Below are 72,089 nucleotides of genomic sequence, written 5' to 3'. Positions count from 1 at the left end.
TGTCTACCAGTTCCCCAGTTTTGAAAGAAAAATAAGGAAACTGTTGTAAGTTTTCATAAAATTAAATGTATTTCATTTAAAGGACTACCTTCTGTTGCAAGATGATAAAACTGTAAAGAGAGTAGCTTCTTTTATTTGCATTTTATGTCCTCAGTTGGCAAAATTAAAAATCATGAACTTTCTGTGCTTCTCTCCAATTCAGATTGTTGAATTGTTTCTCACCCACGAAAGCCCCAACTCTGAAGATCTCTGCACCAAATAATCCTTTTAAGGAAACATTCAACTGTATGTATCCAATAAGTGTCCCATTTTATAGGAATATGCATTCAACAAATGTAAATCATTTAGCATGATTCAATACAATTTTAAAAGTCTTTGTAAAGTGGTTAAAATTAACAATAGTTATCAGGATGCCAACGATGAAAGTGTCAGAGAAACACACGCTTCTAAATGTCTTTTTTTTTTATTTAAGTTGTAAAGAAGTTAATTATGCTTGTTTTATTTTCAATTAGGTATAGCCAACCCATAAATGCTGTCAAAAGTTTTCCTTATAACTCTTCAAATTCTTATCCAAAGATAGACAATTTAATTCTCACTTCTGTAGCATTTTCCTGAGACTTAAATAAAGGAGTATTTTTCTTCACAGAGGAAATCTCTACATGGCCCCCAAATCAGGATCTATTTCTCCTGGGGCTTCATTCTACAGTCGTGAAGGAAGCTATGATCCGCTCCAGAAGTTGCCAATATCTTTTCATTTCCATGAGATAGTTGTCCGGGTGTGAAGAGTTGGTGATGTTAAGATTTAATAATATACTCTTTAGCCTTCATTCTTGCCATGTAATCCTCATCCCAACTTCACATGGAATTTCTTTTAAAGTCTTAGCTGATTTTGAAGGGAAAGTGAACTCCATTTTATGAGACAAAGCAAAAAAATCAAAGAAAGCAAACAGTTACTCCAAAAGTGACGATTCTTCCATCAAACAACCACAGCCTACATATAAGAAAAAAAGGCAATTAAAACTGCAGTCTGTCAAAATTTAAGATTCAGCTTGATGTTGGATCTGAGGAAATGTAAATTTAAAAAAAAAAAAAAAAGTCGTAACCATCACAAGTAACAGAAGAGTTACGAGTAGGGTACAAAGAACTATCTCCCCGAGCCATTTGAGAGTAAGCTGCCTGCCCGGTGTGCCATCACTCTGCAGTGGTTTTCCCCCAGTGAAGCACGTTCTCTTCATATCTGTGATAAAACCCTCAAAATCACGAAATTTTAATGTAACCCTCAGATCCCAGTTGATTTCACCAGGGGGGATGTTTGCATTTTCCAATACGTTGTGTGTTCAGTGAAGTAGCGGATACTGACTTTAAACACTACACCAGAGTAGAGACTTGGTAGCTATATGTTTGCAGGAAAAGCTGTTCACAGATGTGAAATTAATTCAAGGAGGTATAAAATCTTCAGCCACTCAGGTTTACCATATCCCTACTGGTCTCCCTATTTCCCTCTTGTGTGCCTAGAGCCATTATCCCTACAGAAATTACAGTGATCTCTTTAGAACCTGAGATAAGTCCTCTACCAAAGCCCTTGAGTTGGTGTCCTATCCCACCCAAAATAAAATGCAAACACCCGATGGCAGACCGCAAGCCCACTGTTGGGTCCCCCCTTTCCTTTCCAAACACATCTCTCTCCATTGAACCCTGCTCTCTATGGTCTGGCAGCCCTCAGACCTTCTTTCTGCTCCTTTACCATCCTCAGAGCCTCTGCATGGCTGGGCTTTTTCTCCAGAAGGTGGCACGGCTTACTTCTCTTTCGTCTGGGGTCTCTGTTTTCTCTGCCAACAGCAGGGTTGACCACTGTGGCTGAAGGTGCTTCTCCAACCCCCATATTCTTTTCTCTCAAATCACCTCCTTGCTGGGGCTTTGACATCCCTACCAACATTGGAAATTGTCTGTGGGTGTCCTTGGTCTGCATATTTAGCAGGAACCCAGTCTCTTGTTCCCTGCTCTACCCTCGGGATGTAGAAGCGTGCTTAGTCGACGAATGACCAGACAACATTTGAGAACAGTGCAAAAAGCAAAGGCACTACCCATCTTGTTTTGACTTTCTAGCTGTGTGTCCTTAAGCAAACTATTTCACTTCTCTGGGCTCTGGGCTCCTCCTCTCAAAAGAGGACTGAGAGGACCCACTGGAGAAGGTTATTGTGAAGGTTCCGGTACACATTGGCATAGCTTGGCACACAGGAAAAGAATAGAAACCTGCCCTCCATACTGGGACTTGGAACAGTGAGTTCAGCGTGGAGCTTTTCAGGTTCCCAGTGTAATGAGCTTTACTGGTGTAGTTGGGGCACATTTGGGTTTCTGAATATAGTGCCACCAGACGTTATATGGCTGACCATCCCTTTTGATCAAATCTGTGTTTTTGAGAGTCACGAACAGCCCCGTCATGAAAGAAAATTTTAGGCAAGCCACACCACATGAAAAACAAATCTTCAAAATGAGTTCTAAAGGAAAATGTGTTCCCCAGCCTGCCTGGGGAAGAATGTTTCAGGGCCAAGAGAGGTGCCTCTGTCTGCGGCTTAAGAGTCTTATCGACCCAGCCTGAGCAGAGATCATATACCACCAGGGGACAGAACAGGGGAAAGGGAAGGAAACCCAAAGTTGGCCTGCCACTCTGGGATGAAAGGCGATTTTCTCTGCTAACACACAGCCTGTCGTGAGGGCCCTGGTTAGCTGGATGTCAACGCTGCAGACAGGAAGGATGACCTCACTGGGAAAGAGAATGGCAACCCTCCCTTGGACTCGGGAATGTGTGCAGTAGACAAATGATCTCGATTCTGCTAAGCTAACTTATGGATGATATAAGTGCAATCGCTTCCCCATTTTTCATGTTAACAGATGCAGAGTTAGCCTGGGGAGGGGAGGCAGATGAGGGTGGCTGCTGGCCAAGTCCCCTTCAGAAGATCCCATTAGCTAACAGAACCTCTCTGGAAGGATTTCCCTGTCTCAGAGGAGCAGCCAACTTGCGTGGACTTGAGCAAGAGTCACTACAACAAAACTCTAGGTCATTAAGCAGGTACGGCTCCTCGGGGTTTGGTGCTTTAGAGAGTGACCGCTGTCCCAGCAACAGGTACACTTGGGCTTGCGGGATACCTACGGACATTTCTTGCGGGCTCCCAGGCTCAGCTCAGAGCATCTCTATGGCTCGATGGTGACTGTCCTTCTGGTCCCTGAGACTTGCCACTGGACCACATGAGAAGTTGGCAAAACAGCAAGACTGGCATTATAGTGATAGGTAGCTTCTTACAATTCACAGATATTTCCACATTCAGGAGCTCATTTGTTCCTACTCTGTGAGGTGGCCAGGCCAAGTCTCACCATGCCTCTCCCTGCAGAAATTAGGAAATTGATGCTCAGAGAGGCTGAGTGGCTTGTCCCAGAACACACAGCTAGGTAAGGGGAGTGCTAGGATTTGAACACAGGACCTATCATCAGAGCCCATGCCACGAGTGGCAAATGTACCTGTTGGCAAGGTTTATGCCCTCAAATTCTTCTTTTAAAAAAAATCAGACTATGACTATCCTCTGAGATCTCAGATGTGGCTGGAAAACAAGATTATGAAAGTCATCCTGGTTTGAGAGTCAAATGTCAGGTCCCCAAAGCAAGCCACTTGGGAATTTGGGGCCCATAAGATGCCATATACTCTTGGCTGGCCAAAAACAGCCTCAGCATGACCACTGCCTAGCAAATTAAAAGGAGGGAAATGAGGTCTCCTACTAAAATGGAAATCCAGTGGGAGAAACCAGCTGGGTGTGCTCCCCGCCCCCCCTTCCTCTGTTGCTGGAATTGCCCACACCCTTCAATCTGTTGGCAAGACCCCCCAGGCAGTACATTCAACACATTCATTATCATATGGGAAAGATGCATGTTTGTTTAAAAAGTCAGGTTCTTTAACTTCTATGACTCTTACAACTTCCTAAAGACCCCCAGGCTCTTTGTTGAGCTGAAGAACCAAATTAGGCTTAATATGATCTAATGTAAAGGTCTGAATTATGCCTTGAGTATACTTTCTGGGAGATGAAAGGACCAATATGCTTATAAAGTTCTATTACTCTTTAAAAAAGACTTTTAAAATGTTGGAAGTACCTCCTGGCTAGGGAAAGGATTAGATGCTACGCTTTCAGTTCATTACTTCTAATATAAACACTCGGTATCCCTAGTGTTCAGCATCACTTGACTGTCTTTATACAAACGGAACAGATGGAAGGCCTTGGGCCTTTGTCTCTGAAGTCAGTTTAATGACTGGGGCAAAGTGAGATGTTTTGTCTGATTAAAGGCTCCGATCTTCAAAGCCATATCTTCTTCCATTTGGGAAATGACAATGTTTATGGTGTCTGTGCCCAGTTGGTGGATGGATGGAGTAGGTAGCAAATCTTTCTCGTGCCCCCCCAATACCAGTCCTGGTGAAAAGAGGAGGTCCAAGTGGTCCATATGCTGGCATGTGATGCAAGTTCAATTGCATATAAATCCTTATTAGATGTTAGCTAGCAGACACCGGCACCAGATGCACTGGTGAAAATTAGCGTTAAGGCATGACGTTGAAAAAATATTTCTGATCTTTAAAAATAACATGTTTATTACAGAAATTTGGAAAATGCAAAAAAGCCAAAGCAAAAATCACCCATGATCTTGCAATCTAGAGATCAACACTACTATCTCCTTGTTATATTGGTGTCTATGATTCTCTAAGTATTTAACAGAATCACTTTTTTTAAAAAAGTTGAGATCCTATAGATTTTGTGGCTTTCCTTTTTTCATGCATCAATATGTTTGGCATAACTGTCTACATCAGTGACTATAGATTTATTTCTTTACCCTTATTAATCATATCTATCAGGTGAATGGACCATTTATCATAATTAGGCAATGTGCAACTGGTGGACTTCTTTAAAAAGATTTTATTTATTTATTTGAGAGAGAGAGCAAGCCAGCATGCATGCATGGGAAGAAAGGGCAGAGGGGTAGGAGAAGCAGACTCCCCACTGAACAGGGAGCCCGACACACAGGACTTGATCCCAGGACCCCAGGATCGTGACCTGAGCTGAAGGCAGACACTTAACTGACCAACCCACCCAGGCGCCCCACAACTAGTGGACATTTAAGTCATCTTCAATTTTTCAGTATTATAAAGGGTTGAGATAAAAAATAAAATTTTTGTGCAGGCATGTTTTCAGATTCTTCTCTCAAGATAAATTCCTACAGGATTACAGGATCACAGGGAATGTGTGCCCATTTCCGACCTTGACATTTACTGTTCAGTCACCCTTCCCAGTTTGTTCCTTTGTATTCTGACCATATAAAGTATCATCTTAACACATTTATCTCAATTTTAGAGACAGAAAAATGACTACAGCCAATTAGAGAAAGGCTTATCTGAGCCCACATGAAGATGAACGTGTTTTGACTATGTTGATTGACCATCAATAGCCCCCCCCTTGTCAGTTTCCTTTTAAAGTCCTTTATTCCCTTTCTATTGGTTAATGAACTTGTTGCTTGAAAAGTCGTCCTCTTCACCTGTCACATATGTTTGTCACGGTCATTTACTTCTGCTTATAGTGGTTTTACTTAGGTACCAAGTGTATATACAAATCTCTTTTTAACTTTATGCTTCTTTGTGGTTTCTATGCTGAAGAAAGCCCTCCCCATCCCAAAGTCAGAGGGTTACCTTTATTTCTTCCTGTTGTTTTGTAGTTACTTTTTATATTTCAGTTTGCCTTGATCTTATTTTTGCCACTCATATTTTTCTCAAGTGCAGAAACAGCAGGACACTTTGAAATTCTATAGAATTGTTCATCCAAAGGGGCACCTGGGTGGCTCAGTGGGTTAAAGCCTCTGCCTTCGGCTCAGATCATGATTCCAGTTCCTGGGATCAAGCCCCACATCGGGCTCTCTGCTTAGCAGGGAGCCTGCTTCCCTTCCTCTCTCTCTGCCTGCCTCTCTGCCTACTTGTGATCTCTGTCAAATAACTAAATAAAATCTTAAAAAAAAAAAAAAAAAAGAATTGCTCATCCAAAAAGGCAAGAGGAAGTCTAACTTTCTCTTTCTCTGGCAGCAGGAAGAGAAAATACCATGAAGGTAATGGAGGAGAGACCCGACTGAACACAGCTTCCCTATTGCACGAATATTGTGTGTTCTTCATGAGTTAACTTGTAATCAATTTTTTTTGCTAAAAAGCACTTTGCTAAAAAGCACTTTAACATTGGTGACCAATACATTTCAACCCATCAGCTGGAAAAGATGCCCAATCTGAACATAGGAGCCATGAATTATAGTGTCCCAATCCCTTTAATGTGTCTGAGCAACTTGGCCAACCTTCTCAGGATGCCCAGATTTCAAATGGGGGAACAGGTCAGAGAGAAAGCTCTGCATTTGTGGACTGGGCTAGCCTGCACGAGACGCATCACAAGGCAAGGTCAGCGAGGACGTCCCGAGAGAAAAGGACTTGAGATGCACTTGGAAAGGCAGGTGGACTGATTTAGAGGGAAGGGAAGCAAAGCAAGGACGGGGGCCAGAGTGCTGGCAGGTGCCAAGAAGAGAGAAGGGCCTGGTGGTGACATAGGACATCATTGAACAGACAGTTCACATTTTACCAAGTGCTTAGATACACAGGTTGCTGCCGCTCATCTATGAACCCCTCTCTCTTCCTCTGTGAAGTGGGATCATGCTAAGAAGAGCCCATTTCACTTCTTTTCTTCAAAAGAGTTCAGTGAGCTCTTAATTGAGAATGGGCCTTGCTTGACTTCACGAATAGACAAGTCCAGGTCCCTCAGGTATGGCTTAATGTGGGAACCAAAATGACATAAGCAGGACCTGCTGTGACCCAATTTCAGAGTCTCTGTCTTCTCTGCTGGCTTCGTGTCCAGGCTCCATGGGATGGACAAGGTCAGACTGTAGCTCACCTCCTGTCTACTTCTGGGCTCAAGTTCAGGGTTCCCTCTCATTGGATTTGGTCACTTACCTGTCTGCGAAGCCATCACTTGGGACTGTGGTCAGGGGGATAGAATTTCCTGACTGGCTGGGCCCAAATTTCATGTCCCATCCCTGGAGCCATGTGTGCAGACCAACCCCAACCCCGCGGCCCGACTGTTAAGGAACAATGTTCCTCCAAAGGAGACACGGGGCACTGTTCTTTGGAGAAGAGGAAAGTGATGCTGGTCAGGTTAAAATAACACCCATTTTGAACAAGAACCTTAATATTTTATGATTCTGTAAATTAGCCCTCACAGGTTGATGGATGAGGTATCAACCATCCCCCTATTACAGATGATGAAAAGGAGGTTTAGAGAGGTTCAGTCACTTTCTGGAAATTCTCCCAGCTGGTAAAAGGCATGGTCACAACTCACACTTGGTCTTTTAACTCCAGTGCCAAACCTCAGTGAAAGAATATTTCCGTCAAGGTCAAAGTATTAAGGATCAAGCCTGGGCCAGGCGGCTATTCTATAGACTTCTGACCGGACATCTGGGCCACAGTGTGACCATCTTCACCTTGTCCCCACTGACTTTATCCTGAGAACAAATTGAATGAGCAGCCAGCTTTGTGCTGCTGTGGTTTAGCAGGGATTAATGACCCTGAGAAACTGACCCGGCAGGTGTGAAAGGGAAATTTCTGAATGTAAACTGCCTTCTGCCACCTGCAATCATTTGTGAGTCAAAGAGAGAGAGAGAGAGAGATGACAAACTGGCCATTTTCTTCCCCCTATGCCACAAAGGTAATAAATTCGGTGTATCTCTCAGCTGCTATTACCTCCTAAAAACAAAACGAAGCATTTAGATGGTTTGTGTGATGGTTGGCAGGCCAGTGGTAGTGATTCAAATCTCTTATCTTTCATAAAGATCTGATTCCAATCCACTAATGAGCCTAATATGCTAATGCCTGCTCTGGACCGTGGAGTTTTCTTGTTACCAAATCCCCCATGAGGTCTATCGCGGAAGCAGTGTGTACAGTGGCCAACAGCACTGATTTTCTAATCAGACGGACTCTGTAATCTTCCCAGGCCTCAGTTTTATCATCTGAAAAATGGGAATGTGTAGTGGTACCTTTCTCACATGGTAAGCTACAGTCTCATTTTTATATTTCACTCCGTTTGGTATTTCTTGTGCACCTAGCACACGTCATGCACTGACTTAGAAGGGGATACAGAGTGGGCAGCATGGTCCAGGTGCTGCCTTCTTACACCTTGTGGCTTATTAAACATGTACAAGGTGGTGCTGAAGATGCCTCTTAATTCATGACACTCCCACATAAGCCTGCAATTGATGACAGCAATAAGTGCAGCTAAGGAGGGGCTAACTGGTCACATGAGAGTGGGTGACAGGGCAATAGAACTAGAGGTGAGTGGGAATTAACCAGGGGGATCAATTCCCACTAATTTTAGGAATTATGAATTAATCCTTCAAAATGTAGAGGGATTCTACCTTTGCTGATCCTTGTCCTTCGTGCAGTGTGACTGCAGCCCCTCCCATCAAGCAGAGGATTCTATTTTTTTCACACCAGGAATCTGGTCTTGAAACTTAATCTGATTCTCTTTCCCAGACAAGGAGACAGGATGACAGAATTAAAACAAACAAACCAACCAAAAGAAAAAAAAAAAAAAAAAAAAAAAAAGAAAGAAAGAAAGAAAAAAAGAAATAAATGAAATGAATGAAATGAAATGAATCTGGAGAGCCTTAGGTAATGGGATTCTCAAGGATGAGCATCTGTTCAAAAAGTAATACTGAAAGTTTCAGCAGGCAAACCAGAAATGACAAAATAAAATCGATGGGCACTAAAATGGAGGTTAACTAAAATGAATAGTTTACAGCATGTGAGACACAAATGAAAAGTGAAGTGGAAGATAAGCCCAGTGAGATCACCAGAATGATGCCCAGAGAGACAAAAAAATGGAACGCAAACTGCTCCAGAGAATAGAGAGGGAGTGTCCCCTAACTCATTTTATGAAGCCAGAATAACTTGATATCAACACCTAACATGGTGAAGTTATAGAAAGAAAAATTATGGCCCCGTCTCTGCAAAAGGCATAAAAGATATGTTGTCCTCAATGACAAGGTGTTCACAGCTTTTCTTCTGAGGTGGGGAAATAGACAGTGATACCAGTTAGTACCACTCTGTTCTGCTTGTCCTGCATGTCATGGTCAGTGCAAAGAAGCAAGATAAATAATTAAAATGTACAATGAGTGAAAGAAAGAAAATGCTAATATAATTCCCGGATAAAATAAATAGACATGTATAGAATGCAAAAGAATCTACAAACTATTAGAACGAATTTCTCAAGATTGCTAACTACAGGGGTAACGTTCCAGAAATCTTTTTCTACCTAAAATAGTTGAAAACCTGTCTCAAAAACTTCACTTTAATGTCTTAAAATGGTCATAATTTTGATAGGATCCATGCCCCCTTCACCTGTGGGAATAATTGGACAAGTGTACAAATAGCGCCCCAGGATGTGGACTACTAGTTCCCTCCTGTCACAGGCCCTTTACTTTAGGGGCCTCTTCTGGCCCTCTTCCAGCCAGCTTTGACCTTTCTTTCATGGGGAGGAAGTCCCAAACCAACAGGGTGGTCTCCCTCTGCTCCCCTCCATACACCACATGCCAGATGCACAGGACCCGGAAAGGACCCTGAGCTCCCAGGTCCATTGCCTGAGGGCACCCTGGGCCATTAATATGCCCATCTCTGAGCCTCATGGTTGGCTCTCCATAGGCAGTGCAGACAGAATTTGACCATAGGGGTGTGAGAGTCCACTTATTGTAGAGGATGACCTCGGGCTGGGAAGTGGGGGGCCAGGACCAGGTCCAGCTCACTCGGCATCACTGTGTTCCAGCATGGAACTCAAAGGGCCAGACGAGTCTAAATTTGAACATGGCGCTCCAGGCTCTTATAAAGTCATGCTTATCAAGATTGGAGAACAAGACAACTTTCATATAACAATGTTAAAATATTTAGACACGTGAGCCTTTAATTGCTCTCTTGGATGAACCATCAGCAGACCCACAAATGTTAAGGGAAAGCTTGCTCATCCCGATTTCATTTTAACAGATATTAGGAGCACATCATAACAATTGACATGGAAAGATGTTTTAAGCAATATTCAGAGGAAAGGGGTCTAAAACATTTGATCCTATTGGTGTGGGAAGAGGAGTATAAGATGTATTCCCCACCCCACATCTAAAAGTAAATAGACATGACAGGCCATTAGCAAAACACTGACCGAAGTCATTTGGATGGCATGGGAAGGTGGGCAGGACATCAGGCAGTATTCATGTACTTAATTTTTGCTCACTTGAGTTTTCTAATGTTTCAACAATGAATGTGCATCATTTGTGAAATAAAGTAAGTTTTAAATCAAAACAAAACAAAACCAAGCCTTTGGAGTAGGGTGCAGTTTCCTAAGGGAGCTCCAGGATGTCTGAGACTCTTGTACAAGGGAGGGTAATTTTGTCTTCCCACTCATTAATGCCCCCAACTTTCAAGAGACATCATTAGAAAGGACGTCTCTCTGCTCTTACACCCATCCCCTCGGGCACTCCCATGAAGAGGCCATGAGCCATGGGCTCCAAATTTGCACATCACTTCTTGTGCTCTTCTTTTCCTCACGCTGGGGCTCCAGTCCTTGGGCAAGAGAGGCACAGGGGCCACCTCAGGATCCCCAGGGGTTTGAAGGCATGCCTGGGCCAAGGTCCCCTATTCTGACTTGGAGTTTCTGGCTTACTATTTAATTTATGCCTGCTCATGCCTTGACCCATCATTGGGGCAGAACTTCTTTCAACAGAGTCAGGGTGGAGGTGGCAAGTGTGAGAGTAATACGAGAGACTTTAATTAAGTTCTCCCGGAATGCAGGGTGTCTGGGGGCTGGGGATGGGGAACCTACCCTACCAGGTTGTTTTCTTTCCGGGGTGCTTACAGCTTTCATAATATCGTTTCAAGTTAAAACAAAACACAGAAGCTTAGTTAATTTATGTCCACTTCCTACATTCTGTTTAGTACATTAACTGTTTCCTTAACTTACTGGGTGATTCTGAAGACCAGGCAGAGTTTATTATCCGGATGACATTTCTGCTTTTTATTACCAGTTTTACTTCGAAAAAAGGAAGAGAAAACTTAAAATGTTCAACTGATCACAGATGAAAACTTTTATTATTGGAAGAAGGTTAAAGGAGCCCACACAAGCATCTTCTTGACTTTTTGGCAGTCGCGGGCTGGGGCCCATTTCAAATGTTGATTTGTACATGAACGATTGGATCTGAATGGGCCTTGAAGATCATTACATTTTATGAAACCTGAAGTCCTGAGAAACGGTTGTGTCTAAGTTCTCTGGCCAACGCAATAGACAAAATTCTGTGAGCACGTGGCTCCAAGGCAGCTGGCTTAGTGTCTTTAGCTGAGAAAGGTCATAGCCATCAAGACAAGGGCAGAATAAAGAGCCATTTCTTTGAGTTTCAGCAAGAGAGAAGGACAGGAAGTCAGGAACATATGAGGACAATATGGCGGCCTTAATCACATAGGTTAATCTACGGAAGGCCCAGATCCAGCTGTTAATGCCTTCTGAATTGCTCTTATGCAAACAACACCCAAAGATAACACCGATAATACTCTGATCTTGAGCAAATCACCTTACCTCTTCATTACTTTCACTTCTTTATCTGCAAAATGGCACAATATTAATGTACACGCCTCCCAGTGTTGTGAAGCATGAACAAAAGGGGAGCATAGCCTGTGTACATATAGAACGGGCCAGGCGCAAGTCCTCCTTCAATAGAACCTCTCTTTATTCTTATGATTGCAAATAATTTAGAATTGTTCTAAAAATGAGGAAGACTTAAGGCCTTAGCATAGATGACACAGACCCAGATTCAAATCCAGATTGGATCAGCAGGTGCTGGACACTACAGAGGGTGTCTCATTGATCAATTCCTAGACCATGTTCTTCCCATATCAGGTAGCAAGGAAAAGTGCATATGAAATAAATCGTTCAGATGAGAGTCAGGCCCAGAACAGATGGTGCCATGTGAGTCATGTCGTTGGGGAAGAGTGAGTGTACTCACTAAGCAGTAATGATTGATTTGTCCCATGGAAATAGGTAGGTTGGGTCCAGTGATGCTACACAATGCAGAAGCTCAGTTGATTAATGATCTACCAAAGACCATGAAGGGAACCACGATTAATCTTTATTGTTTTCATTGACGATAAGAACACTGCCAATTCAGTTGGAAAAGATTACTGCAAAGGGGTGTGAGGCCTTGAAACAGAGACAAATGGCACATGCCCAGAAGCCAGCTTCCTTCAGCAAAAGGAAGAGATTCATCATAGGATTACCGTCACCCAAAGAGAAAGCCTCCAAAATAAAGGTTAAGAGAAAAGTAGTTTTCTCACAGGTTTATAAAGCCATGCCCAAAGGGACAATGGAGGCCACACTGTTCTCTGAAAAGAGAGGGTCCAGAATTAATGAGAGACTCAGCGAGGGCCAATGGGTCAAAAATGACATAGAGGACCATGGCGGTTAATCGCCATGAACAATGCCTGAAGAAACAGCCCTGGAATGATCAGGAAACAAGCCGAGGGGGAACCTGAAACAGAGAGCACTACTCAGATTCAGGTCTGGGGACATCACAAATCCTGGGGAGGTGTAAGAAAATGACCCTATTTACTGTGCAAAGTCTAAGAGTCAGGGGTGATCTAGATTTCAAATCTGGAAAATAAACATTACATGAGAACTAATGGTTGAGTCAGCTGCCTAGAAGAAGAAGAAGAAGAAGAAGAAGAAGAAGAAGTAGAAAAAAAATTAAGGATGCTCATCTCTTCCCAGCTAGAGAGGACCAAGGCCTACTCGACAATTTTTCAAAACGTCTCTAGAAAACAGGACACATCTAGTGGAAGATCAGTGTTGTGCTGGGGTCTGGGTACCAGCTCTGAGGAAGGGTCATGTGTTATTTATCTTCATCCATGGAACAAACATTTATTAAACCATGTCTTTCATTTATATAAAGAACAAGGCAGTTGTAGAAATGAAGGACCAAAAAGCAGAAGTCAGTTTTGTTTGAGCTTCATATTACCCTAAACGTTCATTCCAGTTGTATTTGTCTAGTGCACGTTATCAACAACCTACTTGGTAAGCAACAGTGTTTGGATTATAAAATATTCATTCACCATCTCTTTGCCACTGAGACTTGGCAAACCCCCCAGTTTCATCCAATAACTGCTCATCTGATTAGAAATGGACACTTTGAATTATATCAAGTATATTAGAATCATTTTGGTTGTCTTGAAGAAGTTGGCTGAAGTCGTGGGTCCAGGCAAAATCTTAAACCCTAGGAAGAATTATAGTCTAATGTTTTAGCTGCCCCAGATGAAGGCTGGGATATCAATCAGTATCAATTGGTATTGAACACAATATCAGTGTTTCTCTAACATCATCAGTTGACCACAATAACTTTGTGAGTTCCTCAAGGACTTCAGGTGAAATTGCACCAAAGCAAACCTATCAGCCAGAACATCTGAAATCCATGAAGGACAAATGTTTGGATGACCTTTCTAAGCAAGCCACAGATTCTTGGGAAAAATAATTCCTGCTCTTGCTGGAATATTCAGGTAGGACTAGGGACTATATACAGAGACCTGGGGGTGAGGGACAAATATTTCTTCAAAGTTATAGGGATAGAAATTAAGCATTTTCTTTCATGGAAGACCTAGGCATTAGATCCTCATTAACAAACAGTAATTTAAGCTGAAAAATATGTGTATGAGTGGGAAGAATTTATATATATTTATCCCCTCTTCCTGAATTTTTATTTGACTTTGGGACTAGAAAAATTGCCACACATGCTGAAGATCTTGGAAACAAGATCTATTGCTATATTTAACATGTGTACATAGGCAAAGCATGCCAGTCTTCATGTTTGTAATTTTATTTGAAAAATCTGGGTGCTTAAAATTATATCCAATATTTCCTCACCTCCTTACATTGTCAGTGTGTCTAAAATGAGTTGTAAAGAACAAACATCAAGGCAGTAACAGTCTTATTTGTTATACTTTGCTGGATTACATTTAAAATATAGATCATGGACTGAAGGTAAAGAACCTATGGGTCAAATCACTGAAGTGGCTTCCCCAGCATGGTCATGGTTGTGTGATGAGGCTGGAAGGAATGGTTTTTCCAGGCAGATGAGACTACATCGGTACTAGCTAACTCATTTCCCAGCTAGTGTCTGTCAGAGTTACCTGGGAGTACCCTCAATGTTTTGTTTATTAACATCGAAGACATTTTCTCAGAGACATAGGAAAAGAAATTTCCAAACATCCACACAAATTGAGGGTCGCCTGCTGCAAAAACAGCTTCCAAATACACAGCTGATCCAGGACAAACCAGGACAGAGCACCGCCCGGGACCACTGGCCGAAACTTCAGAGCTATCCTGATGCGCATATGGGCCCAGGAGTCTGGTGTCCCCTTCCTGGATACCTGCTGCCCCTCCTAGTCTAGGCTCCACCTCTCTGCCTGTGAGTGTGAGTCCCCTCAAGAAATCACTTTTGTTTTCATCTGAATATCCTCTGCAAATGCCAAAAGGCGTTTGTGCTACTATCGACGAAATGAGGCACCTTAATTTTCTGGGCCTTTTCCTTGATGTATTCCAAATGCTGCTTATTTCTAAACATCCTTATACCTGTCATCATTTCACTAGGGAGCTTGACTGCAACCCAGTATAGGACCCAGCTCAAATATTGTTATGTGTCCTTTCTGGAGGAGGAAACCAGGAACATCAAGGATCAATGGTTGGCCAAAGTCTCAAGCCAGAGGGAACAACAATTAGTAAAAGACTTAGATATCCTGGCTAGCGGTTCCTGATACTGACAGAGTAATAACCCACCAATATTCCGAAGCCAGAGTCGCAGTCGACAGCAAGAGCCTTAATTGCTCAGTCTCTTCTGGCTACTCTTGGACACATGCAGAAAAGTGCACAGGGTACCCGTTTTCTGGCTGTGTTCTCCAAGCATCACTGTGGAGGATCCGAGCTGCCATGTCAGTATCACGCAGGTGGTGCTCTGATAGAGGCAGTCCCAAGCAAACTCCAAAATAAACAGTTAAAAGCTTTTTAGTGAACTATTTTTATTAACAGCTTACATCTTGCAGATTTGGATCCATATGGAATTTCTACAAAGCTATTGGATGTGGCTACTGCTTCATTATTTAACCAGCAGTGTCTGCATTTGGCAGGGGATGGGGGGGTGTGCGCATAGGGGCATCAAATGTATATCTGATCCTGAGTTTAGAACTAGTGGACAGCGTGTAGAGCAGATGTTCAAGGATCGGTGTCAGTAAGACTTGGTCCCCAAGCCCAAAGAACATGCTTTCTAAACTGGCAGGCCACAGATGCTAACCCCATATGCAACTTGGAATTTTCTAATTCCATGAAGCATAAAAAGAACTAGGTGAAATTAACTTCAACACTATCTTTTATTTACACCACATTTTCAAAATAATGCCATTTCAACATGTAATCAAAGGACGAACATTTTCATTAGGTGTGTTTTGCTCCTAAGTCTTTGAAATTTGCAGAGCATTTAACATTAATTGCATATCCCAATTTGTACCAGCCACATCCACATCTCAAGTGCTCAATAGCCACATGTGGCTGGTGGCTACCATGTTGGATGACTCAGGTCTGAAAAAGTAAGGAAATGTATACAACAAATACATGTCACTCAGGAAAAATCACAGTCTGAAAGGGAGAATCATTGGGGAGGATGAAGAGTAGTCCTTGGAGAGGTTTGCTTTCTGTGGATGTGACCGTGAAGTTGCGATCTTGCTTTCCCCAAATACAAATTAGAAGAGTACATCTCTGACTTTTCAAGACAGTTATCTGAATAACTGTCATAATAAGGGATCACATTTGAAATCACCTGGGGTCAATCATTTTATTTTCCCAAAATTTCAAAGGTACGTTACATTTGGTCCAGGGAAGGTATGTGGGGAAAGCACGGCATTCAAAGGCACAACCTGCGGTGTGAGAAATGTTCCGTTTAGACTTCAGTAAAATAATCCCAGAGTTTCCTTTGGATTTACTGGGGACACACAAGAAATCTGGGCCTCGCTCTTGAAAACATTTGCCACCGACTAACATTGGATGACTTTTCCTTGAAGGTTTATTCCCAGATGGTCTCAGCAGGTGGAAAACTCAACTTCATCCCAACCAAGGGCTAAACCTAACTCTTGGGGGGTTCCAGGTTCTAGGGCAACTTCCTCTCTCTCCTCACTCTAATCCTGGTCCATTCTTGATGTTCACTAGAAACAGAAGAGCGGAAATTTCATTTTTTTCTCATGAGAGACCAATTATCTCAAGAATAATACCAAGTTTGATGCAGGAGTGGGTTTGACAGTCACTGTCTTGACTCTGCTGTGGGACAAACAGCCCTGGTCAAGGGTCGCACAGTTGTTCACGGGAAGATCTGAGATTAGAATGCAGGTTCCTCCCCTCCTCGTCCCCCCAAATTAGGCAGTCTTCTCCAGAATTCCAGTGAAGGGCCCTACAACCACTGCAGACATTCATTACCAAAGACAAACACACACATATTCCCAGTGAAGTACCAGAGCTTCAGAGCCCGAGATAGTTTATTGTTGTATTAAGTTAACCCTCTGCTCCTCCTGTCAGTTCTCTGTATCATTATACTCCCTTTGGAGGAGAGAAGACCATGAAGGACGAAATTAAGATGCTTAAAAATATCACTGACTGAGAGGTACAACTAACTACTCAAGTAGATGCTCTGAATTAATTTTTCATGTTTTATGGCTTGGGAGCGGTTCCAAGAGAGAACTACAGTCAAAACACATTCTCACAGACCTTTGTTTTTCTGTGTCTCCGACTTGAAATGCTGACATGCTAACCTCTATTAAAATTTCTTCCAACTCAAAGAGGTTGAAATTCTATTGATTTTCTAAACTGTTAGAGCTTTCCTTCCTTTTGGCTTTCTGAGGGTGAAGCTTTTTTCTTTTTTACGGAGGGGGAAGGGCAGAGAGAGAGAAAGAGAGACAGGAGACCTTCAGCAGGCTCCACGCCCAGCACAGAGCTCAACATGGGGCTCCATCTCACCACCCCCAGATCACGACCTGAGCCAAAATCAAGAGTTGGATGCTTAAGCAGCAGAGCCCCCCAGCATCCTTCTGAGGGTAGATCTTGGAGAAAAGCAGGATGTTTATAAAGGAGTCACGATGTAAACCATGTCATCACTGTTCACACGCAGTCTGTATGGTTTTCTGCAGCGTGGGTTCCGTCTCTCTGGTTCTACATCACTTGGGGATGTTGCATAGCCATCATCCAGGCATCCACGTGGACGGTCCGCACATCAGTGCTTGTGAGCATCTCCTCTTTGTTGCACGCATGAAGCACTGATTGGTGCGTGGGCAGGTCCCTGGCCCTGCAGAGGCTGCGCTCTGGGAGGAGAGAGCATGTCACAGAAGGCCTCCCAGACAGGTCCTGAGGGCGAGGAGAGGCTTGGCTGCCGGGAAGATCATGGGGGCATACTTTAAATTGGGACACAAAATTGCCCCTTCTGGGTGGTATTCAGGCTGGGACCCCAGCAGTGCATGGGTCTGACAAGGGGAGAGCGGAAGGCACAGGGAACAGAGGGGATAGCATGAAGGGATGCCTAAGGCAGACTAGAATTCTGAGAGTTGAAGTAGTGACATAAAAAGTACGGTCAGGGGACGCCTGGGTAGCTCAGTGGGTTAAGTCTCTGCCTTCGGCTGGGGTCATGATCTCAGGGTCCTGGGATCGAGACCCGCATCGGGCTCTCTGCTCAGCAGGGAGCCTGCTTCCCCCCCCCCCCCCCACCCCGCATCTGCCTCTCTGCCTGCTTGTGATCTCTCAGTCAAATAAATAAAATCTTTAAAAAAATATACAGTCAGGGCAGTGGGATGGGGTAGAAGACGAGGTCAGAGGCTGGCCTGTTTAGGGTCTCAAGGGCATTGGAGGCTTGGGTGCCGTGTGAATATAGTGGGAAGCCACCAAGAAAGGCTTAACCCAGCTCACATTTTGAAAAGATGGCTTCAGTGTTAAGATATACCACAGGTTCTTGACACAGGGTGAGACTTAAAAAAAAAAAAAAAAGAATTGCTGATGCTGGGATGTACCTTCTCCGTGATGGTGTGTTTTTGGAATGCCTCGCAGGTGATTCTCCTGTGAACCCCCGAGCTGGGATCCATTTGGCAAAGCAGACCTCTAGCAGCATGGGGCAGGGCTAGGCTTTTTTCTCTGCTGTTTGCGCTGCCTTTAGTACAAAGGGACACAATGAACTTAAACCCCTCTCACTGATGCAGGTGTTCCATTTACTGTCAATAACTCAAGCACTAGAGCATTCTAATCAGTAGCCCAAAATGCTATCACCCGAGGTTGATAGAAGTCACAGGGGAAAAAGAAACCAGCTTGTGATATTAATTTTGTATCAGCCAAAAATAACACCATTGGGCATACCCCACCTCCACCATGTACCCTTGGTTGGAAATATGTCATTTGCTGCGTACACATGAAAATATTCCCACTAGGGCGTTATTAGGGAAATATTTGGGGCCATGTGGAATCAGTTAAATCCCACGACGCCTGAACTACTGTGTTGCTGAGATGCATGAACTGTTCTCCAACTAATGAACCATATCATTAATTACAGACACCTCAAATAAAAACGCCTAAGAGGCAAGCATGATATATACAATAAATAAAAGGGTCGTGATTTGCAAAGGGGCCATCTCATTCTGAACCAATTGTCTCCCGTTTTCCTGGGCTGTAATTGCAGACATTAATTTGATTTATCGCCCTGGGCTGGGAAAGATCTCGCAGCTCGCGGAGATTAGAGAGTTGTGAAATCTGTGCCCCCCAGAGTGCTTTCACCAAGTGCAGACAACACATTTCAGATCGGGCTCGTTCTTGAAGTGGCTATTTCCAAAGAGAGAGAGAGAGAAATTGCTGGGAGTCGCCCTCTCAAAATCTTTGTCCTTACGTTCTTCAAAATGACACTCTGATTTGGAAGGTGGGGCTTAATGAAGCCCCAGTTACTGCTAATAACATCTAATGAGAATCCTTGAATTATCTGATATTAGTAATTAGTCAAGTTCTTTAAGTAACTGTAATGTTTTCTAAAAGTACAAAACAGAACAGCAAACAAACACACAAAAACAACCCAGCCTCCATTGTTTAATAATCTTTATGAAAAAGGTGTGTGGGCATCTGCTTCCTTCTTTTCTATCCTTTTATTTATGTGAGTGTGTGTATGTGTGTGTGTGTGTGTGTGTAGTTGACTTTTTGGAAAATCTATCTATTAATCTATCTATCTAAGCATTCATAGGATGGAAATAAGCCTCTTAAATGTATTACTACAACAACAGCAAAGACAATTCTTTTTGTTTTTAAGATTTTATTTATTTATTTGACAGAGAGAGATCACAAGTAGGCAGAGAGGCAGGCACAGAGAGAGAGGGGTAAGCAGGCTCCCCACTGAGCAGAGAGCCCGATGTGGGGCTCGATCCCAGGACCCTGAGATCATGACCTGAGCTGAAGGCAGAGGCTTAACCCACTGAGCCACCCAGGCGCCCCATCAAAGACAATTCTTTATAGTTCTCTGATGATTCTCATTTTACAAGTGGACATCAGCAATTAAATAGCAATTATTCACTGGTCATAAAAAATGAAAGAAATAATGTTGACCTGTTTGTTCAAAGTAAAGAGCCAGCCTGTGTGAATTCCAGAAACAGGTAGCATTAATAAAAGCCATTTAACTGAATGCCTCCACTGTGCTGAGGGCTTGACAACCTGGGGCATCTCTAAAACAGCTCTGTGTGCCCCACACAAGTACCAGCTGTGAGTTCTAAGAGGGCAGGGACCCACATCTGCTTTGCTCACAATGTATTCCCAGTGCCTGGCACATCATAGGTGCTCAATATCTAAATGGATGAATGAATAATTAATAAGATGATAAGATCATAACTATATTTATATTTTCTATTTATATTCATATTTTTATATTTATATTTATAATTATATATCATTTATATTAAAATATATAATTTATATTATATTTTATGATTATTATAATAAGACAATAATGAATAATTATCTTGAGTCTTGGCCTTCCTAGAGGTTGAGAGTGACTAAGATGGTTTCATGCTTTCAGATCCTTGTATGTTAAAAAAACGACATGGAGGCAATGTGTCTTGGTACCTAAAAACATTTTTCCCAGTCTCCTGCATCCCCTTCTGCCTTAAGGTTGTATCAGGTATGGTGGAAAAGGCTTAGATGTGCTATCCTTTGTAAAAAGGGGGTTTCATTTCTCTCTGCCCCTCCTCTGCCCCTCACCTGCCCCATGACAGGCCTGACTTGCACTCCACCCGAGGTGCTTTCTGAGCAGAATGACATTATAGAACATTCTTCCCATAGCCTGGGGTCTGTGTCCCACGTACTGGCATGACTTACCCTGCAGGATTTTATGATCTGATAATCTGGACCATTATCACCATTTCTAGGATAGTTTTAGCTGAAAAGACATAATCTGTGTTTAGTACAAAGTCCCATTAAACAGATGTACTGGGAAAAGGATGGTGTTGGTAGAGGGGGGTGGGAATTTTACACCAATAGGGCAGGGACTAGGGTTATAAATAGGGAGGCCATCCAGAGGAGGACTCTTTGAGAGTGAAAGGAGGTGTTATTCATTACACTTAGACAGCAGGCTAAACCAGGGCTGTTGTCCCAGGAGGTCATATGGTCAGGTTTGCTCTGTTCTTTAGTTCCTTCCCATTTAGTGTGTTTTGCTGTGTCTTCTTGAGCAATGAAAATCGCATTCATCTGTTGAATCGTGAACCCCTCTTAGGATCTGCAGAAAGTCATGCCCCTTCTTCCCAGGGAAATGCACAAGTTCAAAGACCCACGAAATAGCCTTTATGAGGTCCAGGGATTTGTGAGCTGTCAGACCGCCCCCCACTCCTTGGTTCTGAAATCAAAGACCTCCTGAACCTTGATGCATCTTTAATGATTTTCAAAAAAGTCTTTTACACCCTAGTGTGGCATTCCACTTCCCCTGTGCTTTTCCCCCCTTCTCTTTGCTAAACCACAATGTTACCTTAGCAGACAGAGTATTAGACCAACAAGCTGAACCAGTGGATGCCAAGCCAGTGGTTTTCCAGAGAAAAGAGCCACATGAAAGGCCCCTGAGCGGCATCCCTGTATTTTAACTGTTTAGTGGTTGGAGAACTGGAGAAAATAACAGCTAATAGGTATGCAATCTAAATTCGCAGAGGGGATAAAAGCAGCTAAAATGATAAAATGTCTCCACTTTTGGAAATGAACAAATACTTGAATCCACGGAGGAACCCAATTATTTTCATTTTCGTTTTATTAGAGGATTGTATAACTTCTAAATGTACAAAGAATGTTAAAAGATAGTCAAAGAAAGAAAAAAAAAATAAAAACGACTGGGGGAAAGGTTACCATGTCAGGGAGATCTCCCAAGAATATAGAGAACGTTTCACCGGGTTGAACTGGAATCAGTAATTGCCTAGAAAATGTCTTCCGGAAGCACGGTGGTATTTAATGAACAGAATCCCCATTCACAAGAAAAGTGTCGGGCGGCTCTGCCAAGCGCCTGTGTCTTAGAGGAGAAGGCAGAGACATTGACTGGGAGAGGAGTCCATTAAGAAGAAGAACCATCTGTCAGCTCAGCTTCCTTTGCATTTCGCTGGAAATATTTCTAGTTGTCATGAGAAATCTCTGGGGTCTCAAATTAGAACCTCCTTCCTTGCTGTAAACTTAGAGCTAAATGAATCTCTTACTCCCCCATTCTTCCTCGGCTGGGTGATCCCCATAAAACAAACAGGAGATAGGCAATTGACCCATCTCGTGACAGGGCCAGGCGTGAACCCCTGTGGGAACCCCAGGCTTCCTGCCCCCTCTTACACCTTCTGCTCTTGGAAGTTGGCTGTCTGGCTGCAATTCTGTCAATAATTGAAAGGCAGCCTCCGTTGTTGCTTAGGAGTGTGTGTGTGCACGCGCGTGCGTGCGCACACATGGGCAGCAGGGAGGGACATGAGACCTAACAACCTTGAATGTGCCTCTTCCAGACAACTGCCTGAGAGGCAGAACCATAAGAAAGGAAAGTGGGGAACACTAGAGGTTTTCCACATTAGCTGGTCCTCCAAACAAAAGAATTTGATTACTCCCTTGGGGTAGCCCGCCACTAGATCGAAAAGCATAGGATTGTTTTGCAACCCCTATTCAAATAACCCTATTCCAATAAAAATCAAGAATGGATGCAAAATTCTTTAGGGGAGCCACTGGTGGAGAACTAGACATTCACTCAATGCCAGCTTGCGGCTCACGAGTGGAAAAACGATCGCTGTTGTGGCCTTAAGTAGAAGTGGACTGGAGCATTTGCTATGGCCGGGGGTGCCAGACATAATGTGTTCCTAAAGGAAGGCAGTAGGAAGTACTAACATCACTAACAAATGATCCATGGCAAACGTGCTAAAGGATTCTAAAGCCAGGTTACATGAAATGAGGAAGAAGGGACTGAGCTACAGGTTTATCAGTACGACAAAGAACCCATGAAACAGATCTAGAAGGTGGGACATTCTACGGGACAAGTGGCCAAACCTCTTTAATGAGTTTAAATGCCTTGGGAGACATAAGATAAGGGTGCTGATGAGGACCTGTTCTGATTAGAAGGGACTCAAGAGAAATAATAACCTAATAAGATACTTGACTTTGATTGAGTCTTGGACAACGAAACAGTTAGAAGAGCTATTTGGGAGGGAGGAGGGAAACGGGAACGTAGACTGGGCTCCAAAGATAACAAGCCATTGTCAGTTATGTTAGGCAAGATAGTGATGTGGAGCTGTATAAAACAGCATCCTTCTTCCGGGCACATGGGGGGCCAGCATCCTTCTTCTGGGCGCATGTGGAGCTATTGTCGGACAAGATGTCTCCGCGTCTGTAATTTACTTCAGCATAAGAAAAAAAAAAGGAAATGACTCCAAATGGCAAAATGTTAGCATTGCTAAATGCTTGGGTTTGTGGGTGTTCCTTGTCTCATGCTCTACTTTTCTGTTTGACATTTTTTTTTTTTTAATTTGACAGAGAGATCACAAGCAGGCAGAGAGGCAGGCAGAGAGAGAGGAGGAAGCAGGCTCCCCGAGAGAGCAGCGAGCCCGATGTGGGGCTCGATCCCAGGACTCCGAGATCATGACCTGAGCCGAAGGCAGCGGCTTAACCCACTGAGCCACCCAGGCGCCCCTCTGTTTGACATTTTTAAAAATAAAACATCATCAAAAGTAGGAAAAAACATAAGAACATGTCCCAGAAGGAGGGCAAGATGTAGAGAAGGTAGGAGCAGCCAGGGGGAAGATCCATTTACAACCTGGGAGTAATGCCCAGAGGAAACAAGGGTGTGGCTTCTGTCGCATGCCCTCCCCTCCCTCCTTAAGCCTTTCATGGCTCCCCACTGCCCTTAGCAGGGGGTCGGGTGGCGGGGGGATGTCCAAAGTGCAAGCACAGCCCCTAAGGATCTACACCAGTGGTCCCTGCCTGCCTCTCCAGCATCACCTGTGCACACTGCCCTGTCACTGCCCCAGAGACAGGGGTCTCCTCTGGGACCCTGTATGCCCGTGACATCTGTGTTCACCACTGAACTTTGCACACGTTCTTTTCTTCCTAGTAGACCTAGTGGAACACACCAGCCTGCTTCCGGCCAGCCCTCCTCCTCCCAGTGTCTTTTTGCTTGCTGTTTTCCCATTCACGTCAGGGTAGGCAGGAGACACACCTTCCCCCTGGACACCAGGAGGCCAGAACACAGGCTCGGATCAGTTCTTTGAGATCTGCAATAAATCAAAACATGAAGAAATGCTTCAAAAAGTCTAACACAATGGCATCATGTAACTGTTCACACTTAAAAAACTTGGTTTATTTAAACCAGGCAGATGTCCTCACAAAACAATGAATATACACGTGGATTGTCAGTTAGCTACAAAGTCAAATTTAGATTTGAGACTCTCTTTGAGTGTGAAACCAGGGCCAAATCATGGGTACCATGTAAGGTGCTCTTCTTGTCGCCTCTCTGGACTGTAAGCAACAAAGACTGGTATATTCGTTTTCCATTGCTGTTTCAGTAAATTGCTACACACTTACTAGCTTAAAACAATACAGATCTTATTATCTTACAAGTATGTAGGTCAGGAGTCTGGCATGGGTCTCTCTGGGCTAACGTCAGCATTTGACCTTATTTTCTGGAAGCTCTAGGGAAGAATCCGTTCCTTGCTTATTTGGGTTGTTGACGGAATTCAGTTCCTTGAGGTCGTATGAACTACTGCTAGGTGTAAGTTGAGAGCCATTCTTGTCTTCTAGAGACTTCCAAATTTGTTGACTCATGGCCTCCTTCCTCCATGTCAACACCAGCAACAACAGGACAACTCATTTTTTCAGCTCTCTGCCTGAAACTGGGAATGGTTCCCCGCTTTTAAAAGGACTAGTTTGATTAGACTGAGTCTCCTTGGAGAATACAGGATAATTTTCCCTCTCCGGGTCCATCACGTTATCTGTATCTTCAGAGTCCTTTTGGCCGTACAAGGTAACACAGCCGCAGATGAGGGTTCCGCGGATGAGGGTGTGGCCATTGTTCAGGGGACCAATATTTTGCCTACCACAAGCAGGGGCCAAGATTTTCTTTCCATAATATTAAATGTTTTTAACATGATGGTGATTTTTTTTTATTCTGTACTGTTCTTGTTATGATCCAGCAATTGCAAATCAAGCTCAGGGTTTTGTTTGTTTGTTTGTTTGGTTAGATCTCATTTTATTATCATCCGATCTCATTCTATTTCATACTCGGCCATAAATGAAGTTTAGATGATAGCCCGGAAAGGTTTATTGAAGCTCATCGGAGAAAGGGATAAGTAGCTCTGTGCCATAAGATTAGTGTTCCAAAGCCAAGTTGTTGAGTTCCCAGGAATTCAAGAGAAAACATCCAAGGTCGAAGCATCAAGGTATAGTTATGTTATTATATAATTAAGAACTAGAGAGAAGAAATTGCTATCAGGGTGGTAAGTATTTGATCTGAGGATTGGAATTCAGGGGCGATGGAGAAGTGGGGAAACGTATAAATTGTCCTTATGTGTCCTTCTGTGATTCTGTGAACTTTAGCTATGTGCCTGTAATACTTTGAAGATGATTCGATTTTTCATAACTATTTAATGAAAATCAGTATAGTCACATTATAGAATGTCATACCATTTTTAAAAGAACAATGAAAAGGTGAATATACTCTTTCAAACAGATCTCTAAGATATGTTATTAGATAAATAAAGAAAAGTAAAAAAAATTGTGTTGAGTACATTCTTGTTAGTCAAAAAAGAATAACGTATCTCTGTAAAGCAGATACACATAGAGCATTTTTATGCTTCTGAATGAAATCACAAGAAATTGAAAAAATGTGGTTGTATTTGGGAAGAAGCATTTGTGGAGGTGTAGGAAAAAAGCTCTCACTTCCTGGATGGGGTGACCAACGGTGGGTGTGACTTCTTGGGATCTTAGGATCAGAGGGACCCTTGGAGATTAATCTTCTGTTCCCTTAACTGGATTCTGCAGGGGACGAGATTGGATTAAAATACTTCTCAAAAACTTCAAATTCTGTGCTTTGCCCATGGGCATCAAATGATGGAAACAATTATCCAGGTAATTTGATCCAAAGGTCCTTTTACTCTTCACTGATTATGTGGATGTGGACATTACATTGCCCCATACTTTCTAACCTTTAAGTCTGTGAGCCGAAGGGCTTTCCACTTCTACAGCTGCTCTGATTAAATTCAGAAGTGTGAGAATCCAAAATCTCTACCACCTGCTGAATCATCATATTATACGCTTGAAACTAATATAACAGTGTATGTTAATTATACTTGAAATCGATCAATCATATAAACAAAAAAAATAAAAACTGAAAACAAAAACCTTTACCCCCTGGATCAAAATCCACCCTCCATAATCTGAATCGATCTCTTCCCAGATTTACTATCTCGGTGTATTTCCATTGCTTTTGCAAGATGTGTTCAAATCTGACCCATCCTAGCAGTAGATCTTGGAAGAAACATCGTGGGTCAAATGACTTATCCAAGAGGCTTTCACAGGGTTCAATGTTCAAACAACAAGGAGCACTAGAGGAAATTGGGGTTGGTCTTCTTGGGCGTGAGTCAACTTTGCGGTGGTCTAATTGGTGTTTCTCGGGCTTTGAGGCGGTCTGACCAGATTGATCTAGACAGCCTTTTCCCACTGGCAACGGCACAGAAACTAGATGACATAATTCACAGTATAGGAAATTAGGAGCAGATAGGAAATGCACACAGACTACTGTATTTCTTCCAAAGGGAGTGCACATATTGAATAGATTACTAAGGAGGATTCTCAGTGTTGGCAAAGGCAGCTCACTCAAGAGATAGCAGCAGAATCCCGGAGAAGAGGAAGGCCAGCACAGAAAAGCAAGGGGCTTACAGAATGGAATAGCACAAGGGCTCATGTGGTCCTCTCATTCCCAGGATCTCCGTCACTCCTGCAAGTTGGACAATATTATAATTCAGCATTGACATGTAAGCTAATGGGTCTTTGCCTTCTGGACGTCCAACACAAGGCTAATGTCTTAATTATTTTCCATTGCCTATGACAGGCATTTTTTCCATACCTTTGAATGAGAGAAATTAAGTTGAGGCAAATTACTCGTAACCACCCAGAAATTTGGGCTTATGGAAACACTTCAGAGCAAAGCAGCAAAACTAGGTTTCCTCTTGGTCCGTCAAGCCCAACACATTTCTAGTGGAGTAGTGGAGCTGTTTCCTTCAACCTTGGACAAGGAAAACATATATTTTTGGAGCTTCATGACTATGCTAAACTGGCCAAAATTTATTCAGCAGTTCCACAGGCAGCCGTGTCTTTCAACACATCCTCTTTCTCCTTCTTTGGAAAACTTTGGATAGCCCGGCAATATAGACTTTTTCCCCCTCTTGAAAGTAAGGATGACAAGTGCATCATTTTCTCAGCGATCCCGCACCAGCGGAGACAGAGCAAGAATGACGTTGGTTGCGCAGCTGGAAGAGTGAGCTCTGGAATTTCCCACAAGGACCCAAGTGTTGCCGGCCTCTGGGAGTGCTGCGACCCCAGGCAAGTGTGATCAACCCTCACCACCCCGCCCCCTGCCCCATCCGTGTTGTTCCGTTTGAGACTAGCTCAAGGGCGGATGCAATGAAAGCTTACCCTGATACACCTGGGTGGAACATGGGGCCAGGGGCCACTTTTTCCTGATAGAGTCATACCTAATCTCTGGTGTTGTTCCTCAACCACACATAACTCCAGAAGAGGGGAATTAAATACACTGTAACTTTCTGTTTTTTAATTGTTCAACAGCCATGTTGGGTTGATTGCAATTGCTGTGTGAATCTTCCCTTATTTCCCCGAACACTTCCTGGTTGTGGCATAGAGAAGTGGATCATGGCTCAGATCTGGAATGGTAAAGTGTAAAGATAATGGACTTGACCAATAGACTAATTCCCATTCTATTAGAGAGAATGATCTGTCTTGTGCTTTCTCTCTCTTTTAGATAAAATATGATTGACATATAGCATTATATTATTGATAGAAATATAATGATCTGATATATATGTATATTATGAAACGAATTTTCAAAATAAGTGTGGTTAACATCCATCACTACATATATACATTTTTTGTCTTGTGATGAGAACTTTTAAGTTCTCTTAGCAGTTTTCAAATAGACAATATAGTATTTTTAACTGAAGTCACCATGCGTATCTATTATATCCCAGAACTTATTTATTTTATAACTAGAAGTGTGTATCTTCTGACTGCCTTCCCCCATTTTGTCCCCCCCCCCCGCCTCTGAGAACTACCAATCTGTTCTCTGTACCTATCTATAGATTTAGTTGTTTTTTTTTTAAATCCACATATAAGTGAATCATACAATATCTGTCTTTCTGTATTGGTTTATTTCACTTAGCATAACGCCCTCAAGTTCCAACCATAAATGACAGGATTTCCTTCTTTTATCTCGTTGAATAATACTTCTCTCTCTCTCTCTACACACACACACACACAAACACACATGATGTGTGATATATGAAGTGTCGTATATGTATATATATAACACATATATGATATATCCATGATCATATTTTCTTTATCCATTTATCCCTCAACTCTTAGGTTGTTTCCATGTCTTTCTTATTGTAAATACTGCTGCAATGAACATAGGGGTGCTGATCTTTTTGGGATAGTAATTTCCCTTCCTTTAGATAAATGCCCAGAAATGGAATTGCTGAATCCTACGGTAGTTCTATTTTTAATTTTCTGAGGAACCTCCATCCTAGTTTCCACAGCAGCTGCACCAGTTTGCATCCCCACCAACAGAGCACAAGGGTTCCCTTTTCTCCACATCTTCACCAACACTCGTTATTTCTTATCTTTCTGTTAATTTCCATTCTGACAGGTGTGAGGTGATATCTCATTGTGGTTTTGATTTGCATTTCCCTGATGGCTAATGATGTTTAGAATCTTTTCATGCACCTGTTGGCCGTTTCTATGTCTTCTTTGTAAAAATGTCTATTCAGCTTCTCTGCCCATTTTTAAGTCACTTTTTTTTCTATTGGGTTGTATAAGTTCTTTATATATTTTGGGTATCAACCTCTTAGAGATATAATTATCAAATATTTTCTCCCATTCTGTAGGTTATCCTTTCATTTTGTGGATGGTTTCCCTTGCTATACAGAGGCTTTTTTGGTTTTATTTAGTCCCATTTGTATATTTTGGGTTTTGTTGCCTTTGCTTTTGGTGTCAAATCCAAAAAAAAAAAAAATCATCACCAAGACTTATGCCAAAGAGCTTACCTCTTATGTTTTCTTCTAGGAGTTTAAAGGCTTTAGACCTTGCGTTCAAGTCTAACTCCATTTTGAGTTGATTTTTATGTATGGTGTAACATAGGGGCCCAGTTTTATTCTTTTGAATTTGGTTGTCCAGTTTTCCCAATAGCATTTATTGAAGAAACTATTTCCCCATTACTCTTGGCTCCATTGTCATAAATTCATTGTTCATGTATGTATAGGTTTATTTCTGGGCTTTCTATTCTGTTCCTTTGATCTATGTGTCTGTTTTTATGCCAGTACCATACTGTTTTGATTACTGATGACTTATAATATAGTTTGAAGTCAGGAAGAGTGATGCCTCCAGCCTTCTTCTGCTTCCTCAAGATTGCTTTGACTATGCAAGGTCTTTGGTGGTTCCATACAAATTTTAGAATCATTTGTTCTAGTTCTGTGAAAAAACGTGATTGGAGAGTGCTCTTTTTTTTTGACTCACTGGAGCCGGAAGGCCACTGAAGAGAGAAGGGGTGATAGAAGAAGGACTCTGCCATCCTATTCTCTTCAGAGGTAATGACCAACCTGGGAAGTGGTGTCATTTAATAGCTAAAAAGTGCTAGTACCAAGTCGACTAGAATTCTTGGGTACTTGGGAAAAATAGAACCCTTAATCACTCTAAGATTGTTTTCCTGTTTATAAGGGTGTTAACTATTTAAAAGGATTGGTCTGAGCATTAAAGGAGGTGATCTTTAAATGTGCAGTCCACTCCCTAGCATATATAGTAATTTCTCAAAAATTTTCTTGGTCATCCCCAAACCAAAACAATAGAGGAACAACTGGGCTTTTGAATAAGCGACTCTTGACATGACTCACACCTAAGGAATCAGGTATTTGAACCGAAGAAGGATGTCTGTGTTCTGCTACAGGGAAGGTTTTTTTTTTTTTTTTTAAATCAGGATGAACTGGGGACGCCTGGGTGGCTCAGTGGGTTAAGCCGCTGCCTTTGGCTCAGGTCATGATCCCAGGGTCCTGGGATCAAGTGCCACATTGGGCTCCTTGCTCAACAGGGAGCCTGCTTCTCTCTCTGCCTCTGCCTGCCACTCTGCCTGCTCGTGCGTGCTTTCTCTGACAAATAAATAAATAAAATCTAAAAAAATTAAAAATAAGAAAAATTTAAAAAAAATAAAAAATCAGGATGAACTGTATTTGATGGGTTCCATACATAGAACCCAACATTGGGAGGTGTGGTGTGCACAAGTTACCAATGATAGTTCTCGAAGCCAGCAGCAGGGCCATCCAGGGTATGATTTGTAGCCTGTCAGCTAAAGAAGCTACAGGCCTCCCCAGGGGAGTCTCTGATAAGGGAGAGTAGTTTCAGGCTTACGAACATGATGAAGCACCTTCCACTTACTCTTAATAGAGACTTAATTAAATACAATGTATATTTCCTTGACTGCCTTTGACAAAGCTGAGGAGATTCTAAATGGTAATTGCTGCAATTATTAACAAGAATAAATGATTCTAGGAATGATGTTAGGAATTACAATAATGGCACTTGTGGAGGCTAAGAGAAAGCAATTACAGTGCAGGCGATATTAGTCTTTCTTCCGTCTTCCTAAACTGGTGGTGGAAGCTGGCTATTAATAGTTACCTCCTCAACTGTTTAAAAAATCTCCTCTTCTATTTTATTGATGCCATAAGTAAAAGGAATCCTCCGACAATGTCACAGCAATGTCACCAAGCCGGTAACAGGAAAGCAGCGGAGCAAAGATGGTGGTTGTCTCCTTCTTTGTTTCCCTCCTGTCTTATTTGCTACAATGAACACATCTAGAGTGTATCCATTGGAAGCAGACGCTCTGAATCACGAAGATGCAGATTGAAACCCTCGTTGTGCTATTTTTTTGTTACTTAATCTTTGGGTCTCAGTGTTTTTATCTGTGCATTGGAGGAAATGGCATTCCTACCTTGGGAAGATTCATGAGACCATAAAATTGTAGGAAGTGCTTGGCGCAATGCCTGGTGCCCGGGAATGTGCTCCGCTGCTGGTAGTCATTCTTGAGTTTGAGGTTATTATTATTATTATTATTACTTGAAGAAAGGAGCAAAAATGAAGACAAACGTGAGAATGAATACACTTTAAAATGTCAAATAAGAATGCATGAGGAGGTGAAAAGGGAAAACATTTTATTCTCTGGAAAGTAAATAGGACACGGCTTACTTAATGAGGCATGTACTCATATTCATGCATCATGAAAGGCAGCAGTGAGCTCATTTGACTCCTGCCTAGGAGCAGGTCCCAGTGGGCATCACCTCGCTGTGCAGAAGAAACTGAGCTCAGAGTGGTGAAGGTTAGCCCCAAACCCAGGGTAAGAACTCTAACCCAAGGCCTTTCTCCAGACATCTTTTTTTTTTTTAAGATTTTATTTATTCATTTGACAGAGATAATAAGTAGGCAGAGCGGCAGGCGGGGGGAGGGAAGGGGAAGCAGGCTCCCCGCAGAGCAGAGAGCCCAATGCAGGGCTTGATCCCAGGACCCTGGGATCATGACCTGAGCCGAAGGCAGAGGCTTTAACCCACTGAGCCACCCAGGCACCCCTTTCTCCAGACACCTTACTCAGAACGCTGCTGGGCAGGTGGGGTCTGTTGTGAAATTTACTCTGAACTTCAGGGGGGCTGGCTGGGAGCTGACGTTCAGCACGTGGATAAGACTGCAGTCCCCAGAGGCCGAGATACATTTTCTTGGCATAAAGTCTCTTCAGATGCCAAGTCATGTGTTCCAAGAGCTGTATCCACCCAAAGGGGGCGCCTTTTGCTAATCCAAACAAAGGGACACTACTGGCTAGCTGGGTGGGCGCTGAGCCAGGCTGTGCCCTGAGCTGCTTTCCTCTTGGGGAAGAGAGGGGATTTGCTTTTTCTTTTTTTTACATTATTACAGCAGTGCAACTTTCTTTCCTGTTTGCTTTTTACCTTCTTTTCTCCCTCCATATACAGAACAGTGCTACAGGTTTTGTGTGTGTATATATATATAATTTTTGCATCCTGTCTTTAACTCTTTTTATTAGGTATTTATCTAATGTGAAGTGCTTTTCCTATCAATTAGAGTATTTATAAGATATGTTTTTCATCCACATGGCTCTTCATTATTTACAATTCTCTGGGACTCACGTTTATTTGAAAACTTAGATATATCACTTCTCAGACCAACGTCCAAGTTACTTCTATAAAGAAAAAGCCTGGAGTCACTTAACTTAATTTCAAAGACTCCCCTACATGAAATTAAGTGGGATAGTCTGGAGTTTTCTGGTATTAATCTATGATTTTATTTTAAATAGTAGTATTATACTGCCATCTTATTTTATTATAATTTGTTTAAATGTTCTGGGATCACTCTTGAAACAAGCAAGGTTATAATAATAAGTGATAACTCTTAAGAATGTGAAGGGTTCTGTAATTTCTGCTTATTTTTATGAACACTCAGGACGATATTGTCTGGTTTTCTAACCTTATCATTTTGGACCAACCGAAGCCGCAATAGGCTATTTGCGATCCTGGGCCATGAGGCCGTCTGTTCCAGAGCCTGGCGGGTCCCTACTTGGCTAGGAATGGGGTCATTCTGCACTGGGCTTTGCTCTTGATGAAGGAGGTGGATGTGAGTCAGACTTCTCTTAGAAAAGGCATGAAGTTGAGTCTCCCACTCTCAAAACGTACTTCCTCCTTCAAGGAGCGGAAAGTCAGGCAGGAGCCCCCAAGTGCATCCGAGCTCATTTTGCAAAAATTTTCTGCTGTTTGTGTCATTGTGAACACCTAGAGGACTCAGGCTGGGCTGGGTCTTACCCACTGTTGTGTTCTCCACCCACTGGGCACTGAGCTTTGCAACAGGAAGAACTCGATCCATGTTTTCTGAACAGAACGGGAATAGCTAGTCCCCTCCGGTAGAGAGATATTGCTGTGGAAAGAACGGACAGGGCGTTGATTTTATGGGAAGGTAATATTCATCCATCTGTTATTCATTCATTCACTCGCTCATTCCTTCCTTCCTTGCCTTGTGTTTATAAGATTTTAAGGCAATGATGTAGGAAGACTTGGAGGAGAAGCACACAAGTGAGGGCTCAGAATAAATAAGATTAGGTGTACAGAATGAGGACAAGACAGAAGGAAGAGCATTCTCAAGGGCACAGAGGTCACACTTGCAAGGTTGGCTTTGAGAAGCTGGGAGGGGAGTTCTCTGGTTGAAGCTTAGGGGTCATGGGAGGAAGCAACTGAACCAAGTCTGGAAAAGGAGCCTGAACCCAGTCTTGGTGCTCTTGCTCCTAGGCCTGCCCCCAGAGAATGGGTAAGGAATGAGTCAGGCAGCCTTGGGTGGCACTGGCAGCCAGAGACACATAAGTTCACTTTTCTCTTTGTGTATTTGTAAAGTGGGGTGCTGATAATGGCATTGTGCAGGGTAAAAGTAGCCGGCATAGACAGTGCCCAGCACAGAATGGGTGCCCCATTAGGTAGGTTTCCCTTTGTCTCCATTCCTAAGCAACTCTCATTGATATAATTATCTGCTGACAAAGTACTAGTGAAAGGCCATAGCTTAGCTACACCTACAAATAGCAAAATATCTGATTTAACTTTTAAAAACCACACCATTCAGTTGGTCATTTCTAGAGCAATCTGATTATTTGTTGATGAACGCTATCACGTTTGTCCTCTTAGCAAATTCCTGGCCTTCCCGGTATATGTCCCACACTTCCGTCCTTTGAAATCTATCATTCCCATCCATCCATGTCCTGCCTCCTGGATGCCCTCTACATGGCCTCCCTTGACACGTAGAAACTTTCACACGTATCTGAGTTGCCTCTTCAACTGGCCATTTGTGCCTTCAGATTGAAAAGCTGAAGGGTATTTGCAAGCACGACTTGAACGGACATTTAAAGGGCGGGGGTTTTTCAGGTGCATTTGGAAGTAAGAGCGAAAGCCAGGAAGAAAAGATCTTGTTACACAGATGCATTTAAAAATATTTTTTAACGTTTTCATTGTCTTCTCCAGAAACCTTTTACTCTCTCTAAAAAATGAAACTCAGGCCCAATACGAAATTTGATCTGCAGTGGCTGTTGCGGTCTTCATAGGCAGGTTTATCATTGAGTGGAAGTCACTCCCTGGTCACGTGATGATGAGGTAAAGACAAAATATTTTATGAAAAAAATATCATCTTGAACAACAGCTGGGATCTTTGGTACTGTCGCCGATATTCTGATTCTCCTCTTTCCGGACGTGTGGCAAAACTGAACTTCTTCTTAGAGGTTAGGTGAGCCAAAGGACCGGCTTTGGCCAATAAAATCTAAGTGTGTCGTGTCCAGGCGGAAACCTGTAAGAGCCACAGAGTGACTTGCTGTTTTCCCTTCCCCTGACAAGGTGACTTGTCATGTCCCAGATGGCAGAAACTCTGATATCCCCTGCCACCCACATGGACTAGAATCTCCAGTCCTACCAAGTAGGATGTGTGGCCTGAGGGAGAAATAACCCCTGTTGTCATTGCTTAATTTCTGATTGTGAGATAATTGTATATTCACACCCAGTTGTAAGAAATAACACAAAGAGAGCCCATATAGCTTCTCTCCAGTCTCCCCAGTGGTGACCTCTTACTTAACTGTAATATAATACCTCAACCAGGAAACAGAAATCACCAGTTTTACCTGCATGGGTTTGTGTGTGATTGTGCGTTTTTTCTTTTCTGTGAAATTTATCGCATGTGTATGGCCTCCATCACAGTCAAGATATAGAACAGTCCCAGCACAAGGATCCCTAGTGTTACCCTTTTATACTCACAGAAACCTCCCTCCTTTCTTCCCTGTCCCTGACTCCTGACAGAAGAGCCTTACGGCCGATTAGTTATGCAGTGACAACATTTGCCCAGAAAATGCTTAAAGCAACTACTTAGAACCCCTCACGGCATATATAGTCCAGCGGGGGAGACATACATTGTGTATCTGTGTTATGGCAACTACTAGGCACGGCACTTTCAGAATAAAAGGGAAGAAAGTTAAATTATGAGTTCAGGGCTTAAGACACAACAGTGAGTGTGGGCGGACATGAGTATTTATGCTATATATGTATAGGTCAGTACCTAGGTACGTTCGTTGGGTCTTGGAACATGTAAACACCTGAGGAATTCAAGCATCAGGTGACTAATCTGATGGACAGTGGAATAGGGGCTGTAAAGACTAGAATGGGAGCAGAGAGGCGAGTTCAACGGTATGTCAGACTGAAAAAGTCTGAGAAACAATGCAAAAGAGTTTTCAGAGAAAGGACTCAGGCCCACCCATTCCTTCTTTGATGTTCAGCCAGCTTTCTTCAGAATCCCACACTCATTCACCTTGACCTGGACCTCTGGCTTTCACCAGTAGGAGAAGAACACTTTGATCTGCTTAAAAATAGGGTCTTGGAAAGGTGATGCAGTTTGCAGGGGGTTCTTGGCAGCCAGTCCTTGCAGGCTGCCAACCTCAAAGGAAATTTGGGGTCCCGCTGCTATTGGCTCCACCAGGGGCACCTCAGTGAGGTCTGGAAGGCTGTGCGTTATTCTTAAAATCCTGAATTGAGGGGAGAACTGGATCTCAGAATGGAAAGTCGGGTTCCCATTGGAAACTCTGATGTCACAGTCAAATTCGCTACTGTTCACAGTTGGGTTCCCCATTTGACAGCTGAGGTTTGAAATAGAATCCTCTTTGAAATCAGAAAAAAAGAAACACAGTGGGTTGAATTTCAGGAAATGCCTTAATGATGAAATCTGGGAAATGGCAAACGTGCATGACAAGGGAAGTGGTAGGAGCCCCAAAGCTTGAGTCATTCCAAACCATGTTGGAGACATCGCTGGAAAAAGTTGAGGGAGAAGAAGACTTCCTTAGTGGAAAGTCCATGGAGTCCCTCTCCTCCCCCCGGTGTTAGAGTGGCACATTTCTCAGAGAATTTGACAAGGACAGACTTCAAGATGTCCTCGTTTTCCTCTGTACCACACACTAGCTGCTGACGCCACAAACAGCACAGCACAATCTTTCCATTCTGCGCGTGTCGCAGACATTGTTCTCCAAGTAACAAGCAAAGTTCAAATCAGCTTCAGGAACAAAATGTGAGAAGCCTTACAAATAAAATTAACAAACTCTAGCTAATTACAGATCAATTTTATAAGGCCAGGCACATATATTATCTCACTGGAACCCCAGTGTTTCCTTTTGGCAGGTATTTTCCTTTGTAGGTCAGATTACTGAAATTTAATGAGGTTGTGACTAGCCTGGTCTTCTGACTTCAGGTCAACCCCTGTGGTTGGTTATTTCTGCTCCCCTGCTCTGCCTTTCAAGAGAATTAAGGGAACAAAATCACACTCTGTGTTGGGGTGTGTGTGTGTGTGTGTGTGTGTGTGTGTTTTACTTATGAAAGTTTATTAAATTATCAAAGATAAGTCTGCAGTTTACTAGAAGATAAAGGTACACCAAACTGAACTCTACCAACTACCCAATTAAAATTTTTTGCCTTAAAACACAGCCTTTCTTTCCATGGTCCTGGTTTGCTCCAGAACTAACATGCCCCCCAAAACCATAATTCCTTTCCTGCCTCTCCTTAAATCATCAAGAGCCTTTTTCCTCTTGTGCATCTTCAGCTTCTCTCCAGTGGACATTTCCTACAAACCGTTCCAATCATTTCCATCTAAAACTCACTCCTGCCTTGTGCTAGATTGGTGTTAACCTCTTTTAGGCTCTCGCATTCCTTTTGCCTCTGAACCTGGAACCTCTTTCTGAACCAGAAATCTCTGTTTCTGGAACAAGGTAACTGCCCAGTTCCTTCTTTAGTTTCTGGGAAATTTCTTGCTCTTAAAGACCCTCACACAACCATCTTCTCATTCTAAAGCCTACCTTCTGTCTATATAAAGCATCTCCTAATTGAAGTCATCTGTCCTAAACATTCTAAGGAAATTCAGACCTTTACATTTGAAATTCCTCTGGAAAAGACCAACCTGAAGGACTTACCAGCCACTTTTGATGCACTCTACCCAAAGTTGAGATCCTTTGCCATGACCCTACTTTGGTAACACCACCTTGAAATCCTCATTTCCCAGGCTAGATTCCTTGAGACAGTATTGATCACCCTCCCCGCTTTCTCACTTCTCACACCCCATAGGCTGTTAATTTCCCTGTTGTGCCTCTGAAAGGTACATACATCCCTTCCTTTCATTTCCCATTGTCCTAGTCCAAGTCCTTATGATTTCTCCCTAAGCTATCATCACAGCTTCTTGATTGCTGACGATGAAAGCTAGAGTCAACTTTTAACAAGTGTCTACTAGGTTGAGGCACTGTGCTGAGCAGCCTGTGGACCTCCACAGCCCTGTGAGACTCCCACTTGAAAGTGAGGAGCCCAGAGGTCACCCTGTGCACACCCCGAAGAGCCGTGATTGACCTTCACTTCACTGCCAGTACCTAAGCTGATATTCCCAATGTAAAGAACAGAATCTAGGTCTTTCTGCACTGGATTTGTCTCAACACTGGAACATTGATGGACCTGCCTCATGTTAGTTGAGTGTACATGTGTCCATTTCTCCTACTAATATCTCAAAAACAGGAGCTGTGCTTTACCCCTCTGTGATATATTTCCTACCCCCACCCCACGCCAGTGCCTAGTGCAGTGCCTGCCATGTGACCAGCCTTCAATATGTCATGGTAGAATTGAATGTCAGGCTCATGCATCCACAGAGCATACCCTGTCCTGTCCTGGGGTCGAAGATCTCTCCCAACTTATAACTGGAGTCCAGTATTCAACTTCCATAAAGCATTCTATTCAATAATAGATATTAACACCCTTGGAAATCATTTTTTCTGTCCTTCAGTTCCAGCACCAAGCAAATGTGATTAATCAGGGGCCATAGAATGACCATGATAAGAGCTAACATTTACCAAACTTTACGTTCATCACCTCCATTTGATCCTCAGAACCATCTGGTGGCGTTGATACTACTATTCCTTTTTTTTTTTTTTTTTTCCCCTCGATGAGAATATTGAGGTTCGGAGGGTAAGTAACTTCCCAGGATCACTCAGCGAGTAAGTGGTGAAGCCAGATACCATCTGAGGCCCACACTCTTAACCAATGAACCGCACCATCTCTCTAGAGGCCTGAAGTTAATAAACGTTAGTTTCTTCTCCTCCCCACACAACCAGCAGAGTTAAGACATCGCAGCCTTGGCTCAGCACAGCGGATGGTTACTGACTCCCTACTCCATCCTCCCCGGCCAGCCTTACACCCAGACAGTTCATGTGAAGAGGTCCACTCACATCCTGCTCATCGTTAACCCCCTCATTACACTCCTCAGGAGGAGGAAGCAGTGGGAAGAGCCGTGGCTCCGAGCAGGTTGGGCTCCATCAGAGATGGGATGTGAAATCTTGGCACACCATTGGCCATGAGTCATTGGAAGCCCGAGCTGTGTACCAGAGAGGACGGTGGGAAACCACAGGCCCTGGTTTCACTCTTGCGGCAACAATCTTTCAAGAGGCTGCATGACTGTGGTGGTTCAGCTGTTCCCCGATGGCTGCTTCTCTGTCAGCGTTGGACTGTGTTTGTCTTGGCCAGTCGGCACGTGGAACCCTTCCTGGCTCAGTCAGTGCTACTGAGGGAGACGCATCCATTTCCTGAGTCTCCGCTGCCTGTTCTGGCTACTACAGCCATTTTGTATGGCTCCTTCCTGCTGTTCGAAGACATGTTTATGGGCCGTTGGGACACAGGGACCCTTCACCTTGGCAACAGCTTCTCGCTGAGCCAACAAACAGTCTTTGAAGTGGTCTTGGTTCCTGAGTGAACAGAACATTTTTCCTCCAGCAACAAATACCCTTTGTTTGGCTCTGAGGTTCCCCATTATCTTGATATAAAATGGTGCCTCAGTCGTGGTCCTACCCAAGCGTCTTCCACTTATGTGTTGACATAATCCCTCTCTTAACCCATTCCTGTTGGACTCAGTGCCTAGGTCGCACTCACCTTCTGAAAAATTCCATATCTGTCTTTTTCATAAAAAAATAAAACAAAATGGTTTCATCAACTTATTTAGCTCTTTGTATGTACATGGCCCTGCATGGTGCCCACAAGAGGGTGAAGCACAGTCCTGATCCTCAAGAACCTGGAGGACACCTGAATAAATGTGTGAAAATGTGGGTTGTATTGCCTTCTGGTGGGAGCCAAAGAGGAGTCTGGTGTGAAAGCAAGCCCGTGTATGAGGCTTGTGTCTTCTGTGGAAGGACTAGACAGGTCTCATCACCCTCGTCCATAAGATAGCCAGACACGCTCCTCTCTCCCAGAGTGGCTTGTGAGGATTAAATGGGTCAGTATCATATCACGCCCTGGGCAGAGTCTCTTGCACTTAATGAAAGCCCCGTAACTGGAAGCAATTATTATTTCTCACATTTAGGATGTGGAAGCATGTACAGGGCATTTGCTTAATTGATAAAAGCCTCTTTTTCCAAAATGAAACTGGAGAACATCAAGGTAGAAAGCAGCTTTGGGCATCCACCCAAAACACAGGCGTATGCTCAGAACTGAGGCAAAGTCTTTTCTGAGATATCTGTAGGGGTCACAAAGCTTAAGTCATTGACTTCTTTGCAGGATGTGGTCTGAACTTGTCCTTTTGGTGTCAAAGACAAATGGCAAAAAGCTTCTACCTGATCCATCTTCCAAACCTCCCATCTGTCTCTAATCAGACAAGGGGTCAGTCTCTCAATCAAGGCAGGGCCCTGGAGTGCTTTCCCCTCACAGGACAAACTAAAATTACTTCATAGCCGGACATGGCCACCCCACAGAAGTTCCAAATGTGATGCTGCTTCAAAGCATTCAGGCCTCACAGACCATGAGATTTGTATTTAACCATATCACTCAGAATTCTGATTTTTGCCTCTATCCCTACCTGGAAACTCACATATGCCTCTCATGTTTTGGTGTTTTGAAAACACCAAATGAAAACCTCGCTGTCTCAGATGCTCTGAGAGAAGGCTTGCATTCTGGCCAGGCCAACTTGAACCCTGAGCCACGGGTACCGACTTCCCAACTTCCCCTCATGTGTCTGTTTGGTGTCTTATATGTTTTCGCCTAAGGCAAAGATCTGTTCGCCTTTTCTCTAGATCTTTTTATGAATCCTTAATAAAAGCAAGTTGATATATTCTAAACACTTGAATCTATAGCAGCTGCAAGCTTACTTCGTTGAAATCTGTGCATGAGATTTTTTTTCCTTGGAGGACATAGCAAAATCCAAGGCACTCAAGTCATGAGATGTACATAAAGGCTATTTTTTTTTAACTTAAAGGACTGAGCTCAGAGAGCATATATCTTCATTGTTCAAGGTTATGACCTGGTCCAGATGTTTTCTGCTTTGTCCAACATTTTTAGGCTCTTCTTCCATGGCCATAGGTGTATACAGTGTTATAGACTTGACTTTCCTTTGAATTCCCTGCCATTAATAAGGTCCAAAGTCAATGTAAAACATACACTGAATATCTAGGTACATTTTTCAGGCGGTATTAATGTTCTTGTTTATGGAACACAATATTTGGTGTACTTGGAAGAGGTTAGCTTGTTCAGAATATGTACCTATTGAGGAAACCAAATATTTCTTCCTTGATTCATTCTTTCCCTCCATTCATCCATCTGTCCTTTTCTCCATTCAGTACATTGAAACACATTTATGTAAAGCATCTGGTGTGGGACAAGCAGCAAGTTAAGTATTAAAGATACAAAACAGAAAAATACACAACCTGAGTTTTAATATACTACGGGAGAAAAAGATCCAAAGTTAAACCAGGAAAATGATATGACCAAAACATTAATAAAGTTGATTAGCAGAATCAGTATGGATGGATAGGGAAGAACTTTGTTATAGAGGCAGATAAATGTGGACTTGAAACTTGCTCTGCCACTTGACTAACTCTGTGACCTTGGACCTTGGGCAAGTTCTTTAACTCTGGTGAGATGAACTCTGGTTTCCTCGTCTTAAAATGGGATCATAATAGTCTCTCCTTCATAGAATGATAGTGAGGATTCATGAATGAAATGCGTTAATCATGGAAAGCACTCAGCATGGTGCTCAACTTTTCTATTATTAGAACTAGTGATAATGTCTGGGAAAACCTTACAGAATAGTTAAAAATTGGCCTTGATCTTGAATAACGGGAAGGGGTTTGCTATGTGGAAAGGGGGAAGAGCATCGCAGGTGGAAGGTATAGCATGAAATTCCTGGAGTCATGGATGTGTGTGGCATGCCAGGCAACGGGAGATGGTCAGTGTGGTCAGACAGAGAACATATGTGGGTTGCGGTTGGAGTCTCAATGAATAGGGTAGAAAGGTTGGAAAAGTACCTTGTATTCCATCGTACGTAAACTTCATGCTGTATACAGAAAGCAATGTAATGTAGCACCGTAGTACTCAATCCAGAAACAAGGAGTCTGAATCCTGGAAGGAGGGAGAGGGATAGGTTAATAGGTTAACTGGTTAACCAATTAACCAGTTAAGCTTTTAAACTTTAAACTTTGTTGTCCACCTTCAAAATACCAGTGATGCTCGGGGCACCTGGGTGGCTCAGTGGGTTAAGCCTCTGCCTTCAGCCCAGGTCATGATCTCAGGGTCCTGGGATCACGAGCCCCGCACAGGGCTCTCTACTCAACAGGGAGCCTGCTTCTCCTTCTCTCTCTGCCTGCTGTTCTGCCTGCTTGTGAACTCTCTCTCTCTCTCTGTGTGTGTGTCAAATAAATGAATAAAATCTTAAAAAATAAAATAAAATAATCACCCAAATTATCAGTGATTCTCAGATATTTCCCAATTTAAGACAATGTATTTGGCAAAAGATACAGTAGACTTCCCTCATTTCTTCTTCCTTCCTCTGCCACCGTGGACACCAGCATGGTCTTCTCTGGCAGAAACAGAGAAAAGGGCTGAGGACTGGCAACTCCGGAGTCTCTCTAAGAACCATCATGGGTGAGACTACCGGAGTAATGGTAGAGCAAGATAATCTCCAATTTCCTTGCATTTCTTTGCCATGATTCCAGGTTATAAGGATTCATGAACCACTTAAATTATTGGCCCAAGTCCCACAATTAGTAATTAACAGGATTTGAACCTAAGCGTCTAGTTCTAGACTCTGCTCTTGGTCTTTTGTGTTCTGGGGGTGTTGGGGGTGTTTTGCTTTGTTTTATTACACCTTATACTGTCTGTATGCTATCATGCTCACTGTCTTGCCCAGGACAATGATGACATTCCTTGCTTGTCGTCATTTGTATTAGAAGGGCCGCAGCTCTCAAATTCAGACACAGGATTCGATTTAGGAGCAAATGGGTTTTGTGGTCTGTTTAAAATTCTAGAACATACAATCTCCAGTTTCTCTTCCTTCAGGGCGAGAGCTCGCCTTGGAAGGCATCATGGGGCTGAGCCCTGTTCAGAGGATGAAGAGTGTTTATAGCACATTTTTCTTTGTACTAGGGGCTAGCTTCTAGGTGGGAGGCCCCTGGGGAGGAAATTCATGAGTTTCCTGGTTTCTCTTGCCACACGCACGGTGGCCAGATTCCATTATTTTGCAGCACAGGTGAGGGAGTGAGTGTGTGTGTGTGTGTCTGTCTGTCTGTCTGATTATCTGTCTGTAACAAGGAGCATGAGCTTCAAGCAAGGCTTCTTTTTCTCTTGGAAGTTCCAAGTGCAGAGGTGACATATCCTGTTTTAAATTGTGGATGGTATTTTTCAAATACTTGAAAACAGTGCTTAGTATCAAAGGGCCAAAGGGATGTGCTTAAAGGTAATAACACCTTATTGGCTTAAAGGCACCTCCCTGGCTTTGAAATGCTTCCCTGGCATGGAGTGTAAATGCTATTGGCTTTGAACTCGTTCCTGAATTATGCAAAGCTTTTGTCCCTTTTTTAAATGCCAAATGTTTTGAGCTCCCCTTCCCTGCAGTCTTGCTGTGAGGCCACACTGCCGGAGACCACCAGTCGGCTGTAAAATCTGACAGCCCGAGTGAGGGAATCCAAATCTGGTTCTTACCGAAGAGCCAAGATGGCTGGGTAACTCCACCGCCGGCCGTAGATCACTTTTATGGACGGCAAGGGACGTATCATCTCGGTAGCATCTGCTCGGGGTGTCTTCCCGGACCATTCCAGGCCAAGGAAGGTCCAGGTGTGGCTGTGCCTTTTTGTGACACCCCTCACACGTGAGCAAAGCCCACTGCTGCACACATCCTGGGCTTGTCTCACACCTCCTCCATTGTGAACTCGGTACCTTGATCCTTGGATTTCAAGAGTCGACTTAAAAGGTAACTTTCTGGTACCCAGCCCATCGCTCTCCTTCTAATGCTGCATTCACTTCATTATCCAAGTTCTTTAGTCTCTGACTTACAGTAAATAATTGTCCACAGCTGTTGTGAGTTGGTTTATCCTCCAATAAGGGTCAGGATGGCTGACTAGACATCAGAGGAAAAACTTCTATAATTTGGTGTTTAGACTAACTTACATCTATGTTTATCTCTTTTGTGTTTGTTGTAACTAAATAGGCAAGTGTGGGTTGCGGTTTAAGCATGACCAGGCAACCTGGATGTCCCGGTTTTCTTTCTAGTTCTTTAATTCTGACGCATGTGCAATTCTCTCTGTCCCCCCACGCCTCAGTTTCCCCCAGCTGTTACAAATAGATCAGTATGCAATGGTTTCTCACACATACTTCCTGGGGGTGGGTGGGGCGGGGGGAAGTTAATGGGAATCTCCTTGCCTATTATCCGTGAAACCAAACACCGGAACCAGCTCTTTCGACAAGACTAAGGGAGGACCAGCACATCTCCATTTCCAGATAGAACTCATCTAAAACAGAAACGCTTACAAATTCAAGCCTGCTGTAGCTTGCCATGAGGAGCAGATCACCCCACATGAAACTTTACCTTCAATGTCGGAGGCCAAAGAAGCAAAAAGACCCCGTGTCCCAGCAGGAAGTGGGATCTATTGGTGCATTTCCATTTACAGGGGAAACCGGGTATAGAAGGAAGGCTTCTGCCACGTACATTTCCAGATGGGATTTCTGGGCTTGGCTCATAATGGGGCCCACACAAGCTCTCCAGCTGTGTCCTGGGATCTCCAGGGGGGAGGCCTAACAGCAGGATGAGGCAGGAGGCATCCTCCCAGGGATAAAAATTTATTAGGTTAAAACCTAATGCAAACACAATTTTCTCTGAAAACACCAACACAAGGAGCACAAGGATAAGCAAAGATGATTCCAAAGAAAATGTAGCCCATTGAGATTAATGGCTAGGGAGGAAGGGAGGAAGATTATAGCAAACTATAGGCTGGGAATGGAGAACAGGGAACATCTGAAGCTTTCTACAAAGGAAGCTCATGACCCCCAGTTGAAACCACTCTCATCTCTTGCCGAGAATATTTGCAGAGCTGCCCCGAGCTCCCTCTCTGCCTCGTTGAATGATCCAGACCCATGCTCAGGCTAATCTGGGCACAGGCTAGGGGCATGGTACAAAGCCTGCTGGGGCCAGACAGACCCCTAGCTGTGAGTTATGGAGCCTCCCTGGGGCTGGTTTCCCGCCTAGGCAATGAGGATAATACTACATACACGCAGAGCCCTCACGAAGATGAAGTGAGATGGTGTTTGCGAGCTCCTCTGTATGCTGCCCAGCACATCATACCCCTTCCATACATGATAATTACTACTGTGGCCAGTCACCACTTCAGTCCCACCACTTGGCCGCTGGCAACTCCTTATGCCTCCCCATGGCCTCCCCACGGCCCGTGGCCGGAAGGCCAAGTTCCTTTTATAAGCTCTGGCTCCAGCTTGCTTTCTAGACCAGGGCTGTGCAGCCGGGCTTTCTGCAATAATGGAAATGTTCTCTGACTCTGACAGTATGATAGCCACTGGCTACATGTAGCTAACGAGCAGCCGTAAAGGGGGGCGGGGGTGTGACTGAGGAACAGAATGCTAAATTTCCTTCAATTTTAATTCATTTAAATTTAACTAGCCACATGTGGCTAACAGCTCCTTATATTAGACAGTGCAAGTCTTAGACTTTTGTATTTCCCCCAGAGGGCCTCTACTCTAGCCAAATGGATTTTTTTCACTTCTTGCTTCCCGGTCTCTAAATTTTCATGCTCTCAGGGTGCTGCGTACAGCTGTGTGGTTTGTGCACTGCAAAAAAAAAAAAAGTGCCCAGCTGAGGGGGGCCCAATGTTGAGCCAGCGCTTGGCTCATTATCATGGGTGTCCTGGGAGGGGCAACATCTGCAGAGAGGATGGGTTGTCTTCTTCTGATTCACATACCCAGGAGGGAAGCTCCACTCAAAGACATCTTTATGCCAGCAGTGTTCCTATGCACCTGACAAAGCCATCTCATCTTCTGAGACTAGCCCATAGTCCTTGCACTCAGTAACTTTCTCTCCTCTTAACTCTCAGAGCTTCCTTTCATCTGTGAGACACCGCAGTGACCTGGTGGAGGCCAATGGTTAGGAGTTCAGTATCTGAAGCAAGCCAAGCCATGTGCCTTGTTGGAATCCCAGCTCTGTCGCTTACTTGGCATATGACTTTGGGCACGTTATTTTATTTCTCTAAGCCTCAGTGTATTTAGCTATACAATGGGACAACAACAGCTCTTCTCCCATAGGGTGGTTTCAAGGAGCAAATGACAGTGTGGTTAGCTTGTAGCCTGGTGCTTGGCTCAAAGTGCGTGTGAATTGTTTGTTTGTACACTAATTCTTTCTTTTAATAAATATTCATTGAGCATCTATCACATGCTGACACTTTGTCAACCTCTGGAGATCCAACGGTGAATAAATGCAGATAAAATCCTTGCACACCTAGAGGGGTGTCCACCCTACAGGTGGTGTTTCCCATGACCATACTAACGACTGAGCAAATCGAAGGGAAAGCTTCCTAGTGCATGAGAACCTGTGGCAGCGTTGTCCTACGTAGCAAGGTCAGGAAAGACTTTTCTAAGGACAGAATGCTTGAGCTGAGTTTGGAAGGAGGAGAGTAGATGTGTGGAGAGGAGAGGGAAGTATGTTTCAGGCTCAAGGAACAGCATAGGCAAAGGCCTTTGCTGGGTGGGACTGAAAAGCTGCCAGAGGGGCAGACACTGAAAAAGAATAGGATGGTGGTGGTGTGGGACCGCAAAGGTTGGACGGGCAACCCCAGTCTGGGCTTGAGGGCAAGGCAGGAAGAGCAGAGGAATGATGGGGTCTGTTTTGCTTCTCTGCACAATCTCTCTGGGTTCCGTGTGGAGAACCGATCTGGTGGCACGTAGGGTCGAAGGGGACAGATCTAGAAATGATTGTGCCCTCCAGGCAAAGGATGGTGATGAGGAAAGAGACAGAAACATCTTTGAATTAGAGAGCTAGTACTGTTTTTCTTCTCATGCAAGAATTTGTGACAATTTTTTGACGATTAGCAGTTTTGTATTTCTCTTTACACAGGTCTTCAGGGACCATCCAAAATGTTGTGCCTTGCCGCTCCAGTTGAAGGATAAGCCCTCTGCAGCGAGAGTTATTTCATATTTCTTTGTGTAGCTGGGTTGGCATCTGATTATAGTAACTTCAAAAGGAATATTTGCCAAGGGGCTTTCTAAATGTCATGGACCAGAAAGAGGGACAATTATGTGAATGACTGATAACATGGGAGGGTTGGGATGTCTCGGGTGATAGAAATCTCTTTCTCTGTGTTGCCAGAAGAATGGAACAAAGCCAGTAAGGGAAAGAAAAATACTCAATTACTCCAATTAGACAAGGAGGAGGACTTCTTCTTATTTTTAAGATTTTATTTATTTGAGAGAGAGAGAGTGTGTGCAGGGAGGGGAGGGCCAAAGGGAGAGGGAGAGTGAATATCTCAAGCAGACTCTTTGCTAAGCAGGGAGCCCCATGTGGGGTTCGATCCTGCAACCCTGAGATCATGACCTGAGCTAAAATCAAGAGTCAGACGCCTAACCAACAGAGCCACCCAGGCAACCCCAAGGAGGAGGACTTCTCTTCCAGATGGGGAAGTCTTACCTAAAGGACACAAGTGATATCAGCTAACAATACTTATCCCTGTGGTACTTGTAATAAAGACCTAAAAGTGATCTTTACATTTGCGTGTGCTGTACATGCAAAGAGGGTGATGTTATTACTTATTTAAAGCATGCAAAATAACCAAGCTCATTCTTTTCTCTTATTGTCTTCTCCACTTCAAGATTTTATTTTATTTTATTTTATTATTATTTTTTATTATTTTTTGTTATCTGGGGGAGTAACAGAAACCCCAGCTCAAGGTGCCTGAAATCAGAGGAAATTACTCTCTCAAATACCAAGTGGTTCAGAATCTGGACGTTCTTCCGAAAGGTCTTCAAGGAGCTCAAGTGTTTATCAAGGATGAGATTCCTTCCCACTGTGTTTTGTGGCACCAGCCCCAAACCAAAGCTGATTTTCTTCGAAGTCATTGGCTGAGTAGGGCTGCCCAGGCAGAGTTTTCTTTACACAGGAGGGAAAACTCTGGAGTAGCAAACACAGTCACATGTTTCCTGGTCCATTCCCTTCAGAAGGAATGGAAAACTTCTCCCAGTGCCAGAAACTTAAATTCATCTCCACTGCGCTGCAAAGAAGGTCACGTGTCGATCCCAAGGCCAATCACAATTCCATGAAAAGAATGCCACACTCTGATTGGCTTAAAGTAAATTAGATTTACTCCTGGAGCTGAAGATGAAGAGGTTTTTTTTGAACCAAAATTGGGTGTGCATTCACAAATAGAAAAGAGAGGAAGGTGTTGAAAAGGCAACCAAGTGTCCTTCTTAATATGAGCCACTTTCTGGAAAAACGAGATGACTCTGTAACTCGACTTCCACTTCATTCCTCCATTCCTTCAACCATGAGCTCAATGAGTATTTATTGGGTGTTTACTCTGTCCTGAACCCTAGGCAAGCTTACTGAGGCACCTCGGGAATTTTTCACATAGTTCACATATTTTTCATTCACTTGCCACATATGGAGGGAAGTAGCCATATAAAGAGACAGACGTATTCACATGGCACATTAAAAAAAAAAAAGTGTTCCTAACACTCAATTCTTGCATTCAGATCTTCATAAATCTGGATTCCAAAGGCACCAGGTCACGATATGATTTTTGGGCCATTGTCAATGAGGATTTACGATGGTTGTTTGTATGACCCAACCATATGTCGTGGCTTGGGAAATACTCTGGTTAGCCTGCTTTGACGTATGTATTGATGACAAAGAAAGTTACACCATACCACAGGAAAAAAACCAACATGAAAACTTTCCCCAACTTACCAGTGGACTGCCTGTAGAAGTAATGACCTTCTTGGTAAAATCAAGAGATGATTAAGAATAATTAATGGATGCTTCCTGAAAAGGATGTAGGAACCAGAGGATCTGGAAGCCAGCTGTCCTAACATTTCTTAACAAGAAGGTGCATTTTATTGGTTCTGTGAAAACGTCTGCCTTCAGCCCTTCAGCAAAAGGCCAAGAGAGACAGACCTGCCCCAGAGATATGCTGGTTTTCTGTCCTTATATCCTTTCAGCATAGAGCCCAAGGCTTGGGAAACATACTTTTCTGAACTTGACTTGGTCATTTCCTATGTGTGACCTAAGAAATCTGGGTGTCTTACCTGGTGATCTGAGAAAATGGGATCCCTTATCTTCTCATATACACCAATCACTCAATTTCCAGAATGAAACCAGAGAAAGAAAGAAGAAAACTGTGTCGTTCCTTGCTTTCCTCATTTGTCAAATAGAGATAATACTCTGTAGGTGATGTGTAGATTAAACCAAATACTGGGTATATAACTACCAGCAAGGGCAGGAGGAGGGTCTGACCACAAAACAGCGGCACGAGGGGCATAATTGGAGGGGACTCTGTTCTGTGTCTTAGTAGTGGTGGTAGTTACATGGCTAACTGTATGCATTTGTGAAGTCATTGCCCTAGACACGGAAAAGAATCAATTTTAATTTATGTTAACAAAAAGCCGATAAAATACCCACACCATTTTTAATTAATAAATCCCTAAGTGCCAAGCTAGATGTTCATAATCACAATAAAAACACACAGACCCTAGTTTCAAGAAGGTAATGCTTTGGCAGGACAGACACATAAAATGTGAGCATCCTGACTGTTTCCATGGAAGGTCTATTTACACACATCAGGCTGTCTGATTCTCAGAGTTGCCAAGCTCCTGTCCCCTCTGTACATGCTGTACCCCACTGCCTAGAACAATCTTCCCTCCTCACTTCTTGGATCTTGGTTTGGTCACCTTCTCCAGGAAGCCTTCCTGGAAGGCCTCTTCCATGGGTTCAGGTGTGTGCTCCTTTTTGACGACCCTCAGCACCTCCCACTCGTAACTCTGCTTCATGCCTGATACATCCATGGATTGTGAGGTGGTGAGGGTGGGGATCCTGAGTCTTGTTTGCTCTTGTACCCCAGCGTCCAGGGGCATGAAAGGGATGACAGGGCACCAGAGGGAGCAGAGAAAAATCTTTTAGTAGATGGCAGGTGGATGGATGACGGAGAGGTTATCACTGAAGAATAATAAGGTCCACTTTGATATCTCAACTTAATCATAGGTCTTTACCTTGATAAGCAATAGGAGCCAACTTGAACTTCAGCAAAACAGAGAATTTACTCACAGGAAATCGGTAGATCCTTGAGGCTCAAAAATCACTGGGTGAGACGAGAAACTAGAATGAACCACTGGATAGCTATTGTAAACCCAGAGAAAATTTTCAGAACAATCTCCATTTTTTTTCTGCAGATCAACGTCAGGCTCCTTCTTGTTCCAATTTCACTCTCCCTGTGCCATATGCACGTATTAGACAAAGGCCACCCAGCAATTAGTTGGAAGGATCTGATGACTTCGCTTTGGACCAGAGCTCTACCTGCACCCCAGTCAAGTCTGATCGGGGGGCTAACTCCCCGAGCACAAATATGTCTGCCAAGGTTGGCCCAGTTCTTAGAAAGAGTGTTGTTTGGGGTTGAGCAGACACATCAGTCGGTGACCACTACTATAGCAGAGGGACTCTAGGGGACCCCTGTGGGGCTTATCTCCTGTTGTACATGACTTCGAGTGTGGGTAGGGTGGCTTAGAGGGTGAGAGAGGCTGAGACCATCTCTGTAATAACACACTCAGTGTAGGGACAGGGGGAGACCAGAAAGCACCTGAGCCTTCACGAGGCAGCCAAAGCCCCCATTCCTCCTCCCCCATTTGTCTTTGTTCCCTCTGGACCAGGCAGCCCAGTCAGGCTGGCTCCTGTCTCTGCTTGAGTCTCTTGCTCTTTCTTGCCAGTCCTCTACCTTCCCTGTTAGAACGCCATCCTTAGCAAGCTCATCTGCGCACACGGGGCCGGCTTGCTTCAGTTCCAAGGGACACCTCCATCAGAAGGGGCAGCGTGCTCGGTGTGTGAATGGAGAACCATGGGCAGGGAGTGAGCCTGCTGGGATTTTGTAGCCATGGGGAGGAAGCTCAAGTTTTGAGGAAAACTCATCTGGCTTCTGAACCCTTGTCTCCCTGGCTCTGCCTCCTTTTCTGGCCGGTCTTGCCGGCTGCTAACTGTGCCCCCCTCCCCTGCCAAGTTCAGGCCAGTCCTGAGAGATCATTTGCTACAGGGTTTGGCCAAGGCCAGGCAGGAATAACAGCCCCTTCTGAACTAGTGGCCTATTAAAGCTCCCAGCCAGTGGCAGGTGCTCTGGGCCCCACAGAACCACATGGCTGTTGGGTCTCCAAGGAGCCTGGTTTGCACAAACACAGTTAATGAGCCAAAAGTAGTAAAAAGGATCAGAGCTCCTTTACTCCTTTATTTTGAAAGCAAGATAGAAGGTGCTGGTCCTTACGATACTTACTGCAATCCCATTTCTTGTCTTCTGTCTTCCCCAGACCCTGCAGCTCCACTGGACCCACCCCAGCTCCAAAAGACACACACACACACACACACACACACACACACACACACACGCACGCACGTGGACACACTGTATCCATCCAGCATGCGCACATACACACAGCCCTGCAATGTCCCGAGAATGGAGCTTTCTGGTCTCCTCTTCCCCGTACGCTGACTGTGTTATTACGGAGATGGTCTCAGCCTCTTCCACCCTTTAAGCCACCCTGTCTCTTACACAGTTGAAGAAGAAATGGAGGCCCTCCCCACGGGATTCTCCCCGCTCGGCTGGGGAAGAAGATGGGCTTATGAGCACCCCCCAGTTCATTTCTCCCATTCCGTGAGCCATGATTACAGGCAGGGGAGAAGTCACGTACGGTCAGCTGCTTACAGACAGAGCTTTCTAATCGAAACCTACAGGTAGGAAAAGCAAAACTCCACCTCCTTCTCCCAGTGTGAACCCTGTGGTCCCCATCTCTCCAGCACTAAATCATGTGACACGAAAATCTCTCTGATGAAATCATTTATTGAGTAGTTATTATGGTAATTTACACATATTAATTGATCCTGGCTCCAATCCGCATCATTGAAGAGTATGAGACCTCAGTTGATAATAATGACACATACACATTTAGTCCTTACCAAGCACCGTTGTGAGTTTTTAACACTCCTTAACTCATAAAATCTCCCCAACAATGTCATGCAGCAGACCCCATTATTATCCCTAATTTGTACATGGGGAATGTGAGACAGAGAAGCCCAGTGCCTTGGCAAGTTGGCAGAGCCTGGAAGTGCTGGAGACCCAATGCCCACCCACCCAGGCCTTTACTTTGTTCGCCTGTTTCTCATGGTGTTCTGGGTCAGAGCGCCTTCTCTGGCCCCAGGAGGTTGATCTGAGGGTCGACTGTGCATTTTCTAGCTATCTGATTCAGAGTCACTTAAGTCATTCCAATTTCAGTTCCTCAACAGGACAAAGAGGTATATAGCCTCAAAACTTTTTAACCTCAAAACTTTCTGTGACGATTGAGCTAATAAGTCTTTCTAGATCAATCCCTAGCATATATTAAACCCTTCATGAATACAGCTGTTATTATTAATATTAGCACCACTTTGTAGATGGGAAAACAGAGAACCAGAGAGGTTAGGTCACTTGTCCAAGGTCACACAGCTCATCAGGGGTAGTTACAAGGTGTAAAGCTAGGTTGGCCTCTCATCCTTGTGTCCTTTTATTGAGCAAACCTTGCCCTACGTCTTCACTGAGATCCAGAGTGTGGAAGTACAGTAAATTGTTTTGACAGTCCTTTCCTAAGCGAGTATCACTCCTATGTACAGCCGGCCGGCAAGGACCCTGGACACTCCTGGACGCATATTCCCAAATCTGCAGATCCTCAACAGAATGAAATCTAAGTGTCAGATTTCATCCTGTCTGATATTTGGCCTTTCCTAAACACACATCGAACTAAAATCTTTGTAGGCTGCTATGTTATTTTCCAAAGCCTTTTCCTTTTCTTTATTCTACCTGGCGTTCAAAGTCCTACACTCGCCCCTCCCTCCCTGTCAAGGGCGCCTTGGCACGGGCTGTGGTCTCCAGCCCACTGTTGCCAGACAGGGTCCCTCAGGCGCTCTCTCCAACGAAGGAATCTCCAACACCTTGAAAGTCAAGTCTAGAAAACTGAGGCCTGGGGAGGTGTGTGCAGTTCGTAAAGTGAGTGGTTGGTGTGAGCAAAGGTATATCCCGGTTACTGTTTGAGGGAGGTAATTTGAGCCCAAATCATAGGAAGCCCTATTTTGCATTTTTTGGAGTAGATTCATCCAACTTTTCCCTCTCTACTTCTATAAGTGATAAAACTTAAACTCTCAGCTGCTTCAAGAATATGTTTTATAAATAACAAATTCATCATAACATAGTAAGCAAGAGATGCTAAAAATCAATCTGGCATTTTTGTATATCTTTCACTTTTCTAATGTCAAAAGAATTACCTTATTTTCCAACAAATTTATCAGACATGATTTTGCTCAAAGTTTTCTGGTTTGGAGAATTGTCTTCCCATCGAAGGAAAAAATTTTCAGGGACATTCTATTTGCATACAATGAATTTATAAATACCGTCGGCTGATAAATTAAAATGGAAACTACTATTGTTAGTAAATCAGAATAATTGATTTTGATAAAACATATTATATATGAATATTCTGGGAGCTGGGAAGATCTGTGGAACTTTCGCATTCAGAAATAAGGGCCGGGCGCCTGGGTGGCTCAGTGGGTTAAAGCCTCTGCCTTCAGCTCAGGTCATGATCCCAGGGTCCTGGAATCGAGTCCCACATCGGGCTCTCTGCTCAGCAGGGTGCCTGCTTCCTCCTTTCTCTCTGACTGCCTCTCTGCCTACTTGTGATCTCTGTCTGATAGATAAATAAAATCTTTAAAAAAAAAAAGAAAGAAAGAAAGAAAGAAAGAAGGGCCTATTATAAAAAGCAAGAGAGCTTTGGCAAGCTCCAAAGCATGGTTTTTATTAGCATTTCCTGAATCTCTGGCGTAGGAGGAAAATAGAACTATGAATACAAGTCATATTGCACTGACTCAAGATATTATTTGCTTATAGAAAGTTCAAATTAAAGCAAAACAAAAAATGATTTAACAGACAATTTCCTCAGCCAGAGATGGATTCTACCCAATTTTATTAGTTAACATGTGTTTTAACCAAGTATCTTAAATTACCAGCATTTTTAAGATGTTCTGTAATGTCTCTATGACATAACCTTCAAAGATCCACTTCCATGAACAAGGAGCTCTAATATTTGATGATTCAAAGATCTTAAATGCAATTTTTTTTTTCCTGAAAACAACAAAAAAGTACAGGTTTTAAGAAAGTTAAATGATATATAAGGACATCAATGGGATATTGTATTTTGAGGCAACCCATGGGGAAATCCTTCTATGATGTTAATAATCAGTTCCTATTGTATCTTTTTTTAAAAAACTCATTTTCTTGTATGTAAAATAAGCTTGAATAACAACAACAACAAAGTCCTTCTTAAGCCTGTGTACCTCAGATATTTTGGATCCATTGTTTTATAAAATATTATTGCTTTGATGCCTTTGATAGTTTGAGCTCTTAAAAAACTGCCTTCAGGGGCACCTGGGTGGCTCAGTCATTAAGCATCTGCCTTCGGCTCAGGTCATGATCTCAGGGTCCTGGAATCAAGCCCCGCATTGGGCTCTCTGCTCAGCAGGGAGCCTGCTTCCCGCTCTCTCTCTGCCTGCCTCTCTGCCTACTTGTGATCTCTCTCTCTGTCAAATAAATAAATAAAATCTTAAAAAAAAAAAAAAACCTGCCTTCATTGTCACAGGGAGAAAACAGTCTCTTTAATTCCAAAAATCATTCTTCTGAAGCTCAGTGTTTGTTGGAGGCAGGAGGGGGATTTCTGAACACTGCACCTGACTTGTTCCTGTGGCCCAAGGACCCATCCATCGGGGCCATCGGAGCCCTAACTGAGCATAGTAGGGCTGCCTACGGCTCACAGGCTGATCACGACTACTCGGTGGGCATTGAATCCTACTCTCACATTTCTGCCTCACCTGGAGCCCGACATTTACTCCCAAACCAGTTCAGAGGCACACTGAACCCACCCACAAGTTTCATCGCTTTTGATAGTTCTCAGAAAGCCAAGCCCCATGTTCTGGGAAGCGTGAACACCTGAATGAGGGAAAGACTCAGAAGAGGGGTGCGCAGGAGGTCCACGTCAAGGCCCTAAAACTGGCAGCGCGGAGCTGTCTTGCTGGGGATGCAGGTCTCAGAACCACACATGCATCTGCCTCGCCTCTCAATGAGGACGTGATCGCCTCTTCTCAGGTATTTCCACAAACTCGCTGTCCACCTCCCTGTTAGGGGTTGGTAAACGGAGCAAGCCTTTTTTTCTGAAAACATAAGAAGACTCTTCTTTACCAAAACCATGGAGAAAATTCAAGAGGAAAGAAATGGTAGCAAGAGAATAAGAGTCTGGGGCAACAGAGCAGACGCGTTCTGGGTGTTCCTGGTTCCTGAGACTTAATTTTCCATCCTGACTTAGTTGTCCAAAGGTAGAGGATGAATCCAGGTGACCTCCTAAGGTTCCTTTTAGCTTCCATGTCTTTGAGCCTGGACTTTCAATTATTTTGTCCTTAAACTAAATTGCTTCTTTCTCTATTATTAAGTGTATGGTATGGCAGACACGTTAATGGTCCTACCTCTTATGCCTTTGAAGAAATACCCTGCATTTCCCTCAAGGGCAGGCCAAACCCCGTGTTTCTCTCAGGATCTGCATTTAGCTAGGGTCCCATATATTCCGACCTGATTTGAAACGGCCACATTTTGATCACTTGATAATTAAGTTCTTTACAAACCTGAGAATCACCAAGAAGGGCTAAGAATTTAGTCTTTAAGACAGAAGAGTGTTTTTAAGTGACGTAGATGCGTGTATCCTGACAAAGAACTTTAAGGTACAATCTTGAGGAAAAGAAAAGAGTTACTATTATGACTCCGCCTGTGTTGTGTAAAAGAGAAAACCCCCAAATGATTTGTTTCCTCAGGCATCTGTCTCTGCATGCAAATGCAGAGAAAAGCCACCACCACCGCCACAGAGAGACCAGACAACACGCCAATTGCTGTGTCAACCTCTAGGAAGAGAGTAAAGCAGAGGGAAGGGACTTGACCTTACCGATACGCTTGTGTTTAAACACACAGACTTTATTATTCGATACTTGTGTTCATAAATATAAGCCAAAAAAGTTGAAGGTCAAACACATTTCAAGGGAATTTAGACAGAGAGAATAAATAGATAGTTCAAAGTTGGACAGCTTACAAAAGCAAGGTGGGAACTCCCAAAATACCACTTATAAGCAAGATCAAGCGATGGGGGAGATGAGGAAAGGGTAATGTTGGAGCACTTTCAGCTGCTGCGTGCTACTCAGATGGACCCTGGAGGGTGATGTATGAAAAGTCACCCTAATATGCACCTAATTAGGAAGCAGGGCCCTTGGGAAGAGCTATCCATTTTAAAAACAAATCTCAAAGGCACATGTTCGAACATGGAAGTCAACAAACAGGTATCTATTTACACTGAAAATCACTTATTATTTTAATAAATTTCCCCTTGAGGATGAGTAGACAGGTGAAAGAGATTTCGTTTATAAAGGAAAATTCAATTGAAGTCTTTTAAATATTTTGATACTAGTGGTTTTGTGAGGATTAACAGATTTTCTCAGGGTTTTGATGAAAGTCTCCTCAATTCAGTAGTTAACAAAATATTTACGAGGAAAAATTTCATCTTGGTTGAAAATGGAATTTTTCCACTGAGGCTATCAATATCTCTTTTTCTTGAATATTTTGTTTGACGAATACAACCTTATTTTATTGTAAAACATTTCAGGGTCACGGCAGAAAATCAGAAGTTACAGAAAGTAAAATGGAAACACAATTTAAATTCTCATAATTTAACCAGCAGCCTCACTCTTGGATTCTATCTTTGCCAACCCTCTTATGCATGTAGGTATCCATATTACAAAAAAAAGAAAGAAAAGGTACAGTTTGGCCAATACGTTTTTAACTTGATGCATTGAAATGTTTTTCGTGCTAATAAATCATTAGATGTTTTTAAACCTGGGGACAAAAATGCCGCTGTCGATCAAAGTACTCTCTCTGGTCAAGAATTCACTCAATAAGAAAATTGTTCTTTTGAGCAATCATGTAACTTTTGAATGTCCCTTTATTTTTTTTTTAAGATTTTATTTATTTATTTGACAGAGACAGATCACAAGTAGGCAGAGAGGCAGGCAGAGAGAGAGGGGGAAGCAGGCTCCCGGCTGAGCAGAGAGCCCGATGTGGGGCTCGATCCTAGGACCTTGGGATCATGACCTGAGCCGAAGGCAGAGGCTTAACCCACTCAGCCACCCAGGCACCCCATGAATGTCCCTTTATAAAGCATTCTCAAATAAATCACTTCATATGAGCCTCCCAAAATCTGGTGAGGGAGAAGGAGCCAGCACTGTTAAAATCCACATTTTATGAGTGGGACAGAGAAGACTGAACCCACCCAGAGCCTTCCAAGCTTGGCTGGTTGAGTTAGGGAGGCAGGACTGGCCCTCCATGGCTCCCACTCACAAACCCTCTGCCCCACCTGCTGGACCCTCGCCTCCCACAGCCTTCGCCCTTGTACAAAAGGAACCTCCTCAAAACCGTCCAGCACCCAGCACCTCTGTCCAGGCCCTTATCTCCTTGTACCTTATTTTCTTGTTTTTCAAAGCAGTTTTTTCTACTTCTCAGTATTTCCCATTTTTAAAGACTTACATGCTTCTTGCTCTCTCTGCAAGGGTAGCCACCCCATGTGGGTGTCCAGCTGTAGCCCAGCACCAAGCACAGCACCCAGGATATAGTAAGTGCTCTAAGGTCTGCCAGATCAACGTTACACTGTGGCCTCCCTGGTTTGAGCCAACGGAGTGTGGACCCTGGTGGAGACTAACATGAGCTTGGGCCACCATGCACGACTCATTCTGATAAACAGACCCAGGTTCTTCCTCCAGACTGAATCAGAGCATGGGTTGGATTATATAAAATTCCTAACTTCAACCTCTGAGGTAGATTCGCAAAAGAAGATTACATATAAAGCAGAGAAAGCAACCATTATTTGAGCTAAAAAATAAAATGAATAAATAAATTGATACTTTTTTTTAAAAGTTCTGTTCAATGAAGGGAAAAAAACAGTCAAGAGTTTCATATTATCTGAGTAATCAGATGATGGTATTTTGGTCACTTCTCAGCCAACTGTTTCTTAGCATATTGCAGAAAATATTGGGGTACATCTTGGCTGTTGGTTTTACTATTAATTACGTTCCCTGTTTTATGAAGAGGACCGACGGAAGGCCCCCTAGTGGCCAGCTCCTGATGACTTCTCTCCTTGATCAGCACATCCCAAATCCTTTCCTAAAAACAGCCCTACACCAGGATGGTTTTCCACTTAGGCACTATTAATCAGAAACACTTTAAAAAACTCAGCTTTACTCACAACTGGCTAAACCCTCAACATTTAAAATATTAATCCCCTTTAAGAATTCTTTGTCTTGGGGCGCCTGGGTGGCTCAGTGGGTTAAAGCCTCTGCCTTCAGCTCAGGTCATGATCCCAGGATCCTGGGATCAAGCCCCGCATGGGGCTCTCTGCTCAGTGGGGAGCCTCTCTCTCTCTCTCTCTCTCTACCTGCCTACTTGTGATCTCCGTCAAATAAATAAATAAAAAATCGTGAAAAAAGAATTCTTTGTCTTTTCTATGTTTACAAACATAATCCTACACAAAGGTAAAGGAGAACAAAACCGTGTTTCTCTCTATGGCATGACTACTGGTCTAGTCAAAGATTTTGCTTTTTCCTAACCTTCTTCTCCCAGAAACATGCACCCAATATATATTACTGCACATTACACACTGGACCACCTTTATTTATCACTTTTCCTCCAACTTATGTTAGCCTCAGTAGAATAGTGGCATGGTTTTAAGTTGATGTATTTGGAAATAATTTATTTTTGAAGTTTTAGTTTATTTAAAAGGAGGATTGACTTTGTTTTCAAAATTATTAAAACATCACTTGAGCAGTGTCAAGTGAACGCTGTATCACCAGGAATTGTAATACTGGAAGAAATTCTATCTCAAATCTTTAAAATAATAACTCAATTTACAATTTTTTGGAAAACAGGGACTTTTTCATTTTGAAAAGATGATGTTGAAACATTTAAAATGTCTCTCATTAATGTTTATTCTCCTAAAACCCATTCTCTTAAAAAAAATGGCATATGTGAAGCCATTCTCATGCTGGTAGAGTATGGCATTTTCTGCATTACATGGAAATATTGCAGTCATCAAACTGAGGGTTTTGGCACAGAGGGGGTTGGGGGGAAGGGTGAGCCTGGTGGTGGGTATTACGGAGGGCACGTATTGCATGGAGCATTGGGTGTGGTGCATAAACAATGAATCTTGGAACACTGAAAAAAGAAATTAAAAAAATATTGTAGTCATCCTTTTATTTTTTTTAATATTTCATTTATTTATTTATTTGACAGACAGAGATCACAAGTAGGCAGAGAGGCAGGCAGAGAGAGAGGAGGAAGCAGGCTCCTTGCTGCGCAGAGAGCCTGATGTGGGGCTCGATCCCAGGACTCTGGGATCATGTCCTGAGCTGAAGGCAGAGGCTTAACCCACTGAGCCACCCAAGTGCCCCCATTATGCTTCTTTCATAGATGAGTGACTTAGATCATTTTCCAAAATTAAAAATACACGTAAGCGTGGGTCCTCATTTTTTCCTGAACACCTTTGTAGAGAACTATGTCCAACAAAAGAGTACGCATAGTTCTCTTTACAAAACATAGTTTGTGTTTCGTTGTTTTCATTCCTCATAATTTTTAGAGGCTTCTTCTTCTGTTACCATCAGTGAAAAAATGGGATAGGGAGAGAATTCTGGCCATGTACATTGTTGTTCGCAGAATTATCTGTGTACACTGAAAGTAGGGACTTGCCCATTCCAGAATTCTGGTTATTGTCCAAGTTATGGCTGATATTATATGCTTCAAATGGGGACAATTTAGAGATCATTGTGGTTCAATTAAGGCAAGAACTAAAAATATCTCTTTGAATGTTCCTAGAACTCAAAGAGGTGGTGTCCCCTGCCTCCCTTTCCACTTTCGTGGGAGATAACATGTTACTCTGAAATATTCCTGCTTTATTATGACAACTTTATTTTGGGCTTTAGCTATGAAGGAAGTGGAAAATTTTAAGCACGTTAACCAGACAGATTAAAGGGATGGCCTCTGTGCTTCCTTTGTGCGGGACCAATGGGGGCTTTCACACACTTCTGGTCTCAGACCTGCCCTCCCGCCCCGTCCCTGCCAGTGGCCACCTTGCCGCGCTCCATACAGACAACAGGCCTTGATGTCTTTGCTTATACATTAGAATGTATAATCACCTAGAGTTGGGAGTGGAAAATAGGAGCCTCCAATCATAAGCTCATAAAAGGCAATTTCAGTGTCAGAGCAGTAGACTGAATAAATATAGAAAGGATTTATTATGAAATGCTGTACCGATGTTGGCACCAGCAGCGTACTGCTGGGCAACATTCTATCACCAAAATCCAGGAACTAGCACAAACATTGAACCGCTGTGTTCTCAGTGACAATCACGAGAGCAGCTTGACGATTGGCTGGCATGGCCACAAAAGACACACGCTGGCATGTTTCAGAACATAAATGATAGATCTGCTGCTGGGAGTTTATAATTATTTAATCAAACCCAGACTGTAGGACCTGGAGGGACATCATGTGTCCTCTCAAGTGTGGAAAAAGGACAGAACTCAAACGTTTGACAGACTCCAGGGGACCCCGAGGGACAAGGGGCTGTGTGGGTGTGTGCTTTCCCAAGCCAGCCAGGGCCCATCCGGGGGCCTGGTGAGGGGTCCCTTCCCCTGGGCTGCATCGTCCCCCAGCCGGCCAGGAGGAAGTGAGTTACCAGCCATCCTCTTGATGTGCTGATGGAAGTGGAATCAATTATATTTCCTTTCATGGAATGAAACGTGTGTCCTGCTTGGAATAGGAAACCACTCTTTGGATTCAACTCTTTCTCCATAACGTTCACATACACACACAGGCACACACACACACACGTGTGCACGTGCACATACACACATTCTTACAGAGGACTTGTGCTAGCTGTTTGCTGTATTCATACACAGTTTTTAAATCCTGGAAGAATAAAAAGCTCCACCCCCTTCAACCCGATGTTCCTTGTTTGGAAAAGGAGGGGCCGGGCTTGGCTTGCTTGTGTTCATGAAACATCTCGTGACCCTGGATGTTTGGAGACAAGGGTCTGCGGCGCAAAATGACTTTGCTCTTCAAATCAGTTTTTAATCTGTCACAGCCTGATGAAAAGGGAAATGGAGTGGGGTGGAGGGAGGGTCTCACAGGCAAGGGTAGTGCCTTTTGCTGGAAAGAGAACAGATTAGTAAATTACATTGGCACTACATGTCAGCCCCAGCCTCTAAGAAATTTGGGAGTTTAAATAAGGTGCTCTCTGGAATGTAGCAGTTATGTGTAAATTTAAGTTTCTATTTTAAAGCCCCCCAAAATGGGCTGATGATAACCTGAAGTGTAGTTTTGTTTTGTTTTGTTTTGTTTTACTAAGAATATTGAGTTAAAGCAAAACGGCATTAGGGAGAATGAATTCAATATGATCTTGATATAGCTTATCAAAGTGTTAAGTCCTGAAGTTTTCTCCAATAGAAACCTTCCATTCTGGATATCAGATTCTTCATTCTGCCTCCCCCCACTCCCTCTCCCATTCCTCCGCCCCCAAATTCTTTTATCCAAACTTTCTGTATAGCAGTGCTTTAGCGGGTGGGTGTTACCAGCAGAGCAGATAGTACTTGGTCCCTACCTTCTGTGTTGGAACCCTATGTACAATGTTCAAATCAGGGATACCAAATAAATTCTACAATTATCCGAATAGATATTGTTTTCTCTAAATGTGATGTCTTTTCCTTATTAAGTGGCTGCAAAAATTACACAAATGGCACAGCAGCATATTTTCACTGTAAATTAAATGGAAAAAGAAGGGAGAGTCCCCTTGCACTACCTCCAACCCCAGATCTTACTGCCTGACCCCAGAGGGAACCATTGGTAATAGATTGGGTGTGTAAATTTCTTTCCCCCATATGCTCTCTGTAAGGAACAAATTTCAAAAACAAAGTATGGAAAATATTTAACCTTCCGCCACGAATATTAGGTTTTGATGTTTAGAGGGAAAAATGCCCAAACACATAAAAGCGGAAAATCCCCAAACAATTTGGTAAGATATGCATTGTAGTTTTCCTCGTTCTGAAAAGTCCTCCAAAGGTTTGACAGACATACTTTCAAACACATGTAAAGACATCTCTACTTTTAGAAAATAAACTAAAAATGAGGTCAACTGCTTTAAAAAAATACAGAATCTTTTATCAGTTTCCAAAGTGCAGGGGGGTGGAGGGAGATTTAGGAGGAAAAAAAGTAAACCATATTTCAATCACTCATGTCTAATATTCAACCAGTTTTGACTTTTTCTTTCTGTGGTGTACTGGCATCATTCTTAAAAATTTTTGTGAGTTTGGACTTTTTAAAAACAGTCTCTTCCCATGATATAAGTGTACATTTAAACAACTGTTTTTAATTGGCATTTTAACAGGATAATAATCTTTTTATTTCTTTTTTATATACCCTCAGTAATGCTAAAATAGTTTATATAGAGTCTATACTTAAGCAAAGATACAGACTTACTTTTTAGGTTGCAATCAACACTTCAATCACCCCTTGGCTTCAGGGGGGCTCACAATTCATTTACAAATGAATTGAGAGGAATTCAAGCTAACAGAGGGGTTGGAATGATGGCGATGGGCTGTCTGCTTCTATATAAAATGATCAAGCAAGGATTATAATGAAACTATCCAGAGAATCTTGCATCTTCCTTTTCTTGCCCTCTGAAGACACGTGGGAATTTCCATGCTCATGTTGAAAGCATGTTCCCTGACTAATAACTTACTGTTTACAGTTGCTTGCCTGTGCTGAATTTCTTTCAGGGCATTAATTATGATGGGTGCCATATTCTATTGCCTGTCTGAGTAAGCTCAGGAACAGGACGACATTTTAAGTACACCTTTAGGCTATGCTCTGTCTTCACATGATGCTAAATTCAGAGAACAAAAGACAAAACCAAACTGAAAAATCACCAAGTCATTTGCCTGGCACCATGTAGTCAACGGATCCAGCCAAAGGATTGAATGCTTACATTTTATTTACTTTTTAAAATTTTTTTTAAGATTTTATTTATTTATTGACAGGGAGAGAGAGATCACAAGTAGGCAGAGCAGCAGGCAGAGACAGAGAGGGAAGCAGGCTCCCTGCTGAGCAGAGAGCCTGATGCGGGGCTCAATCCCAGGACCCTGATATCATGACCTGAGCCAAAGGCAGAGGCTTTAACCCACTGAGCCACCCAGGCAGCCCTTATTTACTGTTTAACTGAGATCCTTGTCGGGAGAGGGAAAGAGAACGGTAAGAACTCTGCAGCAAGAAGACACATGATAATTCTACTTGAGAGGATGCTGTGGGTAAAATGAGGTACCTAGTCCCTGACTTTGACACCCAACCTGGTACACAAGACTGGACAAACCAAGTGAAATCAAAGGGTAATTCTGACGACCCACAATAAAATCAGATTCATATTGTAATGTTTCAGAAGATCTTCACATAAAGTATTTCTGGGGTTTTTTGCTTTTTTTAATTTTTTTCCCTCTGTGTTGTGCTCTTTGTTTTTCTCCTGCAGGGAGAAGGAAAGAGCAGTAGTTCTGCACTCCACCAGTGGTGATCTGCAGCTCCGCCAATGTGTTTTCCTGGACTCAAAAGTTTTCCCAAATAGCTTCATTCAAATCGTTCAGCCAACAAATATCTCACACCATTACAATGCTCCAGAAGCATACTGTTTGCTGGAGTAACAATAGTTCCCAGGGCACGTGCTGCTTTAAAGGAGAGCAGAGTATTGCGATGGAGTCTGGAAGTCAGGGGGAGGTAGAGATGGAGAGAGCTCACTCTCCAGGTCTGGGAGGCAGGAGGTAACAGGGGAGGTGACGTGAAGATGGGGAGAAGTGCAGTGACTTTTCAAGATGGCAGGAGTTAGCAAGGGGAAAAGAAGGGCTGAAGCCAAACACAGTGTGTGTAGAAGAAGTCTACAATGGGAACTGATGGGAACCAATGGGAACTAATGCTACAGAGGTATGAGGATTCATACCTCTTTGTCCTTTCCTGGAAATCCTGAAGGTGAATGTCACTTACACACGCATTCACAGAGTAGATGTAGGCTCCCCACGGACAGGGAATTTTCTGAGGGAAGTTGCTGCCATTACTCCAGCACACACAACCTTGTCTGGCTCTGAGTGGATCAATAGTGTAAATGTTAGTGTTTATCTATGGGGTACAGTCCGAATATGATTCACTGTTGTCAGGTTCGCCCAAACAAAGGGAAGTGATTTCTAGAATCTTCTATCCCCTGTACCACATGAAGTGATTAAAAATCTCTATTTGGCAGAATATATTCTTTTTGGTTTTTATCATGTCATGTTACGTGAAAGAGCTTGGCTTCAGGGGGACTCACAGAGGCTCCCTGCCAATGAGTGCGTCCAGTCCTCCTGACTTGTGAGGTATCAGTGACTTCTTCCTAGCACTGGGTTTTCCCACACGTGGAGATAGAATTTTCAGAAAAGATAAAGAATATTTTGGAAAATTCTTCTAAATGTGGTTCCCTTCTTTATTAGAAACCTGGTAGTTCCATATCCAAGGAGAAAAGTACTGACTCATCTCCAGGATTTTAAGTGAGGGTAGCATTTATGGGCTTAAGTTAATCTCACAGAATTGAAAATGAGCCCAGATCATCGCCTTTTAGCCCTGTCAATGCAGAAAATTGGCTGAATTAGACTTTGAGATGGATTTTTTTTTTTTTTTTTTTTTTTTTTTTAGTTAAAGGAGAGCCATGTGGGTCATCCCCAGAGAAGAATGTCAACCTTCTATCCAAACTCCAACTGACCTAGTTCCTGAGGGCTTCTCGAAGAACAGCAAAAACTTCAGTTAGGACAACATCCCAGAGGCTTCCAGAGAAGTACTGCGTAGTGACAGCCAGAGGGAAGATGGGGAAGGAAACTAGAAAGTGAGGGCTGAGAACTGGAAAAGATGACAAAGAAATGTCAACTCTGACTGATTGGTGGCTCCCGCCAGGGCACGGGGTCGGAAGGACTGGAAAGTCGCCTCTGAGATCAGGGGAAAAAGGCACCATGACTGACCATCCGTGCTGCCCTGGGTACACAGAAGGATGTGTCTCCAGATGTAATTACTTGCCTTCACTGAAAGACGCTGACATACCTCAAGTTCGAACTTCCTATGAGTCTGTGTAAGCAAAAACTTTATTTGGAAACAACTTTTTTCCAAGATATAAAGATTCAAAAGGCTACAGATTATAGATAATTACATGGTACAAGAGGCTATAAATAAATTAAGTGACATGGTATTTAGCAAATGGCCTGTATGAGTAGCATAGCTACCCATGCTAAGAGAGTCATATGTTTATGGAGCGACAGTTAGAATGAGGGAAATACTTGCATATTGGTGGTGGTCATAATAAATAAGACAGCAACCACAGCTAGCCTTTATTGAGCATAAGTACCAAACCCTCTTCTGTGTTTATAGATTCACGGTATCATTTATTCCTTAGAAAAGCCCTGGGGCGTGTACTACTAAGGTCCCATTTTTGAAATGAAAAAATAGGCTATAGAAGTAAAGTACATTGATCAAGATCAATTTATAAGCTAGAAAGTGCTGTCAAAGTTGTGATTCAAACTGAGCCAGGGCATTAAGCAGGCTTTCCACATTCATTGCTCTTGCCCTGCCCTCATGTTTCATGCAGAGTTAAAGGTCCACATTTTGATGATAAATAATTATATGGGCTGGCCACCAAGACTTTCTCCTGCCAGTTAGAAGTTATCCAGAGGCTCCCTCTACACAATAGAGAAATCTTCTTTTCCCAAGCTCAGAGATTGTGCCTGGCGTTGGTCGAACACCTAGAAACAGCCACCAGGGACTGCATTAACGATTTCAATATTCAACATGGCTGATGTCCAGAAGAACATGGGAAGTAATTGTAATCTGGTCAGGTAGAGAATGGACAGGCATATACAGATCATTTCTACGGAGCAGGTACAGGGCTTTGTGTCCCCATAGATTTACTGTGAGCATTTTATGTGCCAGATTCACTGAGAAACGATCCAGACAGGGTTCTTTCCTTAACACTGTAGAGTCTGCTGGGGAGGCTACACAGGGACAAAAATAAACAGAAATGAAGAGAAATATAAGTGCCCCAAATTGACTAATTCTAAATGGGTGGCCTGGGGAAAATGTTCTGAGGAGCATGGAATTTGAACTTGGCTTTAAAGTGAACAGTGGTCCAAAAGGCACAATGGACAGTATTCTCAGCATTGGGAACCAAGAGGAGCAAATGCCCAGAGATGGGGAGTGTCATTGTACATTTGGAGATCTCTTGGTTTGCTGAAGCAGAAGAAAATGTGTGAGTCTTGAACGGAAGGAGGGCGGAAGTGGAGGAGGGATCTAGAAACATAGCCAGGACCTTAAAAACCATCAAGATTTGGATTTTGTTCCATAGGTAATGGGCAGCCATGGAAAACTTTGGAATAGAGGGGTGCCTTGTGCACACTGTATTATTAAATGATTACTGTGCGGCAGGGCAGAAGCTGGATTGGAAGGAAAAACACTAGAGATGAGACATCTAACTGAAAGGCAACTTCAAAAGCCTGGGCAAGAATTAATGAGGGCATGACGAAGGTCAGGGTCAGGGGCTAGAAGGAGGACATGTGCAGGAGGCTCTGGGAGATGAAATTAATAGGAGGCAACCATGTTTCAGTCACAGCCATCTCTCCTGTGCAAAGCCAGCAAGGCCTCTCTCTGAATCTCAGACTCAGACCGTGTTTGCGGGGGGTAGGGGCAGGGGTGGGCAAGAGGACAGGGCCTTGCTCTGGGGAGAGGGGTCAGCAAGCTTCTGCTCTGGGAAAACCATGCAACTTTCAGCATTTGTCTAGGACCTTGACATTGACATGACCCCAACTGACATTTTCCTTCTCAGTCATGCTTGTACTTTTCCACTTAAATGAGACTGAAGCCCAGTTTCATGGGGATTCCAGGGAGCCCGGAAGGGTGAGGTCATCTCCCATCTTGGGATATAGCAGGCACGTTATAGCTCTGTTTTCAATCCCAGAATCTGGGGGTAGGGAAGGTCCTTAACCATCCCATCTGATTCCCCTTGGGCAAGAGAGAGGTATGCAAACAGACTATGAACGGAACCAGGGAGCCTGCCATGGTGATGCAGACACAGATGTTTGACTCTGGGGACCAAGACTTTATCCTCTGTTTGTCCAATGGCTGCCCTAAAACCATAGCTAGAGCAAAGAATCCCACATTTATTAGGGTATATTTTGGGAGGGAAGCAAATTGGTGCTACATTGTCTCAGACCAATAAAATATTAAATTGCTATAGAAATAATACCATATCACGAAAGGAATTTCCCTGAGTTAATATTTCCGCATTAAATTAGGCTAAAGCTATATTAGGCTAATACGATACTGTGCTAATCCGGAGAGTGAATGAACTCAGATATGCATATTAGTATTTAGTTGGATTAAAACCGCCCATGGCCAAATGTGCCACCAGCCATGAGCCCGACATTCCTAACATCGCTGTAATTTACTGCAAATGTCTGCTCTTGGTCACCGTCCTCCTCCCCCGTTTTTATGGTCATAGTTCCTTGGTGGCAAGTCTTCATGCTATTGCCCAAAATTAAGGACACTTTACCTATATTCAAATTCCAAATAAAGCTCCATTTGCCACATACTCAGATTACTCTGATGCTCCAGAGGGGAGTCTCTTTTTTCCTTCGAGACAGCTGGGGCAGGGGCCACCAGGACACGCGGTCGATCTCTTTCTCGCCCCTTCCAGATGTCCTGCCTTTCAGAACGTTCCTGTGTCTGCAGCACACCAGCCTGACTCAGGAGCTCAGTCTGGGGAAGGGGTCAAGAGGGCTCCTTTCCCAGATCCACCGCCCACCTCCCCTTTTCACAATAAACAGGCTGAGGATCGTGAGGGGGATAGAATGATGGAGGTTTTCTTCCTTTCCTGCTCACAGATGTGAATATCCATCGAGGCTTTCCTTTCTAAGCCCTCGGCAATCCATCCTGGGACGGGGGTGTTTGTAGTACAGGGACATTATTCTGAAATCTGTCAGTCTTCCTGGTAAGTGGATTCTTGCATGTCTGCGCCTGTACTTATTTTTAAGTAAATTTATGTGTGGTCGTAAGAGCATTCTGAAGCAGGGCGATCCCTTGAGGAGAAATGGCACTCACTCAGATGAATGGGAAGGGGGGCACTTTGGGCCTGGCTCTTTCTAGGATCAGGAAGTTCCTTGAGGGCACGAGCCAGCTGTCCAGGTAGATGAATGAAAATCTGAGATTGGTTAGCAGGGTCTGTGGGGGCCGGGACCATATACCGGGTTTAGCTGGGACAGTCCTGTCCAAAGTACCACGTGTGGGTCACCAGTATCAGCAGCCACTAGATCTGGAATATAAGCAGACTTTTTCCAGCCCCATCCCAGACCCACTGAATTAGTCCCTGGAAGCCGGGCCCAGGAATCTGTGTTTTAACACTTGTTGTAGGTGGGTTTTATGGGTGCTGAAGTGTGAGAAACATCAGTGTAGGGTAGGAGATGTGCTGTACCTTCTGACGGAGTCAAAACCACGCCTACCTGTTGCCCCGGCATTGTCATTCTCATAACAACCTCTTTCACTTTAAGTCCTTGTGTTCTAGAAACTTAACCATCAATGGAGCCCAAGTTCACATCATTTCTCACCTCCTGATAGTCTCTCACAAATTGTTGGGGTATTCTCAAATTATTAATTTTAAAATACACGTTTAGAAAGGTGACATGGGACTTAGCAGAGATATGCTTGATGTTCAAAGACTAGAAATGTGCTAGAAATGACTAATTGTCAACCAATAATCTTTTACATTTTTTTAAAAGATTTTATTTGTTTATTTGACAGAGATCACAAAGGGGCAGAGAGGCAGGCAGAGAGAGAGGGGGAAGCAGGCTCCCCGCTGAGCGGAGAGCCCCATGCGGGGCTCCATCCCAGGACCCTGAGATCATGACCTGAGCCAAAGGCAGAGGCTTTAACCCACTGAGCCACCCAGGCACCCAATCTTTTACATTTTGATAAGCTGTTTGAAGAACCTTTCCAACATTCATTATAAGAGATCATCTCCTTTTCTCTGCTTAAGTACTTACGGGAGTTAAGAGTAAATCTGTTGTTATTATTCACTTCCCAATAAATAGGAATCTGAGACTCAGAGGACTATGTTCTGAGAATCATACCTTTAATTACAAGAGTCTAGCTGTGCTTTATCACGTTTCAAAATACTTCTGGTGGAGGACGTTGCAAAGGTCAATCTGCTGATTCAGACCAATCGGTCCTCTGGCATTCCGTTCACGGGAATTTTCAACAGTAGATGAGGGAGGATGCCCAGATTCTACCCCAGGCAGCAGCGACAGAAGGGGTGCCTTCCTCATCTGCTGGAACTCTGCCCCCTCCCCCAACAACCCAGGCACCAGGACCGTCATTCAGCTGGTGGATCACCCAATACCCAGCGGAGGGCCGGCAGGGTTTTGATTTTAATGACTCCTAAGCTGAAGATGTCCTAGTTAAACTGAGGCTGGGCAACCACTTAGCAGTTGGTTAATACTTAGACTATTTAGTCATCTGAAACAAAGCAATTAAGGATGAATCATGGTTTGGTAACCTAAACAAAATCAAATTAACAGATGGGCGGCACTCCCTTTGGTCTGGGAGGCTAATTCATAACCTCCCACCTCAAAGCTTCCTGATCCTTATTGTACAGATTTCGAGGCCTCCAGACTCTGAATTCTTTCTCGTTTTAGCACAGACTTAATTGTTACCCGTGTGTATACAACTGACTACCAAAAGGAAAGAGCATTTTGAAGGGGCATTTGGTGCATCGGATCTCTGGGCACCGACCTCACAGGGAAGGCTGTGTGACTGTAGATTTCAGAATCAAGCATACTACATGCTGAGTTCCCGTCTCTACCTCTTAAGGCTAAATGACTATGGACAACTTATTTAATCCATTTTCCTCTTCCAAATATGGAACTAAGAATACTGCCATAGATACGTACCTATAATACATATATACATGTATGTGTGTTTGTGGTTATATATATTATATTTATATATATTAAAATTATAAAATTGCATATTATGTAATACATTATCCAATAAGAACTAATTTATTTAGCTTTTGAAACAAGTCTATACTAGAATAACTTATTCCCACACAGTTTTTTATATTATATCTTAAACTCCAATTTTCCTCTGGATAGAGACCTATAATGATTAATATCTTTGAAATTCTGAAGATTTGAGTGGGATCAGAGAAACCTGGGGTATAAGAGAACGCTACCCAGTTTTTAGAAGTGGATCCATGGGAGTGTGGCAACTTGTCCAAGCTTGTGCCCTCTGAAATGAAGGTGTGAATGGGATCTGTCACTGTCCAGTGGTCAAGTTCTCTCTGAGACAGACCAAAGTCAACTTTTCTTATCTGAAAAGTGAGACAGGTTCTCTGTAAGAGGACTGCTCATAGAAATTTAACGTGAGTCATGTGAGTAATTTTAAATTTTCTAGTAGTCACATTTGAAAAAGTAAGAAGTAGATGAAATTAGTTTTAATGATATATTCCACTTCATCTAATATATCCAAAATATTATCATCTCAACATGGAACCAACATAAAAATTTATTAATGACATATTATCCATTCTTTCTTTTGTACTACATCTTCAAAAACCAGGGTGTCCCTTAATCTTATAGCACATCTCAATTCAGACGCTGAATGTTCATCAACTGTATTTGATCTGAATTTAGATTCCATAATATTTATCAGGGAAAAAAGTAGATTTCCATACCCAAGTTATTCCAAATGTATTTAAAAGTTTTCCAGTATCTGGGTTAAGCATACATTTTTTTAAACTAAACTTTTCTAGAATGAAATAACATTCATGGTTCATCAGTTGCACCAGCCAAACAGACATTTCAAAGGCTCCATAGCCCTTTGAACCCAACTTTTTGGACAGGGTAGGTCTAGGCTTTTCTAAATTGCTAAAATTCTAAATCTTGAGAAAGTTAGTTGTCATCTCCCACATAAAGATGTTATAAAAATGATGATGGGGGCACCTGGATGGCTCAGTCGTGTAAGTGTCTGCCTTCAGCTCAGGCCATGATCCTGGGGTCCTGGGATGGAGCCCTGTGTTGGACTCCTTGTTCTGCAGGAAGCCTGCTTCTCCCTCACCCTCTGCCCCTCCCCCATTCATGCTCTCTTTCTCAAATAAATAAAATCTTACAAAAAATGATGATTGAAGGTGGTGGCTTGCCTGGAGAGATGGCAGGTGCACAGATGAGAGAATGGGTAGAGGTTCAAACCCTCTTGCTTTGGTGAACCTGGGCCGTGGGTTTACCTGCCTGACCTCTAATTTTCTTGCCCCGTGAAAATGGGGAGTATAATAACACTGATTTCATGAAGTTATTGGAATGGGGCCCCATGGTGGTGAACGTAAGGCACTGACTCCAGGAGAGCACGTGAAGACCAAATTGAAGTCTAAATGCTTCTGGCAGGTAGCCCCAAATCTCAGGTTAATTCCATTTGACCCACATCCATCTTTCACAAAGAGCTCATCTTTGTTTGCGGCAACATCCAATTGCTTAATATCCCTCTCATCATGCCTTTGAAATAGTTGGAGAAATGCCACCAACACCCTGCAATTGGAAGTGGTCACCCCCAGGTGATAGAATGAGGCAATATGCTCTTTTTTGATGCCATCCCTTTGCACATGCTGTTCCCTTTTCCCAGAATGCCCTTTTTGGTTTTCTGTTTCCTGCCTGGCAAATTGTTACTCATTTTCAGAACCTGGTTCAAGTGTCTCCTAGGGACCTTTGCACACAGAATCATTCAGTGCTTGCAATCCTTCTCCATAGTTCTCTACTGAACGTAAAGACAGCAAGGAGGTTGGGTGGTGTCAGCGCTGTCTCAGGGAAGTTCCCAGGTGGTCTGCTACTGAATCAAAGTTGGTTCAAAGAAAAATGCAATTTCTGAGGAAGAGGGGGACAGTAGCTTAATAATAATAATTACGTTTGACACTTGACATGGAGTATTTTGTCAACTCATAAGAACAATTTTATGAGAGAAATATTGTGGTTCCCCTTCAGAAATAAGGAAACCTGGTTCAGTCAACCTGAAGGTAGAGCCCACTTTTAGACACCGTGCAGCACAGACTTGCCATTTTGGAGAATATGACAGACACAATTCCTAGTGTCTCTCCTAAATCCACTCTTCTTTTCCCTTCAGTAAGATAACCCCACATTTGTCTGAGGCATCAGTGTACACATCCAGGTTCCCTTGCAGCTAAGGGTTGACACATTCAAATGGTTCCTGGACAGGAACTTTTTCTAGCCTGAAATTTGCGCTTGCTGCCTGGAGGCACAGCAGCCATCTTGTGACCATGAAGTCAAGAGCCATGCACTCTAAGAATCACAGTATAGGAAGCTAGAAGGAGC

The sequence above is a fragment of the Lutra lutra genome, chromosome 1 (assembly GCF_902655055.1).
Source record: "Lutra lutra chromosome 1, mLutLut1.2, whole genome shotgun sequence".
NCBI lineage: Eukaryota > Metazoa > Chordata > Mammalia > Carnivora > Mustelidae > Lutra > Lutra lutra.
The sequence above is the reverse complement of the archived record's forward strand: the minus strand, read 5'-3'. Positions refer to the sequence as shown.